The following is a 72,089-nucleotide window of genomic DNA, read 5'->3' on the forward strand; positions in this document are numbered from 1 at the left end:
ACAATTAACTAACTAATATTATATGAATGATATTTTTAATCCTAAACTAAAGATTAACTATTTCTAATTAATAATTGTTAATTATCATTATACTAACTACAATTAACTAACTAATATTATATTAATGATATATTTAATCCTAAACTATGGATGTTCAATCCTAAACTAAGGATTAACTATTTCTAATTAATAATTGTTAATTAATTATTATACTAACTACAATTAACTAACAAATATAATATTAAGGATTAAATATTTCTAATTAACAATTGATAATTAATTAGATAACTAATCAAGACATTAACACATAATTAATTAGATAACTAATAAGCACATTAGCACATAAAATTAGATGACTAATCAGCAAATAAAATTAGATTAACACATACAATCAGGTAACTAATTAGCACTTTAATAATTAACTTGGATTAAACAAATTTACAAATAAATAAATTAGCAATTAGATAATTAACAAATAAAGATATTATTAGGAGATTAGTATATTTTCCTATAATCAAAAAATTAACAAATAACAAATAATTACCAAGCAATTAACAAATAAAAAATCAAAAAAGGGGCTGGACAGTCCTATTGCGCACAAAAATAGTGCGTACAATTTTTTTTTCGAAACCCACAACAATCAAACATTTATCATGCTTAGGATAAAAGTATATTTAACAATGTAATTGTAAAATTCATAGTAAAATACCTAGATTAAAGGTCGTTTTTGAGTTTTTGAAATCGAGTTATACGGCGCTTTATTCAGAAATTCAAGCTTCGAAACTTGTTCCTTGACTTGAATATACCGAGAATATTGACTTTCGGGTTAAAAATAACACGAAAATGACACTTTTGGAACGTGGGACCTCAGAAAATATCGTTAATGGCGAAAATGGAAGGGAAGACCGATCGGGAGGGGAAGATTGTGGGCCGCGCAATAGCACTTAATGGTGACCGTTACCGTTAACTGCTATTGCGCATAAAATTTGTGCACAAAAGATACCTTTATATTTTATTTTATTTTTGTGGGTTATTTTGGACTCAAATCCCAGTTTTGGGATCATTTAAGTTGCAGACTCTTTTACATAAACTACTAAGTATTGATTTTTCATGTCATGTAGACATAGGCCTACACTAAATAATACATACTACTAAATGACCTGATTCAAAAGGCACGCCAAAATGGGCCTTGAATTAAAAGGGTCATTTGCACTTTTGTTCTTATTTTGTGCTGGTCTTTAATTTATGTCCCTCGTAACTAAAAATAAATAAATTACATGATATAAACTTATATTTTCGTATCATAATATCTCACAAGTTATGCCCTGACATGACTTTAGTTTCTAAATAACTTAAACCCCACTAGACATAAATACGGTTACTGAAGGACAAAAATTAAAGAGCAGTCCATTTGAAGGACAAAACGTGCAAATTTATGGGATTAAACCCCCGTACCCCCCCCCCCTCCCCCCTTTTTTTGCGCAGATTGTCCTTCTTTTGGGGTGGTCTTTAATTTGTGTCCCTCAAACTGGTGGTCTTTAATTTTTGCCCTTCGCCTAATACCCCGAAGTTCTGGGTTTGAACCCAAGCTCAGTAAAAAAAAGAAAAAAGAAAAAAAAGGAATTTCGCAAGGTAGAGTTGTAGAGTTTGAAACTCTGCCTGAAGCGTGAGGTAGAGTTTTTCTTCAAACTCTGCCTTGCGAATTATTTTTTAATTTTTGACTGAGGGGGAGTTCGAACCCGAAATCAATGAATTCTAACGAAGGGTAAAAAATTAAAGGTCATCCCAAAATAAGAGTATTCCTACGAATTGGCCCCTACCCCCTTTCCCCTTACTGAAACCCGATCCAGTTGAATAGATATTTGCTTTTCCTTTGCTGCTTAAATTGTGTGAAAGTTATAATGAGTTCATACACATACCGATGTTGTTTATGCATACAACTTTCTTTGTGAAACTGTTTATAGAAGCTCAGTTGCTGATGTCATAGTTGTTGTGATCGAAATTAATCAGGTCGTCATGCTGAAGCTATCAATTACAAACTTTGAACAATGATAAATCGGATAACAAAAAAAAGCATACTAAAAGCGGCATAATGTTCTGATACGGTTTAGTCTAGTGACCTACATATGAAAAACTAATATAAAAGCATAAATTATTGAGGGACAAATCTCCCCCTAAACGAGAATCTAAGGACTACATTGTAGATGCTATTATAGTATTTGTATGAGAGGGATTTTTCAATTTATAGAGGTCTAAAAACCTTTTCCTCAAGAAAGAGGTTACCCAAATATGGAATATTAAAATTTTCTTTTGGGAAAAATAAAACCAAATATATTAAACCCTTTGCCCTTCCTTCAAGAAAAGATAAAGTTCAAATATGGTAATAAAATTAGGGCAAAACCCTAACAATAGTTATAATAACCTTTAATTGTTATAAATATTATTTATTATTATGGATGTCTATCTTTAGGAGAAATATTAAAGCTAGTGACTTTGGGATCAAGTCACTTTTTCCCTATAAATATAGAGGTTCTCCTCCATTGTAAATGAATCCCTAACAAGAGAAATAAAAATTCCCCTCTCTTCTCTCTTTCTCTACAATATTCTTCTTGCTTGCTTTATTATTTTATAACACGTTATCAGCACGAGATTCTACAATGTTGAATTGGTTTTCTAATGAAGTGTTATTCTTGGAGTTACACGAGTGCAAGATAAGTATTTACTTTGATAATGTTTCACTGTGTCAATTATATTCTAGGTATTTGTTTTAATCACTCCCCTGTTTGAGAACTTGAAGCCAACCGTTGCATCCTTATTGGAGATCAGTGCGAACTTCCCTTTGTTTTATTTTCTTTTATCGGTGATAAAGAGATTGAACTAATGCTCTCTTATCATGTATCAGTTTTTTTTTTTTTTTTTTTTTTTTTTACTCAATATATTACTCCAGAGGTATGTGTCTCTCTTATCTAGTAGTGATATATTTATTTGGAAGTAATTTTTGTTAATTACAGCGGCTACAGAGAAAAGAACTGACGAATCTTTTTTGTACATAGAGGAGAAGGTTCACAGTGCATGTTTTTAAGTTTGTTTACACTTTTGGATAAATACCTTTCTTTTGTGAATTTATTTATTGTATATCATATCATGTATTTTATACTGAAAGAAGTACTTGTTTATCTCGTAGAATTTACAAGAAATATTTGACCACTCGCAGTGGTAAATACTTAGATAGGCTTATCGTGATTATAAAGGAAGATATGTTAGAGAAAAATTCTCCATATTTATGCCTAGTTTTGCTCCTGAAATAGCAATATCCTAAAAGAGGTTCTAAGCGATCATAAGGCACGTTCAGATAATTATGATGTCCCATTCTTGAAGAATGAAAACGTTTGATACATTTACAAATACAGATCTATTCCCTGAAGTGAATGTGATGATATATAGTAGGGATTATAAATACAGACATGCTCTTGTTATGAAAATATCACGTCTCACCTCTAGAAGAGGTAAAATAATTGAGAAGAAATATTTTAAATATTTTATTATTTAATCCCGAAATAGCAGAATCCTGAAATTTACTCTCGAAATAGTAAGAATTTGAAATTTACTCATTAAGTAGTAAAATCTGAAGTATACTCCCGAAGTAGTACAACTTACTCCTGAAGTAGTAAGGTTTTGAACTTTTCTCCCGAAGAAGATTAACTTTGAAATTTACTCCTGAAGTAGCAAGATATTGAAAAATGTCTAAGAAATATTTAATAGTATAAAATTGATGATCATGGTCTCCAGAAGAGCCTTTTTATTTGTCTACTAGAATCATGACACCAGTAGTGTCCAAACAATATATGATTATGAGGAATAAACTAAAGGCTCCTGAAGAGTCTATATACTATCATGTCATTCATCTTGTATCGTACTATATAAAGTTGTTATGATCAAAACATAAATCATGGTAAACCCGATGTTTACTGATAAAAATGATTAATACTACAAAAGATTGAATATCTTCATGTTACTACGAGTAAGAAATATGCATATGAAAGGTGACCCGATTTGTGCTACAAATATAAGCATGATGAATCACATGAACAATAAACCAGAAGTTTATATTGATATAAAATTCATGTCATAGTAAGCCAAAAGTTTACTAAAACAAACAAAGACATGGCATGGTAAACTTGAAGTTTACTAGTATAAATAAATTATTAGTCGACATGAGCAATTTGGCCATCCTGATTCAAATATGATGTGCATATTGAGTATCTAATATATATTGAAGAACTAGAAGATTTTTCAAGAATTTATTTTTGTTGCTTGTTCTCATGATAAGTTGATTATCCTGGCTAATGTTGGGATTGAATTTCCTAAATTCTGAAAAAATATAAAAAGGGAATATGGGCCCGTTCACCTATTATGTGATATCTTAAATAGATGCATTGATAAGATAGTCACATGTGTGTTTATTATCAACCCGCAATTTGCCATATGCAAAGTTACTTGTTCAAAATGATTGAGTAGAGAGCATAATTTTCAGATTATGTAATCAAGATAATTCATCTTGTTAATGCTAGTTTATATCCAAGCTGGTTTGGCGTTGAATGCCTCTAATAAATAGCTAAACCATTGCTTATGAGAACAAAACTTCATGTGCTGGTCTAAGATATTATATATATTGTATACAACATCACTTGTATGCTTCAGATCAATAAATTATGATAAATTCTCTCCTCACAATTGGTTCAGAGTTAGGAACCAGATATTTCCATCTAATAGTTTTTTTTTATGTGTGGTATGTAATTAATTAATCTACCATGATGCACAAATATGGGTTCCCCTCAAAGAAAATGAGACATATGTTAGATTTTCTAACATAAGGGGGAGAGAATAAGTAGCTAGGAAATATATTGTGAATTATCATTAATATGATCCTCATTCAAAAAGCAATTCAAGTAAAATGCTAGAAGCATTTGCTGACCCAAATCTAATTTCATATTTCAGCTACAAAATGCTCCTATTAAATTCGTGTCCCTGAAGGACAAAGTCTATAACATGCATGAAGCGTGGTAGACCAATTGGTTTCAAACACAAAAATCATTGAAAAGAAAGTGGAGCAAATGATCAATGATCCTTATAAGGAGACAATGTGCTCTTGAAGAGCCTACGACATAACATTTCATGAAACCTCATGAGAGGTTTAGGTACCTAAAAAATAATGGAAGTGATGAGATCTCAATAAGTTATGTCCTATTGCAAACCGGTACAAGATAATATAACGTCGACGATATCTTTGATACAATATAGCGCGCAATATTGTAAAAGATTGTGAGGATTTAAATTCTACGTCTATTAAAGCATGCTAACGTAGAAATTACTATCAAGTGAAATGATACATCTTGGTAAGCGTAAAGCTTATTGGACCTACTGTCCAGACACCAGAAGATGTTACATCATTTAAATAGAAATGGATGTTGTCACAACCTATATGAATTACTTGACAAAATTCATCTGAAAATTCTTGAAGAATTTTAAATGCCTGAAGCATATACAAGTTCTAGAAATTTGTTCATAATTCTTATATGAATTAAATCAGGCAAGGTGAATGCAATTTAATTACCTTAATGAATATTCATTAACTAAGGGTCTATTTATCATTACGTCTTTGTGGAAATCACATGATGGTCATACGATATTATTTCACATGATGGTCAAATCATATAAAGATAACATTTGTTTATAAAGCAAGTCAGAAATGCACTTAGAGTGATTTCAATAATATTATATCCCAATGCAACTCTATCCAAAGACTGAAGATGCAGCATCATACATAGCCCAACTAAAGAGAGGATTCATAAAAGCACAAGGCATGTTTCACCAAAGTTGTTCTTCACACACTAGCTCCAGAAGAATGGTGATATCAACATGCAAGAGATTTGTTCGAACAATAATATAACTGATTTATTCACCAAGTATCTACCAACTGCAACTTTCGAGAAGATGGTGCACAAGATTGAGATGTGAAGATTCAAGTTTTTGGATTGAAGTTCTCATCAGGGGGAGTTAATACGCGTTGTACTCTTTTTCCCTTTCAAGGTTTTTGTCCTACTGGGTTTTTCCTTGTAAGGTTTTTAATGACGTAACCAAATGGCGTATTATTAGAAATGTGTACTCTTTTTCCTTCACTAGAATTTTTCCCATTGGGTTTTTTCTAGTAAGGTTTTAACGAAGCACATTATCTATCAAATAGACATCCAAGGGGGAGTGTTATAAATATTATTTATTATTATGAGTGTCTATCTTTAGGAGAAATATTAGGGTTAGTGACTTTGGGATCAAGTCACTTTTTCCCTATAAATATAGAGGTTCTCCTCCATTGTAAATGAATCCCTAACAAGAGAAATAAGAATTCCCCTCTCTTCTCTCTTTCTATACAATATTCTTCTTGCTTGCTTTATTATTTTATAACATTAATAATAGAATTTACTTATCAGTTCTTAATTATAAGTAACTAAGAACTAACTGCCTAAGAACTAACTGCCCACTCGCACAAGCATTCATTAACACATATTTTCGTTCTCCAATTCTACTAACACTTAACTAAAGAACTTTGACATCACATGATAATTTATAATTGAAGAACAGATTGTTGCTTGCGATACCACAATGAAATGAAATTTTTCTTACATGCACATTTATTCAAGACCCATTTTGCCTTTTGGATTTGGTCATTTAGTATGTATTTACTTAGTGTGGGCCTATATCTAGAGAAATATCTTAAATTGAGTAATTTTATTAATACGAAAATAAGTTAAAGTAATCTTACTAAATCTTTTATATATAATATAAAGCTAGGCATAGACAAAGTGATATGGCACCTCTCTATAGCCTCTATTCCTATTTATCTTTTTTCTCCTTTTTTTTGACATTTCCTATTTTTGCTATTTATGTGCAATTTTTTTTAAAAAAAAAAAAAAAAAAAAAAAAAACTCCATCTCTTTGGTTACTCCCATAATCAGCATGATGACCTTATTAATTTATTCCATCATTACCACTCACACTAATAATTTCTCACTCGTACTAATAATTTCTTCGCCTAATATCCCTCTTTCTTCCTGCATTATTTCATACGTTTTTCTTCTTCAAAATTTTAGTCTCCTTCAACTACTTTACTGGTGATTTTTCTTCTTCTTTCTTACTTTCTCTATCTTAGAAGAAATTTGAGATTTTAATGTGTATTTGACACAGACTGAAAGCTATAAATGTTTGTTATTTTACATCTTTGCTTTTTTCTTCTTCTTGAAAATATTGCTCTTTTTAATGATGCTTGCAGAGCTTTTTTTTTGTTTTTGTTTTAATTTTGCTTAGCACGTTCTATAAGTTTGTGATGTGTTTTTTTTCACCATTGCTTTTGCTTGTGTTTTTTTTCAGGTTCATTGGTGTGTTTGTCTATGAAGAGATCGTTAAAGCGTTTGTAATGAATATTTTTTGGAGCAATTGTGATTTAGAGAACCTTTTGAACTATGTTGACGGAACATTTTTTTTTTTTTTTTTTTGTTGCTTGAATTGCTTTAATTTTGCCTAGCACGTTATATAAGTTTGTGATGCTTTCTGTTCACCACTGATTTTGATTGTCTTTTTGCAGGTTGATTGGTGTGTTTTGTCTGTGACGATATCACTAAAGCGTTTCTAATTGACATTTTGTGGAGCAATTGTGATTTAGAGAACATCTAAAGTCGATCATGAAGAATGGTAACTGATACATCATTGCGTTCTTGATGAAGTTTTGGTTTCAAAATAAAATCTTCATCTAAAGATTTAATTTTATGTGAAAAAGAAACGAAGGTCAGTTAGTTTTATAGTTTTATATTCTATTTTTATTAGTTTTGTTTATACCTAAACCAAATATGAGGATTCAAGAAAAAAAACATTCTATCTTCAATTATCTCCTCCTTTTTTTCTTCCTTTGTTTTCAAATACAGGGTAAAGTTTCTATATCTATAAATAAATATTTCTTGCTATGAATTTTGGTAAATTTTGTTGTGCTTTGCGAAAAAACACATTTTTTAAAGTGTGGGGAGAGTGCTATGTGAAGAATTTGACATATGTTACATCGTATCATGCATTTTCTTACCTCTTACACCCTGTGCATAATGCATAGTTGTAATCGATATTACAATTTTGTGAAGATCTACTAATCTTATATTTATCTAACAATTTTTTTGTCGTGTCTTTATTATATAGTTTGAACCTATTTTGTCATTCTAAAACAAAAATAAAGGAAGTGACTATTTGCAAGAATTAATGACAACAAAATGTCTATATGTGAAGGGGTGTCTAAGCAAAAGTAAAAAAGGGCGGGTGTCGAAATGGTAAAAGAAGATATTTAAAGAAAGAAATGCATTTTTCAGATTTTACGAAAAATTTGTGGGAGCAGAAGAATTAGTTATAATTATTCAGGAGGGATAACAAACTCTAAATATCTGGAATAAAAAAACAATTACGGAAAAAAAAGAGAAAATAAAAAAAGGAAAAAATATAATTAAAAAAAAAAAGAGGGAAAAGGAAAGAATAATAGTGTAGGGGAAGGTAAAACTCACGCTATAATTGAGGAATAATTGAAAATTCACATCTTATAAATATTAATGTATAAGAAAATCAAATAAATAGTAAATGCACATCAAAATATTGTTTATTCAAATGCTTAAAAAATTATAGAAAAAAAATTCTTCTTGAGAAATGTAATCAAATATATTTCTATAAACATTTAACGGAATATGTAGATTAAAGATAATTTTCTTTGTAATTTATATTCTCATAAAACAAGAACAAACTAAAGTAGAATATTAGTAATAGAAAAATAAAATTGAAATTTGAAAACCTTTATTCTCTTTTTCCCTTTTATTCAAGGAACTACGGGTTACGACTTTTAAATAATGTCACCAAATCTCTTCAAAGCACATTTAGTAAAATTTTGGAAGTATAAATAGTGATGCACTGCTAATATACGCTGAATAATTGAGTTTTCCTGAATTTTGCTCATATAAAAAAATAAAAAAAAGATGTCGATTATAAACATTACGTTTTTTTTCTTTCATTATTCTGCTTCCCTAAATTATTGTTAGTATAATATTAATAGGCGTGATTTTATAGATGGAATTAATACTTTAATAGTTTGTGGTTCTTCTTTATCTCTTGATTAAATTTTAGCTAAAAAATAATTGCATATATTGTTGATATTTTCACATCCGCGCAGTTTAATTCACTAGTAATTTTATATACTTGAATGACCTCAAGCGCTTAATAAGTTGCAACCTTAAGCCATGCCCCACTGGTTTCTATACTTGATTATTATCTGCAATAAAGATGAACCAATGACAACACACACAAAGAGCCCAAGCAAGACTTATAGCCAACAAGATATATAATCGGGAAGATTTTTGGATCTTTTAATCTTAAATTAGAGATGCATACGATGTACAAAAAGATCCTTTGAATTTTGTGATCTGAAGCTGTCATGTGTGATATAAGAATTGAAAAATTATTACTACTAATTTCTTAAAATGGCGTTCTTCTTAAATAGATTGAAAAAATTTAGAAAGTAAAATATACAAATTGAAACAAAGTGAGGAATTGTTATCCTTTCTTTGTGGTAGTTTCAGGAACAGTTCATAAATTCAAGACTTCGCACTGCGGCTGTAACTAAAAAAAAAAAAAAATATTTTTCATTCGGTGTCTGGTACCAGCATTGGAGTCCGATCCTGAATTCGCACTCTGTCCGGAAAAAACGTTTCCTACCAAAGATTTTTCAGTACCCAAAACTCGAACCCACGACCTCCGTTTAAGTTGACAACCAATAAATCATGAGACTTAAGCTCCGTGTCTTGTGGGCTATCCTCAAAACATTCTAAAAAAATCTCATTCACGAGGCCAATACACAAAAACAGACTAGAGATGGTGGCTCACATATCTTTACCTCCACCAAGGGCTAAACATATTTGTTCCCCACATGTTAAACCTTTATTTATAAATATTCGAAGTTCAATTTTGTTTAAGTCCCGTCAAGGGCGGCTCAAAAATATTGCAGACCTACAATCAAACTTTATTAAAAGGATTTAGACTTAAAAAAAGGGGATGATATTGAGTCGCTCGATTCATGCTTTATAGTTATCACGACCCAATCGGAGGGTCATGACGGACACCCGGAGCTAACCTACCGAGCACCACATACATGCATCTCATAATCATACCTGAGTGGGCCATAATGCTAACTCATAAATACCATTAGCTGTATGGGACACAAGCCCAAAACATAATGTACATACGTCATCAATCTAATCCCAAGTACATATACTGGCAAAGCTATCCATAGTAATGATACAACAGAATATCAACTGAGATGACCATAAGACAAATAAACTATGCATATCTGTCTACGAGCCTCTACTGGAGTACATGACATAATGTGGCCGGGACAGGGCCCTGCCATACCCATGCAAATGCATATGCAACCATGCTGACTCAAAGAGCAACTCCAGAACAAGTGGAGTGCCACAACACTGCCGGCTGAGTTGGTATCCTACTGAGAGATTCGTCAACCTGTATCTCAAGACCTGCGGGCATAAAAGGTAGCGCCACCAGCAAAGGGACGTCAGTACGAATAATGTACCGATTATGTAAGGCAGAAAATGTAACATAATAAACATATACTGCAAAGAAGAAGGATAAGAATCAACCTTGCGTTTCTGACTTACCAATAAGAATCTAACATGTATGTCTCTCTATACTCTCCTGTGCTTAACTACTTCTATGTACAATACTATGTCTCTGACCTACTTATTATCCTGGTGCTATCTGCCCAACTGATTAGTTATAACTGCCAGACCGGCCGTAGCACAGTGGTAACTGCCCATCCGATTATCGCCCGATAGTAGAGCTCAACTGCCCGACTGATCAGTGGTAACTAGGGCTGGGCATAAATACCAAAAATCAAAAAACTGGACCGAACCGAATTAATTCGGTTTTTCGATTTTTGATTTTTCGATTCGGTTTCAGTTTACGTTTTCAGAAACTTCGGTGTTCGGTTTTTAGAGTTCGGTTTTTCGGTGTTTCGGTTTAAACCGACATTTAATTTATTTTTAAAAATAATAATAATTGAAGCTACTCAAATTCGAACTTTAAACCAAAATTTAATACATTACCCAAAAAAATTAAAATAGTCCAGGCCCATTAAGTTTAAGCCCAAAAAAACTCAATTGTAACAAGACAAAAAAAAAAAAAAAAACTCAATTGTAATATCCTTAACAAAGGAAGATGACTAGGATGTGTCATTAGGATTAACGTATCTCCTTTATGTGTTTTCTTAATTATTCTTACTGTGTGTATATAATACCTAGTAATCCTATATCATGGTTATGATTTTCTATTCTTGTGTATCCTGTTTGTTTGATTTTGATTTCAATTTATCAGTTTTATGTTTTATTGCTTTTGAGAATATGAATTAGTGTAAATGGAATCGCTTCTAATATCATATAAAAAAAATGAATTGAAAAAATCGAAACTGAACCAAACCGAACTAGTTTGGTTTGGTGTTCGGTGTCCACCTTCAAAAAACTGAAACTGAAATAGCCGAACCAAAGTTTGAAAAAATCGAACCGAAGAACCGAACGCTCACCCCTAGTGGTAACTACCCAACTGGCCGTAGCTCGGTGATAATGACTCCGTAGCATGGTGTAAATACATAACTGCCCAACTGACCGTAGAGCAGTGGTAAATTTGAATGCATTTGCTGTGGAACGTGCAGCCCGATCAAAATATGAATGCATGTGTTGCGAAACGTGCAGCCCGATCCAAATATCTCCTATAGGTACTCTTTATATACTTCTAGTGTTCATTCTTTATCTATTAGCTTCGATGCACTTCTCATGATCATTACTTATCTGTTAATGCCTACATGATTACATAAGACTTATAAACACATTTCCAGGCCATTAAGACTTCTTCCCGATTAACTAAACCTTAACCAAATCCCGAGATACATCATAAGCCTCTCTTCTAGCATTAAATACCTCATTAGGGATCTTCTACTAGCATACTATTCATGTCTTACAAAACATTCCTTAAGAACACATTTCTGAATTCATCGGAGTGACGTAAGGTCGTTATACCTCCGATTATCATTATGGAGCTACCATCACGAGCAAATCTCACCTTGAAGGAACAATAATGAGATCAACATCAATGATATCATAAGAACATCAAGAACCATAGGCTTCTAGTAATTCTAGGAATAAGGGCATTATGGATATCATTTGTGAAAGCTCATAAATATAGGATCATGCCTTAAGAAAGAAAGGAACAACCTTAACATATCTTGCTGCTTACTTAGCCACTCAAAGTGTTATATCCCGTATTTTGTACATTGGGATAATCCGAGCTAACCATGATAAGTTAAGGACAAGACTATTCCGGGATACGAGGTAGAGACTTTTGACCTCCGATTTTGTTTTAAGGCATAAGTTGCTTATGATTTTATTGGTATGGAATATTAAGAAAAATTTGGGGTTAAAAGTTAATTATGGAAAGTTATTATTTCATGAACAAAAGGCCAAGTGGCCGTGTAGTGTGGTGTGGGCCATGGTCCACATGGATGCATAATATATGTAGATGAAAGATGACCAATTAATCATATTCATCATCTTTTCACCTTAGAACCTTGGAGAAACATGGAGAAAAAGAGAGGAGACCATTCGGCCATGGCATAGCCGAACTTGGTCCATGGAAAAGTGATCAAAAAAATATTTTCTTCTAGCAATTCAACCAATTGGAAGGTCCTTGTTAACGTGAGATAGTTGTTGGAGTCAACAAACCATTCGTTTTTACCATTTACAACCCTAGCCAAGTTGTGGAGTTAAGTGGAAAAGGTAAGGTTTAATCTTCTTTTTCATATGTTATGGATGTTTTGTACATGTTGTAGTGTGTAGAAATGGATGAAAATCATGAAATCATATGTGTTGATGTTGAGCCGTGTGTATGGGTTGTTTTGTGTAGAAGGAATGAACAAATTTTACTTAATATTTTGGTTGTTGTTGTTATGGATTTTATGATGAAAATGAAGGTTTAATGGTTCAAGTTGAAGTTGTAATCGTTGTGGGCTGTTTTAGAAGCTAACGTGATTTGAATGTAGTTTTTATATTTATGAGAATAATGTTGTTAACGTGTGGATTGTTGGTGTAGTTCATGAATTTGGAAGAAAGGAATGTGTTGTTGTTGTACTTGATGAATTTGGGGAGGTTTCGGGTGGAGTGGTATGATGGTTGGGTTGTTTTGAATATTGTGTGGATTGTTTGAAGTGTTCTTGAATCTTGTTTGAATGGTTTCGGATTAGTACTTGAATGTGTGGGCGTTGGTGATGGCTCGATTGTATGGGGTTGATTTGAATGTAAATGGAATGTTGTCGAATTATGTAGAAAAGAGTTACTAACGTTAGAATGCGTTTTGAAGTAATTGTTGATGTTGTTAATATGGTTGTTGGTATTGTTGTTGATGATTTGGCCGAGTTGAATTCTCGGGGTTGTTGAATTTATAGGGGAAATGCTACCCGAATTTCTGTAGAAAAAGTGCTAGTTTGGGATTGAATTCCTAAGTACCTATAACTAATGTTAGTATCTAATGACGTTGTTGTAGATCTTGGAAAGCCCGAGACTTAAGTTCGGATTAGCTTAGGAAGCGGACGAGGTATGTAAAGCTTACCCTTCCTTTCTTTTGGCATGTCTTAGATGTAAGTAAGATATGATACGAGCCTCGGGGTAACTTTATTCTTAAGATCCGAGCATGTCTACGATTCTTATTCACTTCTCGAAGTTAGCACTCCTAATATAGTCGAGCTATGGTCTTTGTGTCTTTTATGTGATTGGAAAGTAAACGTTGCATAAAAAGTTTTGTTCCTAAAGGGTTTTATGTTGAATAATGTCTCTAACTTTCATAGATGGGCTCGGATCGCTTCGATACGTTCGTAGAAGATTCCATAACGAATAATGTCTCTAACTTTCATAGGCGGGCTCGGATTGGTTTGATACTTGTCCGTGGTCCCCGAGACATCCCTTTGTATGGTTCTAACGCCTTTTTGGAAGAACTTACATGACTATCGTCTTAACCCCCGAGCGTTGATTACTTACTTATCTGTTAAGTCTGTAATGATGATTTATATGCATATGGTTACTCACGACTCTGCTCGTGTATACTGTTGTTATATCTTTCGCCGAGTCCCGGGCTGGTTATGTCATCGTGCGCACTATGCTATATTCCGGAGTATGATGTGTTATGGTTCGCCGAGTCCCTCGCTAGAGGGCCGGGTACCGTATATATATTCTGGTGTTATGATGTGTTATGGCGTTATGATGTGTTATGGAGATATGCTGGGTTACGGAGATATGAAATCTTCTGGAGTATGATGTGTTATGGCGCCAAAGACGGGGTGGCGACCATGTTCCCTGAGCCCCATGCATGATTTGTGTTTCAAAAGTAAATATTTTGGTATTCTGGATATTTTATTTATTTTCTGTACTTCTTGTTTGGGTTATGATCCTGTTCTTGTACTTCATGCTTTATATACTCAGTACATATTTCGTACTGACCCCCTTTCTTCGGGGGCTGCGTTTCATGCCCGCGCGTACGCCCCACTTTGGTGATCCGCCAGCTTAGGACATCTACTCTGCTATCTTGGAATGCTCCTTTGTTCCGGAGCCTATATTTTGGTACAGACTCTTCCGTTGTTTATGCATATGTCTATTCAGGGGTACGGCGGGGCCCTGTCCCGTCATATGATTCTGTTGTTACTCTTAGAGGTCTGTAGACATATATGTGGGTTGTGAATATTACTGTTCAGTTGTGTTCGTATGACTTATGTTTTGGGCGGTCCCATTCGCCGTGGCAGCCTTGTCGGCTTGCGTTTATATATATTTTGGGGACGTTGTGCTTATGATAGCCTTGCTAGCTTCTGTGATATCTATTTGTACATGCGACACTTTGGAGACGACGTCTGACTTTTGTATATGTATAAGCTATTTGTATGCTGATTCTGGTCAATGGGTGTGTACGAGTGCCCAGCTCGGGCACTAGTCACGGCCTACGGGGTTGGGTCGTGACACAAAGTCTACCTTCCGAGCCTGCAAATCTACATCCAAGATGATTCATTCAACAATCAGGCCATAAGAACACTTACACACTCAAACTTAGCTAGTTAATAAGTTAACGGAATTCGGACAAAGATTTCCCCTATATTATCTACTCCAAACCAACTCCAAAACAACTCCCAAACATCAATAACAACATCAACAATAACATAATCAAGATACTACATGACAAACATATACAAATCCATCCAAGATTCCTTCGAAAATTAGTCCATAAGCCAACAACATCAACATATCAAACTACAACCTTTATACTATGTTTTCCTTCACTTTAAACCATTAAAATCCTCCAAAAACGACTCAATATCAAATTCAAGATGAATAACATACCTTATACTTGAATAACTTTAACTCACACAACTTCTTCAAGACCAAACTCACCACAACATCAAGTAGAAGCAAGAACAATCACTTTTCATGAACTAGTTTAGTGTAATCGTGTTAAATTCTTGATCTAGGGGGCTATAAGTGTTTAGAAGAAGTATATGGATGTTTCCAGAGCTTATAAGAAGTGTAAATGATGAAAAAAAGGGGAATATTAGGGTATCTATACCCTTTGAAAGTCGGTTCCACGGACTTTCCAAGTGGACCGCAGAGAAGCCATCTGGCAGCCTATCTTGAAACGCCCATATTCTAGGATATATACTCTCTCAAGTTGGACCAAAATTTCCTGTCCAAAATTCTGTCAAGTTTTTCCAAAATTTTGACAAACTTAATTTCTTCGATTCGCTTGATCTCGGAACCTTTAGACACTTGCTTAGCACTTGTTAGAAGTCTTCCTTAACCTTATAAGAGTCTCATGACCTCTCCGAGCTTTCATTAGTTTGCTTACGATGCAAACGACGCAATTTTTTTTTGAGGTGTAACAATAGTTAACGTTTTTGAAGTCTGATAAATAATAAAAGGCAATATACTATTGTGAGGTAAAAATAATTTTATAATTATTTAAATTTTAAAAAAGATAGCAGAAAGTTGAAACAATAGAACCAGCACATAAGAGACGTGTTGAAAATATTGCTAAAAAATAAATGTGTGCTCTATTAAACATCTCAAGTCTTAATTATTTCTTTAACAAACTTAGAGAATTTATAAATGTATATAGAATTGAACGATGTTAACTAAATACTAGCGGCGAAGCAATGTTCTTGAACATTTCTCAGTTTCAGTACTCGTGGAGTCGTGGTAATAAAAATACGTAATGGCTTGTTAATGTAATGTAAATTTATGTTGTGCAGCAAAAATATTCTCCAGAGTGCTCAAATATTGCATGCTAAGCTAATTAATATATGCACACTAATCGAAATCATGGTTTCATTTGACTGACACGAGGCCAATCAAATACTCCAATTATGGTTTCATCCCTTGATGGTGGTTATAGTCGTTACTTATGATGATAACACTAAAAACAACCAAAACAAGACAAAAAGAAGAAGAAAAGAGAGGACATATATTAATTACTACTATGAATTAAGAAGATATTAATGCGATGTACACAAAGTTAGGTGAGAGTGAGATGTGACATGCTCCTGCTGGAACATAAATGGAACGAGAGTTAATGGGGCCATATTTAGGTCTAGCCATGTGAATTCATAGTTCATTGTCGGAAAAATTTACTCGCACTTTAATATTTATATCAAATCAAATAATTTTATTATACTAGTCACAAATTAAAGTGGAAATATATGTATGATAAAAATTATATAAAAGACTTATTGTTTTACTTTCATTTGTTTGATGCAAATGAATGTAAAAAACATTATTTAGGCATTGATTCTTTCTGCTGTAAAGGCATGTTATAATTCATACCATGTAATCAAATATGAGTTTCGAAGTTGTATAATTTTGGTATATAAAAACCCTCCAAGTAACCAGCAGTTCACGAATATTCTAACTTAAGACCAAAAAGATATGACCCATTTCTTTTTTTGATGAAAATACCAATTTTTTTGGTTACAGACTATTGAACTTCAAATCCATAGTTTAAAAGGCAAATTGATCATCACTACTTTAAAATGGGACGAAAAATTCGTATTAATTAGCAGCGGTAATTGACTACTTTTATCTTTAAATTCGTATTAATTAGCAGCGGTAATTGACTACTTTTATATTTATTTATTTCTAAGTTACAGTCTCTCTCCATTAAATGTTTACTCTATTTATGTGTCATCTCCATTAATGACACAATTCTACTAAAGATAAAATGGGAAAAAAACTAATTAATTTTATCTTGAACTTCCAAAACGATAATGATTTAAGATAATTATTTTTAATAACTACGACAGATAATTTGAGACGGAGGGAGTATCTTTTCGTTAGCGAACATGGACCAAAAAAGAGGGCAAAAATAGTAACTTTTCATAGGCAAGGGATTGAGCTAACTTTTATCTTGACCTCTGAATCTAATCAGAGAAGTTGATTAAATGAACTAAAGAAAACCGACTTATTTGGTTCTCAATTGAATGTTTCGATGTTCCCTTTTGTTTTTATGGATTTGGTTCTCGAATAACCATTTTAAACATTTATGGTATGAAAACTTATTGTGATTATTAGAGAGGGATCAGGTTACCATAATCCACATTCTTTGCATACCCCTTGACCCAACTCCCCAAACTCAGGTTTCTCTAGTTGGTTATATATACAGGTTCGATGTTAGAATCTCTTTCTTTTTAAAGCATTCGGTTTAATTCATTTAGAGTCGCTCCAGGTTATCTAAAAGGTAAAGTGCTCCATATTGAAATATTCTTCATTTTCATAGGTTGAACTCGAAATCTTCGAAGGATAAAATTCCAACCATCTAACTATGCCCCTCGGTGGTAGTACTAACATCTCAATTTCTCATTAGCAAGGACGTCAAACAATGTTGATGTAGCTTATAAGCACCGAGTTCATTTAAATTCATTATTTCGGTGCAAAACATATATATATTAGAATCTCTTTCTTTTTAAAGCATTCGGTTTAATTCATTAAGATTCGCGCCAGGTTATCTAAAAGGTAAAGTGCTCCCTATTGAAATATTCTTCATTTTCATAGGTTGAACTCGAAACTTTTAGAAGGATAAAATTCCTACCATCTAACTATGCCCCTCAGTGGTAGTACTAACATCTCAATTTCTTACTAGTAAGGACGTCAAACAATGTTGATGTAGCTTATAAGCACCGAGTTAGACGGGGGTTCAATTAAATCCCTAACTTTCGAAGCGGATCATAAATTTATGTGTAAAAAATTACTAAAATTGTTATAAATAGTAGATATGAACCCATAACTTTAAAAATATAATGGATTTAATGCTAAGAATCGTAGGATTGAACCCATAGGTTTTAAATCCTGGATCCGCCTTTATATATATATATATGTGTGTGTGTGTGTGTAAAAACTCACTAAAATTTCAACAAATATTTTATTTGAATCTTTAATCTTAAAAAATAACCGGAATATCCCAAGATTATAATCATGGGCTAAAACCCAGACTAGAATCTAGATAACTTATCCCACCAGATTATAATCATGGTCATAATAGCGTTTTCAACTAATACCTCCGACCAAACATGAAATAAATTTAATCTCTAAATTTAAATCAAAATAACTACCTAATTCCTTGAAGCAAATTAAAATCTGTCTCTAACATGAAACCTTTGAAAAGACAGCATACTAACATTATGTTGATATAACTCACTTTCATGTTGTATCTTCTTATCTGTACGTAGCTCTGTCCTTCGCCACATCTCCGTAAACTAACCAACTCCCACAAAAAGGGGGAAAAAATCTAACTCATCTCTTCTCCTTATATACTTTCATAACTCAGCTTTTCACTTTGAAAGGCAATAGAAATATTTGCCTCTTGAACTTTAGTTCATATTGCTACTTAGGAAAGGTCTAATTATTCTGTCTAGTCTTTGTTTTTCCAAAAAGACAGGCAGCTTTGTTTTAGCACTGTTTGTCTCTTCCCTTACTTCTACGCAAACTCAAAGATAAACGCAAAAACACCCACCACTTGTTTTCTATTTCATTCCCCTCACAAAAGAAAGAAGCCAATAAGCAACACAAAATTAATGATATGACTAAGATGAATTCCTTTGCTTTCCCCCTCCTTTGTGGTTCGATTTTCACTTGAATTGGCCTAAGAAGAAACATCATATTTGTTTGAACCAACTTTTTGGGATTTATGGAATCTTATTATCATACTCATCGTCTACTTCCAGATTCACATCCTTTGCCAGAATCTAGCAATGAAAGCAATTCATTTCATGGTTACTCCAAAGAAGCAAGTTTCGACACCAACATGATAATTATCCTAGCAGCTTTACTCTGTGCATTAATATGTGCACTTGGTCTAAATTCAATTGTGAGGTGTGCCTTAAGATGTAGCAGGAGATTTTCTTTCGAGTCAGTAGACGCGAGGGTCGAACGCCTAGCTGCAACGGGGCTGAAAAAGAGCACGTTGAGACAGATTCCGGTAGCTGTGTATGGATCAGGTATTCATATTCTCGCGACGGATTGTCCTATTTGTCTTGGTGAATTTATGGATGGTGAGAAAGTGAGAGTATTGCCTATATGTCATCATGGTTTTCATGTTAGGTGTATTGATATTTGGTTGGCTTCACACTCTTCTTGTCCAACTTGTAGACAATCATTACTTGAACAACCTGTAGGGGATGTTGAAGCTGGATTGAGACAACAACCTGGAAATTCATCTACAGAGGAAGTTGGTTAATTTGCAGTGCCATTTTTTTATTTTTACTTTTATTAACGGTGTTGGTCCGGACAAATAGTCACACTTACACTATTTTACAGGATATCTGGTATCTCTCACCACCAATATTTAGCCATATGGGAAGTCATTAGCTAGCAATTTTTTTTTGGCCTCCGCTGAATTTGACAGTTTTTTTTTTTTGTTGTTGGTTTTGGAAGGTAGGAAATGTGTCATAAAGGATTGAATTTTTTTCCTCCCATTTTGTGAATGTTGTTTTGTTTGATGTATTTATGCATTACCATAGTAATTTATAACTGCAGAACCTGTAATTTCTTCCCCTATTTGAACTTCCTTTCGAGAAAACCTTTTAGCCCCATGATCAAGGGGTTGATTCGCAGATGGTCATTCAACTAATACTCCCTCCCTCCGATTCAATAAAAGTGTTTTGGTTTGATTATGCATTAAGATTAAGAAATAAAGAGTAATATTTTAATCTTTTTATTTAAACTAAAGATGTAAAATATTCTTTAAATTTTGTGGTTATAAATTTATCAAAATATTTATATTATCAATTTACTAAATATAGAAAGAAACACTTTTTTTGAGATATACCAAAAAGAAAAATAAGACATTTAAATTGAGACAGAAGGGCTAGTAACCATCTCAGAAAATCATGTTCGTTCTTGATTTTAATTTTCTTTAACAAAAAAATGACTTTTTGAGATACTAATAATAATTAGTCGAGCGATCATATCAGGAATCAAATCCAATCATATTAAGTAGAATCCTGGCCTTCTTAAACGCATATTGTAGTGCTGATCTGCAGTACCATGAATCCATGATGCAGTGCCAGGTGCTGAATGGCAATACCGTGATGTTGCTTTAAAAAGATGAAAAGGACTATGATTTCTTTGAGATCAGATGAAGTGAATATTTGAACCTTATCATTTGTCGGAAAAGGAAAAGGAATATAGGAATATTTTTCTTTTCTTTTTAACTTGGGTTACCCCAAACTCCGAGGGGTCGTTTGGTAAGATGGATATCGAGGATTATATTTTATATAAAATAAATTTAAATTTTCTACCAAATAGAATATAAAAGAAAGGCCAAATTAAATTCTGAAATATCTCATGTTAATCTGTCAAACTTGAATTATTTTATGCCACCTTTCAAATGAGATAAATTAGCCTCAGAATTATAATTCTAAAATTATAATCCCGAAATATTTAGTTAGCGTAAACGACCCCAAGTCTCTAGGCCTCTGTTGATTTGATGGACACTGGCTCAATCACATATTGACAAGTAGCGATAAGGACCAAACGAAATCATCATGACTTATGTGAGAAATTTTTGTATGTAAAGGAATAGAATCTCCTTCTCTCCATTCGTTCTTTTCCTTTTCCTCTTTTTTATAATGGCAAAAATCTTTAGAATTTAGCATCCACTTATAAGGGTCCCTGGATTGTCGGAAGGGATTTTATGATGTTGTGGCTGCTCATGAAAAATTGTTGGCCGCCGGATAACTAAGTAGGTGTTTGGACATGCCGTTTAAAATCATTATTAAAAATTATGAGATGAAATTAGCATTTGAACAAACATTTCATCTCATGATAAAAAATTTTAAAAAAAAATATGATTCATAAATTTATATTTTATAAAAAAAAGATCCATAAGTTGGTAGATATATTTAAAAACTATTCTCACCAATCATTTACCAACCTTTATTTATGTCTATCATGTGGAGGATTATATTGAAGAGTAGTTACATTACTATTCACGTTAAACTTTCTTTTTTATTGAACTAAAGTTTGATCAATTGATGTTGTATTTTTTAGAAAGATCTTCTAGTAGCGTATTAATTTTGCTATGAACTATGATTTGGTCATTTGGTAAGAATGTATAAGAATTGAGAATATTTTGATAGTTTTCACAACTTGTGGGGTTTTTATGTCTATAAGAAAATATACAACTTAAGAAATTCAAATTGCATGTTCAAGTATGATTTCAAATCATGATTTCAAACCATGTCCAAGCAGCTCCTAATAGTCGTTCTGACTTATTGTCAACTTGTAGATTTAGATTATAGCGGAAGTCGTTATACTTGGACTAACAAACGTAGACATGGATCGTTGATTTTAGGACGACTTGATCGTATAGTGGAAACTAGCAATATTCACTTTAATTAGCTAGTCTTTAAGGTTTGTATTTTGAAAATAACTTTTAAAAACATTCTAATTGTTATTATATATAGCAACATTTGGCACCTCCTAAATGGGCGTCCAAATTGGACCGAACCTTTTGTCAGGCTATGGTTCCCTCAAAGTTATGGAGTAAGACATCGATTTCTCAACAAGATCAATTTTTATGATTGTATGATGAACTCCTTGAAAAACATTGGCGCGCGTGTAAACGAGTTGCTCTACCAACCGAGCTATAGCCCTTAGTGCTTGTGATACATATTTTACCATGTAGATAAATTCTTGTCAAGATAATTATTCCATGATCCAACATCAACAATCTTTGATCTCTCTTGAGTGGTATTCCTTAGATTAGTATTGCTTATAAGTAATATGATATTTATAATCCATCGACGGGATGGGTTTCATTTGGTTCTCTTTGGGATGATAAATGACCTACTTAACTCAGTGGTTAGAGTACTGCAATACAAAATATATTTTTTGTACCATCACTTTAATTATAATTAAAAAATGGAGTTTAAAAATTAAAAAGATATGATGAAATTAAGTCTTTGAGATGGAAAGAGTAAGACTTTTTTCTCATTGTCATGACAATGAAAGTTGTTCATCGATATGAAAAAGAAAATTAGTAAGAATATGAGGGAAAATTAATATTTTGATTCTAGATTTTTTTTTTAAAAAAAAATCTTTAATATCTTATATGTATATCGACAGGTTGATATCCATTTCAATTAACTAACTGTTCAGATCCAAACATAAGAACCATTGTTGTATATATTGGATTTTTTAAAAGCAAAATTAAGAAATATTTTTATTAAATTAATTAAAAAATATATTATAATGTTTTATATTAACAATTATAGATAAAAAAAAATTGTTACAAAGAAATCAAAATTAGAAAGACATATATGTTATATCGTAAATCACCAAATTTTAATTCTGAAATGAAAATATAAAGTAATACATTTTATAAATGTAAAGAAACAATAATCAGAGACTGCAAAGGAGAGTAAAATAAGTAAAGTATTGACAAAAAAGGAAAACGGGATAAAAGTCCACTCCCTCCCTTCACTTTTACTTGTTCACGTTAACATATCAAGAAAAAGAAATTTTTCTTCTTATTATTTTACCCTTCACATTAATTACTCATTTTCAAATCATTTTATAAGGCTATTAAGACTATACACCAATAAATATGGATATTATGATAAAATATATACTTCATTTATTAATTCTTAAAGAACGTGAAAAGTCAAAAGTGGACAAGTTATGTGTAGGAGAATTAAAATTGAAGTGCATATGTGTATACATGAGAAAAGAATAAATACTCAGTACTATGACATATGTCCAAGTGGGATAAAAAAGTAGTTGGTTAAAGTGTATAATTTATATAACTTTTGGTACAAATTTGCACTGCTATTGTTCGTCCTCTCTTCAAGTTTAAAGTATTGACAAAGAAGAAAAATGGGGATAAAAGTCACTCCCTGTGTTTACTTTTACTTGTCCACATTAACATATCAAGAGAAAGAAATTTTTATTCTTATTATTAATTTTACCCTTCACATTGATTACTCATTTTCAAATCATTTTCGAAGGCTATTGAGACTTACACCATTAAATATGAATATTATGATAAAATATATACTCCCTCTGTCCCATAATACTTGTCACTTTCCCTTTTGCACACATCTTAAGAAATCATTAATAAAAGATGTATTTTACTATCTTACCCTATCTCTTTACAACAAATACATTCTAATCAAAATTGACTATTTTGAAGAACATTTATTGCTAAGGCTAAGATGGGAAATATTAATTAATTTTATCTTGATTTTGTAAATGAACAAGTAATTTGGACATATATTTTTAGTAAGTGGCCAAGAAATATGGGACGAAAGGAGTACTTCATTTATTAATTCTTAAATAACATGAAAAGTCAAAAGTGAACAAGTAAAAGTGCACGGAGATAATAAATATGTGTCGGATAATTAAAATTGAAGTGCATACATGTATACATGGGAAGAAAATAAATATTCAACAAAAACGTGAAAAGTCAAAAGTGAACAAGTAAAAGTACACTGAGGAAATAAATATGTGTCGGAGAATTAAATTTGAAGTGCACACATGTATACATGAGAAGAGAATAAATATTCAGTACTATGACATATATCCACGTGAGATTTATAACAAATTAAAGTGCACTGAGGAAATAAATTTGTGTATGAGAATTAAAATTGAACTGCATATGTCTATACATGAGAAGAGAATAAATATTCAGCTAGAACACGAAAAGTTAAAAGTGAACAAATAAAAGTGCACGGAGGAAATAAATGTGTCGGAGAATTAAATTTGAAGTATATACGTCTATACATGAGAAGGGAATAAATATTAAGTACTATGACATATGTCTACGTTGGATATAAAAATAGTTGGTTAAATTGTACAATTTATATAACTTATGGTACAAGCATTCATTGTGTGTATAATTGTTAAAGCCCATGGTACAACCATGGGAAGTTGTGTTCGTCCCTTTACCACATTTAAATATATAACTAACAATACATGCCCGTGCATCGAACATGTCTATTCACTTTAATTAGTTAGTCTTTAAGGTTTGTATTTTGAAAATAGCTTTTAAAAACATTCTAATTGTTATTATATATACAAAATATATTTTATGTACCATCACTTTAGTTGTAATTAAAAGTCTTTGAGATGGAAAGAGTCGGACTTTTTTTTATCATTATCATGACAATGAAAGTTATTCATTGATGCAAAAGAAAATTAGTTAGAATATGAGGGAAAATTAATATTTTGATTCTAAAATTTTCTTTTAAATTCTTTAATATTTTATATGTATACCGACAGGTTGATATCCATTTCAATTAAGTAACTATTCAGATCTAAACATAAAAATCATTTTGTTGTATATATTGGATTGAAATATTTTTATTAAATTAATTAAAAAATATATTATATTTTTTTATATTAATTGTTACAAAGAAATCAAAATTAGAAAGATATATGTTATATCATTAATCATCAAATTTTAATTCTAAAATGAAAATATAAAGTAATACATTTTATAAATGTAAAGAAACAATAATCAGAGACTGCAAAGGAGAGTAAATAAGTAAAGTATTGACAATGAAGGAAAACGGGGATAAATGTCACTCCCTCCCTTTACTTTTACTTGTCGATGTTAACATATCAAGGAAAAAAATTCTTCTTCTTATTTTACCCTTCATATTAATTATTCATTTTCAAATCATTTTCTGAGGTTATTGAGACTATATACCAATAAATATGGATATTATGATAAAATATATACTTGATTTATTAATTTTTAAAGAACATGAAAAGTCAAAAGTGAACAAGTTATGTGTAGGAGCATTAAAATAACTTTTGGTGCAAATTTGCATTGCTATTATTCGTCCTCTCTTCACGTTTAAAGTATTAACAAAGAAGGAAAATGGGGATAATATATATTTTTAGTAATGTGGCCAAGTAATATGGACGAAGGGAGTACTTCAATTTTATTAATTCTTAAAGAACGTAAAAAGTCAAGTATAGTACTGTGGCCAAGTAATATGGGACGGAATTTATTAATTCTTATATAACGTGAAAAGTAAAAAATGAACAAGTAAAAGTGCACGAAGGAAATAAATATGTGTCGAATAATTAAAATAGAAGTGCACACGTGTATACATGAGAAGAGAATAAATATTCAGTACTATGACATATATCCACGTGAGATTTATTAATTCTCAAAGAATGTGAAAAGTAAAAAATGAACAAATTAAAGTGCACGGAGGAAATAAATTTGTGTAGGAGAATTAAAATTGAATTGCATATGTCTATACATGATAAGAGAATAAATATTTAGCTAGAACACGAAAATCAAAAGTGAACAAGTAAAAGTGCACAGAGGAAATAAATGTGTCGGAGAATTAAATTTAAAGTGCATACGTTTATACATGAGAAGGGAATTAAATATTAAGTACTATGACACATGTCTACGTTAATATGGACGAAGGGAGTACTTCATTTTTATTAATTCTTAAAGAACGTGAAAAGTCAAGTATAGTAATGTGGTCAAGTAATATGAGACGGAAGGAGTACTTCATTTACTAATTTTTAAATAACGTGAAAAGTCAAAATGAACAAGTAAAAGTGCACAGAGGAAATAAATATGTGTCGGAGAATTAAAATAGAAGTGCACACGTGTATACATGAGAAGAGAATAAATATTCAGTACTATGACATATATCCACATGAGATTTATTAATTCTCAAAGAATGTGAAAAGTCAAAAGTGAACAAATTAAAGTGCATGGAGGAAATAAATTTATGTAGGAGAATTAAAATTGAACTGCATATGTCTATACATGAGAAGAGAATAAATATTCAGCTAGAATATAAAAAGTCAAAAGTGAACAAGTAAAAGTGCACGGAGGAAATAAATGTGTCGGAGAATTAAATTTAAAATGCATACGTCTATACATGATAAGGGAATAAATATTAAGTACTATGACACATGTCTACATGGGATATAAAAATAGTTGGATAAAGTGTACAAATTATATAGCTCATGGTACAAGAATTTAATGCGGGTACAATTCGTGAAGCAGTGGGTACAAGGAGGGACTGTTGTGTTCGTCCCTGCATGGCACTTATTATATATAGAAATACTAGCAAACTATGTCTGTGTGATGCACGGGGTCCAACATAATTAATTTGGTTACTCAATTTAGTTAGTCTTTATGGTTTGTATATTTTGCACAGGATACTGCGATTTTCCGTAGTGAGTCTCCATATTTTTTTTCTTTTCCTCTTATTTGTTGTTACTATGTTCGCCCCTCTTGGACACTTATATATATTAGAAATTTTTAGTAATGTGACCAAGTAATATGGGACGGAGGAAGTACTTCATTTATTAATTCTTAAAGATCGTGAAAAGTCAAAAGTGAACAAGTAAAAGTGTAAGGAGGAAATAAATGTGTCGGAGAATTAAAATTGAAGTGCATACGTGTATACATTAAAAGAGAATAAATATTCACTACTATGACATATGTCCACATGGGATAAAAAAGTAGTTGGTTAAAGTGTACAACCAAGTAATATGGGACGAATGGAGTACTTCATTTATTAATTCTTAAAGAACATGAAAAGTCAAGTATAGTAATGTGGCCAAGTAATATGAGACGAACAAAGTACTTCATTTATTAATTCTTAAAGAATGTGAAAAGTCAAGTAATGTGGCTAAGTAATATGAGACGGAGGGACTAATTCATTTATTAATTCTTAAAGAACATGAAAAGTCAAAAGTGAATAAGTAAAAGTGCACGGAGGAAATAAATATGTGTCGGAGAATTAAAATTGAAGTGCATACATGTATACATGAGAAGAGAATAAATATTCAGCAAGAACATGAAAAGTCAAGAGTGAACAAGTAAAAGTGCATGGGGGAAATAAATATGTGTTGGAGAATTAAAATTGAAGTGCATACGTGTATACATGGAACAAGTAAAAGTGCACGGAAGAAATAAATGTGTCGGAGAATTAAAATTGAAGTGCATACTCGTATACATGAGAAGAGAATAAATATTTTGTACTATGACATATGTCCACGTGGGATTTATTAATTCTTAAAGAACGTGAAAAATCAAAAGTGAACAAGTAAAAATGCACGGAGGAAATAAACTTGTGTAGGAGAATTAAAATTGAACTGCATACTTCTATACATGAGAAAAGAATAAGTATTTAGCAAGAACGTGAAAAATCAAAAGTGAACAAGTAAAAATGCACAGAGAAAATAAATGTGTCAGAGAATTAAAATTAAAGTGCACACGTCTATACATCAGAAGAGAATAAATATTAAGTACTATGACATATGTAAATATTCAGCAAGAATGTGAAAAGTCAAAAGTGAACAAGTAAAAGTGAACGGAGAACATAAATATGTGTCGGGAATTAAAATTGAAGTGCATACATATATACATGAGAAGAGAATAAATATTCAGTACACGTGATATTTATTGATTCTTAAAGAACGTGAAAAGTCAAAAGTGAACAAGTAAAAGTGCACGGAGGAAATAAATTTGTGTAGGAGAATAAATTTGAACTGCATACGTCTATATATGAGAAGGCAATAAATATTCAGCAAGAACGTGAAAAGTCAAAAGTGAACAAGTAAAAGCGCACGGAGAAACTAAATGTGAAAATTAAAATTGAAATGCATACGTCTATACATGAGAAGTGAATAAATATTAAGCACTATGACATATGTTCACGTGGGATAAAAAAGCAGTTGATTAAAGTGTACAAGTTATATAGCTTTTGATACAAGCATTCATTGTGTGTACAATTTGTAAAGCTTTGGGTACAAGTAGGTATTGCGGTGTTGGTCTCTCTTAGCCACTTATATATATAATAGAAAAATAGATAGAAATTATCAATGGCTTCAACTTTTTCCAGAAGGTCAAGTGAGCCACTTGCCTCGAACGCACTCCCACCATTGCCTGTTTATGCTATCAATACGTAGGCCTGGGCATAATTCGACCAAACATTTCCGCTTTGAAACCATGTGGTTTTCAAGTCCTGAACTTCCTATTATCGTTACACACTGTTGGCCTGCTAATACAAGTTTAATCGAAGACAAACTCTTTCCAAACAAATACTCCTATCAGTCATTGGAATAAAAATTCGTTTGGTAAAAAAGATACACTTAAAAAAATGAGAAATCTCTACACTCTCATCTCTTGTTTCTCTTTATTTGCTCTCGTTTTATAACAATAAAAAAAGATAAAGCGGGTATATAGTGGAATAAAGATATTTAATGGCAGACGATGTTACGCCTTGTTTTTTTAAGGGCATATAGTGTAGATTTCCCTAAAAAAAATATATGAAACAGAGATTAAGAGGTAGAGATAATTACTTCACCGTACCATTTGGTGATCTAAGTTGCCAAATATAACCTAACTCTTTTAATAGTTACTTCACCTTACCATTCGGTGATCTAACTTCCCAAATGTGACCAAACTCAGAAATGATCAATTTCTCTCGGAAGCAACTAAACGAATTAGAAATGAGTTTTTTTTTTTTTTTTTTTTTTTTTTTTTTAAGCAAAAGACCGAGAGAAAGAGAGGACAGAGAAAAGAAATTTAGTATAATTTCAGTCCATAAATGTATAATATGATATATAAGTACATAAGATTGTCCCTGTAATACTTCTGTAAATATTTTCCTTCCCGGGATAATCTGGCTGCGCGCATATTGCTTTGACCGGCAATTAATCAAAATCTATCATACTTGTCTATGATTTCTTCCCCTTTCTTAGTAATCAAAAACCCGTGCTATAGGCTTGTGATGAATTCAATATCAAACTAATTTTTGTAAGGGAAAAACTTTTAATCATGATGGCTTCTAAACATACTAACAGATCAATGACGTCAATAATTCATTGCGAAGTGAACACCCACATACGCGCAGTATATCAACGATTATGCGAGAAAGTGCAAGAGAAAAAGGTTTAATAAAGTTGATAAAATCGATGTGTATTTCATGGAGGAGTTCTTCCTCTATATATGCAGGATGCTACACAAAATGTAGTTGAATACAAACTCTCTAAGAGATGAACTATACTTGGTATTATCGTTCCTCTAGATAAACTATACATATGAATTCTAATTAAATACGACTAAACAAACGTGAGGATAAGCTTATAGTTGAGATGTCCTAACATGCCCCCGTAAGCTGAGCAGTGGTTGTGCAACTGTAAGCTTGGAACGAAGGAGATGAAACCGACGGGAAGGAAGGCTCTTGGTGAAGATGTCTGCTAACTGATCCAAGGAATTGATGTAGCGAACGTATAGGTCATTCGAAGCCACCTTCTCCCGGAGAAAATGAAAATCCAATTCAATATGTTTGGTTCGGGCATGAAAAATAGGATTGGCAGTGAGGTAGGTCGCGGACAGATTATCACACCATATCGTGGGAGCTTGAGGAGAGAGACACAAAGCTCTTGAAGAAGATGCTGCATCCAGGTAACTTCAGCAGTAGCCGCAGCTAAGGCCTGATATTCAACCTCGGTGTTAGATCGTGCAACCACTCGTTGCTTCTTTGAGCTCCAGGACACTAAGTTGGGTCCAAGAATAATACAATAACCATTAGTAGATCATCGATCATCTGGGAAACCAGCCCAGTCCGCATCGGAGAAGGGTTGAAGGGCTAAGGAGCTAGTTGAACGCAAGTGCAACCCGAGGTCCATGGTAGCCTTTAAATAATGCAACAAGCGCTTCATAGAAGTGGAATGAGTTTCCATAGGTTTATGCATGAATTGGCATAATTTGTTCATAGTATACGACACATCCTGACGCGTGATGGTTATATACCGAAAAGCTCCTATCAAGCTGCGATACAATGATGGATCAAAAAATGGTGAATTCCCATGGTGAGACAATTGAAGTCCTGTTACCATAGGTGTGGCAATTGGCTTCGCACCATCCATATTGGCACGAGCGAGGAGTTCTCTAATGTATTTGACCGAGGTCACTCCCAAAGCCGGCTCGATAATGTACCTCAACACCAAGAAAGTAGTGTAGCTTACCAAGATCCTTTATAGTAACGGCATTAGACAGTTGAAGAACGAGACTTGCAATGAACTCATTAGAACTTCCTGTAACAATAAGATCATCTACATAGACCAAGATAATAGTAATGTGTCCTTCACAATTGCGGATAAATAAAGACGTATCAGATTTAGAAGGCAAAATTGAGTTCAAGCAATTTCGAGCTGAGCTTCTCAAACCATGCCTGAGGTGCTTGTTTAAGGCCATAAAAAGCTTTGTGAAGCTTGCACATATGGTTTGGATATTTTGGGTCAGTAAAGCCAGAGGGTCGAGACATGTATACCTCTTCATGTAGTTGCCTATGTAGAAATGCATTTTTGACGTCGAGCTGCAGTAGCGACCACCCTTTTGACAAAGCTAGAGACAGAACCACTCATATTGTTGTAGGCTTCACCACCGGACTGAATGTATTGTGATAGTCCACTCCAGCCTCTTGGCTAAATCCTTTTGCCACTAAATGAGCTTTGTATCGCTCAATGGATCTATCGGGATTAAGTTTCAACTTAAAAATCCATTTGCACCCCCACAACATTCTTTGCCGCGAAGGAGGGGACAAGGGACCAAGTACCATTTTGCAGAAGGGCATTGTACTCTTCTTGCATTGCCTTTCTCCATTTCGAGTCTTTATTGGCTTGGGTAAAACATGTAGGTTCAGGTGGCAAGTTAGATGGAGGCATAGGGTATTTTGTGGCAATGTGAGTTTCTGGAAGTTGAGATTTGGTTTTACGCTTGGTTACCATGTGATGAGGTACAAAGGTTGTGGTTAGAGCTGCCGGTGTTTGAGGATTACTAGTAACAATGGGAGTTTCATTAGCTACCGGAAGATCTCTAGTTACTGGAGGATTAACGGTAAGGTTAATAGGAGGGATAGAGGGAAGCAAAAAATCAGACGACACTGAATGACACAACGAGGAGTTTGACGATGGCCTTGACGATGAAGGAGCTGACGAGTTTGATGACGGAATTGGCGAGGCAGCAGCTGCTATCAAACGATCATTGGCAACAGATGCTATGGACTTATCACTTGTAGCAAGAGGTAGTGAAGAAGAATTACAAGGAGCAATGACTGGAAAAGAGGACATGTCAGTAGAATCGGAGGTCGGTGCACTACTGGGAGTTGAAGAGGAGCTAGCAAAGGGAGATTATAACTCATCAAAGATTACATGTCGAGAGACATATATTCGACCACTTGGGAAATGTAAACATTAATAGCCCTTGTGATGTCCACTATATCCCAAGAAAATGCATTGTAAGAATTGAAACGCTAGTTTGTGAGAGTTATAGGGACGGAGGAATAGGTAGCACGCGCAGCCAAAAACTTTCATGAGTTGATAATCAACAACCTTTTTGTAAAACTTCTTATAAGGTGAAGCATTAGTAAGCGAGAGTGAGGGAATACGATTTATAGTATAAACTGCCGTAGCAAAGGCATGATTCCGACAAGAAGTGTTAAACCCATTTCAACAATATGACGAAGTTTTCTTTCGACAGTACCATTTTGTTCATGAGTATGGGGACAAGAGAGCTGATGAACGATCCCTGCTTGAGCAAAAAAATTGGATAATTTCCTATATTCACCACCCCAATTGGATTGTACCACTTTTATGAAGCTCAAAGAACTTCTCGACTTGAGTTTTAAAGTGTAAAAATATGGCATAAACCTCATTTTTGGAACTCAAAGGAAATAACCATGTAAATTTGCTAAATTCATCAATGAAAGAAACATAATAACGAAATTTATTACCAGCCAACTATGGAGCAGGCCCCATACATCAGTGTGGATCAATTCAAGAGGGCAAGTAGCACAAGAACTAGAAATAGAAAAAAGGAAATTTGTGACTCTTGCCATATTGGCAAGAAGAACGAACATTAGTTCGAGAACTCGGTGTGACTGATAAAGAAAAAGTCCTAATAATACTATTGACTGCTCGTAGAGACCTTAACGACTATGCCATAAATCAAATGATTGCTTGGACACATGAAACGCCTGTAATTTATTTGAGGGAGAGGGTTGGTTAAGTAACTGGGCAGCAAGGAGACGATAAAGGCCATGCTCAAGAGTCCCGCGCAGTAGTACTTTCCCCGTTGCCCAATCCTTCACAAGACAAAAATGAGGGTGAAACTCAAATATAACATCATTATCAGTAGTAAATTTTTCCACACTAAGCAAATTCTTGGTAATTTCAGGCACTAGTAATACATTAGTTATACGTAAAGATTGACTAACTGTAGGTAAAGTAGCATTAACAAAATGAGAAATTGTCAAACCTGTGCCATTACCGATATGAATTTCATCAATTCCCATATACTCTCCTCTTACCGCCATGTTCTGCATATCATTAGTTAAATGATGAGTAGCCCCAGAATTCGGTTACCAATTTGAGTCTCCAACCGTGGAAGGTCGCGCAATGAGAGCAACCATGTGCGACTTGGATGGAGCTTGATAGGCATGATCGAAATGATGGTAGCAATTTAGGGCCGAGTGACCAAACTTATTGCAAACTTGACACTGATTTTGGTTGGACGAGTTAGTATTGCGACCCCGACCTCTTCCTCGTCCAGATCTGCCACCACAAGCCTGGTTGTTATGGACATTAGTAGGCTTCTTAAATGAGTTATCATTCTTGGTGTTTTTGGATTGTCTAGCAGACAAGTTGACTTGGCCCAAACCTTGTTCCAAACTTGTCATCTGTTCCAAACGATACTCATGACTTAAAAGCAAGCCATGAAGATCGACTAATGAAATTAGTTTCACCTTAGCAGTGATCGAGACAACCAAGGCATCATATTCTTGCCCAAGTCCTCCAAGAATATATAAGACAAGATCATCATCAGTGACAGGGTGTGCTGCGACGGCAAGATTATCGGCACAAGTCTTCATCTTTTGAAGGTATTCTACTATGGATGAGTTGCCTTTCTTGGTGGTTTGTAGTTGCAGCCTTAGCTGCATTATCCTAGCCTTGGATTGCGATGCAAACATTGTCTCTAGCGCTCGCCAAACAGTTTGAGATGTTATACAACCGACTACTTGGGCTAAAATCCCTTCGTTGAGGGTCGAAAGAATCCAACTCAATAAAAGTTGGTCTTGTTTGATCCATAAACTATACGCTGGGTTGATAACCGCGCCAGTTGAGGTTGCTTCAGAAGAGCTATTTGAAATTACCTTTGGAGGGCATTTGTGTGAACCATCCACATATCCCTCAAGTTTATAACCCCTTAGAACTGGGAGAATTTGTGATTTCCATACGATGTAGTTATTACGGTCCAATTTGAGAAGATGAGGCTGGTTAAAGTTCGTCGCAAACGACGAAGGATTCTAGGAAGGGGTTTGCGAGGTGATGTTGGTTATGGAGGGAAGTGTCATTATGAGACGTGAGTCTTCGCAAGGCTCCGATACTATGAAAAGGGTTAATGAAGCTGATAAAATCGATATGTATTTCATGGAGGAGTTCTTCCTCTATACATACAGGATGCTACACAAAGTGTAGTTGATTACAAACTCTCTAAGAGATAAACTATACTTGGTATTATCCTTCCTCTAGATAAACTATACATATGAATTCTAAGTAAATACAACTAAACAAATATGAGGATAAGCTCACAGTTGAGATGTCCTAACATGACCCAGATGATAAAATCCTGGCAATTAACAAAGTTGTCTGGGAAAGGCTATGGGTTTGATTTAGGGGAAACAACGTCGCTGTCCCTGAAAATAAAATAATTTCTCACTTATACCCCTCTCATTTTCATGCCTCTAAAACTATTTACCTGAAATGCCCCCAAAATTATGATACCAACATGGTATACAAATATACTAAGACAGGTATCATGTTCATTTATTCAAAGACACATTTTTCTAAATAAAAAAATAAAAACTCTATGGTACAATCATCTTATATCATATACTATGATGGTATCGTGGAGGGTACTTCAATCCTACAATTAGACATTTCTCAGTCCTCCGTGATATCATTGTAGTATACAATAACACAAATATACGGAGATGGTATCATAGAGGACTGTTTCAGTCCTTTTCTTAGTCCTCCATGATACCATCATGATATATAAATATACAGCGATGGTATCATGGAGGAAGGGCTTTGGGCAAAGGGGTACTCGGATAAATATTTTCGGCCGATTGGGTAAGGAGCGACATTAATTTAGGAGAGGGCATGAGCGGGTAAATATTTTAGTATTTTGTGTTGTTTTCCCTTTGATTTACTGGAGGAGATTCCACGGACGGTTACGGTGGAAATTAGAGAGAGAAGTTACGCAGCCCAGCAAAACATGAGGAATAGCAGAGGAATATTGAGAAAAGTGGATGACATTTTCGACCTCTTTTATCCGGGAATTGGATCAGCATTAGGCTCTTTAGTTTGGGAATTTGAATATGGGCTAAATGTTTGGCTCTTTTGCTTTGGGCGTTTGCTCCTGATTAATAAACAATTGTGGATATATTGTTTGTACATAGTTAGTTATACATAACATATATATCATTCATGCACTATATATACACGTATAATGTTGTCTAAGAATATATATGTATTGTATAATAATGTATAAAGTGTATAAACACTATTATACGTCGTGTTATGTAGATTTAGAAAATGAAGAGGGTCCTACGGTAGCTCGGGAGAAAAAGGTAACAAAAATATTAAATTGGTGGGCTGACACCACTCTTAATATGGTGGGAGTTGTGGCCATTTTAAAAAAAATATAAAGTGCAAATATAGGATCTAGAAAAAAAATGTATATACTTTCCCAAAGATATATTGATGGATGGGCTGGCCCAAGCCCAACAAGACAGAGATTAAGAAGTACGGAGGGTCATTTGTTCTTATTCTATGCTGGTCTTTAATTTTTATCCTCAAGGCACACAATTTTTTCGCGTGCATAATTTTATATTTTACATTATAATATCCATAAGTTATGCTGGATTCCTTAAAATGCCCACTATACATAAGTTCTATTTTAAAGGGCAAAAATTAAATACATCATTTGAAGGGAAAACTGTACAATTTCTTCAAGTAGTGATGTATGGATGGGCTGGCCCAAGGCCAACAAAACAGACAAAAAGTGGCGATTTAATTGGAGCATCGAGTTTTTGATGTGGGAGTTTAAAGACTGACAAGTGCCCATACCAAAAGTTAATTAGGACTTTGTTCAATAGGTTGCTATTAGTCGATAAAATGTATTTATTGGAAATATAGATATCTTATTTACTGACGATAAAATTAGTACCTACTAGTAATATGTTTTCATCCACAGGATGTATCACTTTCATTTCGTAATTTTTTTCTGCCAAACAGAGTCTAACTTACGACTTATGGGTCCAATCACAACGTAAATGTATTTAATTCTCAAATCATACTTTGGCTTCTAATTAGTACGTACATCAAGAATTTCATCTACCAATAATTATGCCTAAGTCTCACATAAGTAGGGGTCAAGACATCTAAATTTAACCTCAGGCCATAACCCAAAAAAAAAAAAAAAAAATCTCAGGGCAACATTTATACAAGAATAACTATGGCTATATCAATCATCAGTGATAATATTTCTGCATTTAAGCTCAAAACATGTCATTTGTATAATGAATCGTCATAATTCATAAAATGACAAGTTTCACATTGACTGTTAGATTATCATGATCCTCCTCCTTTATCTGAGCTTTTGTGACCCTTCTCTTTAAGAATCCGAACTTGAGACCTATGAATGTAAGTAAGCTCACTCAAAGAAAGTTGATGATATGATCACGCCAATATCCTACTAAATAAAAATAAAAAGTACTAGTAGTTCTCAATATTTTCTTGTGGCATAAATTTATTTTTATAATAGAGCTAAAATACTCATAGAAAACACGGGACCTAAAATAATTGTATTAATATGACTAAAACATAGTAAACTAATTGATATCATCTATATGATTTATTTATTTATTTTTCATTGTGCACCTATTGTTCGCTAAGTATGGAAGGATAAAAATTTCTAAGATTCTACCATCTGAGAAATTTTCAAATGCCATGTAAAAACATAGTGTGATAAAAGTTCAAAGCAATACGTCCACAACAAGCCATTTCATAGATTAGTGGTTTTCTTAATAAGAAAAATGCTTCATTGTCCTAATCTACTTTCTTACAAAGTAAACTCCATTGAATGTGCCATATATGATGTGTGCAGTTCCACCCCGTTGTAACAAGTTTGGAATTTGCCTATCTATATTTTTTACATAAACACAAACTTTAGAAATAATAATAGGTACTTAAATTCGGATAAATATGCTAAATTTATGCTTAGGTTACACATGAAGTCCACCATACAAGAAAATTGATAGTACAATTGAAGTCTCCTGGAGGTTGTGTGTTGCACTTAGGAACGCATTAAAAAGCAAAATCACGATTATAGTTAATTTCACCTTTACATAAAACTCTTAGTCAGCGATGTTCATTTTTCACAGAAATGGTCCTAGTAATTGTTGTATCTTTTTCTTCTTTTCAAAAATTGGTGGCTTCTATAGATTTCATGTACTTTCTGATCTGTTATTTTTCATAAGAGAAATCCAGTATATGTGATGTTCGTAAAAAGTTAATGGTTTCAAATTCCAAATTATTTAACTATGGACGTTTGTATTGTAAATTGATGTTCTATCTATTGAATTAAATTTTTAATCACTGCTTAGTATATTAGTAACACTAGTATTATCTACATTTGTTGGGGAGAAAAGGTAGAAAATGAGGGGAAATTTTGTTTTTTTTGTCTAAGGGTGGGTCTGGTAGGGAGGAAAACAGAAAATGTTTTTCAATTTTTTCAGGTTTGGCTGGCCAAAATTTTTTGGAAAATATTTTTTCTACAAAAACAAGTTCCTTCAAATGAGGAGAATAACTTCTTTAATGGAAGTACGGAAACAAGTTCTATAAGTAATATTTCAAGTTCATTGTCTCTTCCCCACCCACCCAACACCCCCACCCTTGACCACCCCATCACCCGCTAGCCCCAGACGTCCCCATCCCACCCCTATAGTGTTTTGCTAGATTACGTTAAATGTTTTCGGAATTATATTTTTTTTACTACTCACCAACCACTAAAAAATAAGTAAGATACCCACTTATTAGCCAAAAACATTTTTCATGAAAAACATTTTCCTTCCTACCAAACAATTCTGCATTCAAATGTGGAGGCAATGCGTTGGGTACCATTCGAAGAAACGCATGCATGCATGCTTTTCTCAATGTTTGATTTCAAAAGCGATGAAAATAGCGTGCTGTAGATGTCCATTGTCCACTCTCAACGTAACTCCCAATAAAGCAATCAAACCCATACTCTCTAAAAAGAATTTAAGGCATGTCGTTTCTTGTGAAATTTGTGAGTGCAGCATGCAATATATTCTTATGTTCTTATGGACCCCTCATGCTAGCGATCTCCTTCAAATCTATTTTCATTTTCCTTATCCTTACAAACAAATCATCATGCAGCTTTTTCACCTCTTTTTGCCGCATTGCTTATCGCCTTTTTGATGCTCTAGTTCCAATTGCTAGCTAGCAATTCAGTGATATAGTAATATTTCAAACTAATTCAAATTCAATTTTTCATTGGACTAAACATATACTTAGGGGCGACTCAACATATTAGGTGGCCTAAAGCCAAAATTTCAAAGAAGGCCTTAAACATTTTTAGTACTTTTTTATAATTTAATTAAAATTTAGTCTTATAATTTAGTAGCCTCTTAAAATGCAAAGTACTTACTGTATTTTTATATGTAATTAATTGTTTTTATTGATACAATGTAGCCAGTTTCATTAACCTTTCTTGAGACATCGTTGATATTGTGTGAGATTTTATTGATTTTGGTTTTGAATTTCTCTTCCAACTAAGGTAATGGTAAAGGAAATTTTTAAAATTATTCTTTAAGCAATATAATTCTCTTTTAAAAAAAAAAAAAAAAAAACACTTTTTACTTAATTGAGTATGACAATTAAATTATTTTCTACTTATACAAGTTTTTATAACACTTATAATTCCAGAAATGATTAAGTTGAAATTAATAATACCACAATGACTATTTTACTTCAAGAAACATAAGATGATAACTCAACATTAGTAATCCAATTAGCCAGAAAAATATGTACATATGCACTCAGAAATTTGAAGAAAAAAATCGTACAAAGGCAGTGTTATAAAGGAGATTGATTAAGTTGGAGTGAATTAAGACAACAGTAAAGAATATCTCTACTTTACATTATCTGCAACTTTCATATGTAATTACTTTAACTTGATAACATATTATTGAAAAGATAACATTTATCACTAGATAAGTAATACAGTAAATATTACACTATGTAATTTTTGGGGCCTTAATTATCTAGGGGACTAAAGCCATTGCTTGAGTGGCTTTGGGGTGTAGCCAAAATAAGTATCATCTTAGTTAAAAAAAAAATTGTCTCAAAATATGTGTCACTTTAGGAATTCAAGACAAAATTGGCAAGTATTTCAACTACGCCCGTAGTATTAAAGAAGTAATCGTCTTTAATATTGCTCAATTCTAAAAAACATTACTAAACAAGAATAGTTTAGTAAACTTCATATTGTATTTGTTGATTTGTTAATGGTTTTTGTTAAGATGACAATTTGGGACGGAGTATATACTTCAATACTTCATTAATAGGCCCTGCCTGCATGGTCCAATACCTATACTTGTTAGTCATACTTTGGACTTAGCACACTACTAGTGCTTTGGCTTTCTTCAAGAAATTTGTGTCTCTCTCTTTTGTTGATGTACGACCAAAAAACATAGAAGAAAAACTTACAAAATGCATCAAAAAAACTTCTGCCGTCCTTTTCCATCAACTCAAGCACTCGACAGGCTAGCTTTATCATCTCCTTTTTATCCACATTACATGTGGCCTTTTTGATTCTCCCCGTGGTTTAATTTATTTATCATTTAAAGTTCATTTAATACATCGACAACCCCTTAAATTTGTTAATAAATTTTATCTTAACACTTGAACTATAGTTTCTCCAAGTGAACTCATGATAGTGCCTAGACATTTTCTATTTAAATTTTAAAAGAATTTCAGTGCATGTACTCAGCACTCATTAGGTAAAGAAGTTGACTTAAAATATATCATCACCTTTAATTACACATTAACTTCAATAAAATTTTCTGACAAATTTAAAGGGTTGTCAATGTATTCCACCTTAAGATTTTGGCACATTCGTAAAGAAATCATTTCATAACATTAATCATATAAGATATATTTGGGACCCATTCTTTTGATTAAAGTGGCAGATAAAACTGAATACTACTGTTGCGATTCAGAGATGTAATTCAAACACTTTTTCTTCTTCTTCTTTTTTTTTTTTTTTTTTTTTTTTTTGTAAAATAATTCAAACTATTCATTGGCCAACATACATCATTAATACCTCTGGTCCAGTTCCTTAATTACCAGTAAGTCATACTTTGGACTTAGCATACAATTAATGCTTTGGCTTTCTTCAAGAAACTGTGTTTTTTTAATTTTAATTTTGATGATGTTGGACCTTGGAGCTTGTAGGTTCTAGGAGCAGGAGCCATTGTCTAGCTTTCTAGATAAAGACTTCAAGATTCTTTTCGCTAATTTAAGAGTACAGATAAGACATCCATTTAGTATTGGAATCATAAGTTTAATTGTAAGGACATGTGCTAGTTTATGATGATAACGCCAAACGAATTAGGTTTTCTTGGGCCCAACGATATACGTATGAGATTTTTGCACGCCAGCGTTTCAATTCTACGACAACTCACATTAGTTTTCTAAATCACATGGCTTCGGTATTTTAGTGAGATTATCTCAACAAACAATGCACCATGACAGACTGGTACATGAATGAATGGCTTTCTGTTGTTGCTAACTAAGATTTTTGTTAATGCAAAATCAACATAAAATCTATTACGCGCATACTAGTGATGAACCCTAAAAATTAGAGAACACTATGGAATAGTGAATTCAATGGAGTTGTATGTAGATAGAAGACAGATAAGCTTTGGTGCACTGAGTTATTCGGTATATGCATGTGTTGATAGACGGTATGCACACCACCTGATCCTAAAATATCATTCAAAACATAATTATAAACAAGCAAGTCTTGATACACAAAGTTACTCGTTATATGTGCGGGTAGAAGGTATAAGTATTCGATGAAATAATCGAGATGCACACCTATAAGACCGACCCATCATTATAAAAGACAGGCAAGCGAGTGCTTGGTCCTGCCTTTTGTTTGACAATAAAAAGAAAGATAAATCTTCAAGGAGAGAAATTCCAATTAATATAAAGACACTGAAGAAGACGAAAACCATGTGAGTTTCAGCGGCTAGTAAAAGAATAGATAAAATCAGAAGACCAAAATATGCATTTAAATATAAAGAACATAAGTTAGTAGTAGAACCTAAAGACAGGACAATGGTATCTGAATAAAATAGACGGCACTGCTTCACTTTCGACTGCATCATATGCACTGTTATCCCATACCCACCATTTTCGCTATTTTATGAATTTGATCTACCTTTTCCATTTCACTTTTCTTTTTTTGGCTAAATTTTCTGCCACCATATTATAATCATCACTGAGATTATTTGCTTTATAAGTAGTGGGAGATAAGAATCTTTAAGGCCCTCAAGGCTATCACCTCCCTTTTTGACTTTGCAATATTTTATACTTTTGTTATGTACTTCAGAAAACAGAAAAACCTCTGACCAACCATGGATTGCAAATTCTATAAGTTCTTTTTTCCTAACAATAATTGAAAATACGACCTGGATATTACACTGCAGACCACTTTTGCTGCTTTGAGAAGTCATTTTCTAGTCAGACAGACACGTATGTAAAGAGTGCATGTTTGATCATTTTGTCCTGAAATACACTTATAATGGCACATCCACTATCAGCATTTGGAACTTCTGAATCTTACAAAATCTTAATTCTCATTTAAACAAACAGAAGAGGTTGCTGGAATTAAATGTTAATACTTAGAACCAACTGTTTATAGGAAAAACTGCCAAGATCAAGGATAAGTGAGATTTCCACATATTGAAAATTGAAACCCGGTGAAAAGGAATCCGGTAACCCAGAATAACAGAGAAGCAATTACAAAAAAAAATATTAGAAGTTCAATGGCCACAATAATTTTTCCAACAATAAATTCTGACTTCTCTCTGAATTGATCAAGCGGATTCTTCTTCGCCGGAATTAGGCATTGACAAAGCATATGTTAAAATCTCTATCAGTCTAATGGACATCTGATCATCTCCAACATGTTAACCACTTCTGCCATATCAGGCCTGTTAGAAGGAACTTGTGATGTGCAGATTAAACCTAACTTCATCACAGGAATCGCTTCCTCGGCAGGAAATTTTCCATGCAGCCTCCTGTCAACACATTCTTCCACCTTTCCTTCTTCCAATGCGCCCCTTACTACGTCACACAATACCATAACGTCGTCCTCCATGTACTCAACGGGCTTCTTTCCAGTGACAATCTCCAGAACAAGAACTCCAAATCCATACACATCGCACTTCTCAGTTATCTTCACAGTCTTGCATGCGAATTCAGGTGCCATGTAACCAAGTGCACTTTGAATTTTGCTACTCAAAACGTATCGATCTAACATCGGTAACAACCTCGCTAACCCATAATCCGCAACTTTAGGATCACCGGAGCTATCGATCAAGATATTGCTGGATTTGAGGTTATAGTGAGTTATGTTCATTTGATGTAAGTTAGCCAAGCCTTTTGCTGTACCAAGAATCACGTTGAACCGCTCATTCCATGAGAACAAGTTTTTACTAGAACCTTCATGGATATGCTCATACAAATTTCCACCAGTTACGAATTCATATATAAGTAGCTGTAGTGATGGTGTCCAATAATAACCTTGAAGAGCCACAACATTAGGGTGATGGATTTTTCCCAATTTCTTAACCTCCTGTTCGAAGTCTCCTTGAGACTTAACAAGACCGGAGACAGTAAGCTTCTTAATGGCAACTGGCACCCCATCTGCGAGGACAGTGCGATAAACAGCTCCAAAACCACCACGTCCGAGCTCACAATCCTTGTTAAGTAGAGCATGTGACCCTGTGCTGAAGTCAAATTCGCCTGAAAACATGACAAGCTTACCGGAATTTGCATCTGAACTGTGTGAAGGGCTAAAGTCATCCCCACCAGAAAACGTAACAGGGGCAGCAGGGCGAGATGTTGCAGACCGTACGCGAAGATTTAGCACAGTAATGGCAATAACACCAACAACAATAACAGCAGCTGCACCAATGGCAATAAGGGCAGAGATGCTTAGGATTTTCTTCTCGTGGCCCAAACTCCTAGGGACAGTAGTACCAGGAATAGAATCTGTGGAGTTGGGATTCAGAACAATCGGCTTGGGAAGGACAGTTGGACAAGACCTATTAGCAGCAGCCCCACAAAGAGACGGATTGGCTGACACTGAATAAGGAGAAATAGTGTTGAAAAAACCACCAGAAGGCAGTTCTCCCTTTAGCTGGTTGTGTGAGATGTTGAACGACTCGAGGTGACCAAGATTTACCAACTGCTTTGGTAAGATTCCGGTTAATTTGTTAAAGGACAGGTCAACATTTTGTAGGTTAGTTAGTTTAGCTAGGGTTGCAGGTACAGGGCCAGTTAAACCATTATGTGACAGAGACCTGCCAAGTTGATTGAAACAAAATGATTAACCAAAGTTAAAGAATACATCACATAAGGACATCGAAAACCCGGTAACGTGACGTTGCTACATTTATACTTTATGCAAATATTATCTGAAATATCCTTATCTAGAGAAAGGGAAAAAAAAAAAGGATATTAGCTAAAATCACACAATAGAAGCCATTTTGTTAACTCATTATCAATGCAGGAAAACAATACATGATTGCTAGAAGCTTAGAACTGACAAATTTCAGTATAGCATAATCAAGAATCTCTAGTATGGATTCGTGTTTGATCTCTCCTCTAGAAATAACGAATCCTTAATTATCAAACTAAATATCAATCAGGTTCTGCTGTAGAATAACTTACCACTACTGTGTCCTTATGAAAACCTCCAAGCATAGAGACATCTCAAACGAAGATATAAATGAAGCATAAACAGAAACAAGAACTTACAAGGACAAGAGTGTAGAACAGTTTCCAATAGAAGTAGGAATTTCTCCTGTCAATGCGTTCTTCTCCAACTTCAGTTCCCTGAGAGAATAGGCTCCTCCAAGTTCCACAGGGATACTACCATTTAACTGATTCTCGCTTAAGTCAAGAACATCCAGTGACTTCAGTTGACAAACAGTTTTAGGAATGGTGCCGACAAGTGAATTTCTAGATAAATTCAAGGACAGCAAGCTATTAAAATCACCAATAGCAAATGGAATTTCACCAGCTAACTCATTGCTAGAGATATCGACAGCTAGAAGCTTTTGACGTGAGTTGTCCAGTGAAGAAGCAAAAGCATTCTTCAATCCCCCACTTAATTTATTCTCAGAAAACAAAAGTTGTCTCAATCCTAATTTGAATACCCAATGAGGAAGATCACCGGTCAAAGAGTTGTGACTAACATCCAATGTCATAAGATTAACACAACTGTTCATGTGCTTGGGCAAATTCCCAGAAATAGCATTTCGCGAAACGTTCAGTATTTTCAGTGATTGAAGTTTCCCAACAGAAGTCGGTAACTGACCAGAGAAATTGTTCCCAGAAAGATCAAGCATCTCAAGGCTTTTCATTTCTCCAATCCATTCTGGTATAGCACCAACAAATGCATTGTGTTTCAATACCAACTCATTACACAAACTAAGCATATGCATTGTTTTTGGAAGTTCTCCAGAGAGTGAATTTTCACTCAAATCAATTGACCTCAAAAGCAAACAACTCCCAATTCCATCTGGAACCTCACCTTTAAAATGATTTTTACTCAAATTTATACCTCTCAAATTATACATACTGTCAATGCCTACTGGAATTTCACCATCCAGCAAATTATCTGACAGATCAAGTGACCTCAACCCATTCAAAGACCAAATTCCAGAAGGCAACAACCCCGAAAACTGATTCGACGACAAGTTTAAAGACCCCAAAGCCACACATAACTTCAAACTTTCAGGAATTCCCCCCGAAAACTTGTTCTTGGCCAAGGAAATTGATCTTAAAGCCCCACATTGTTCAAACAAATCACCTGGTATCGTCCCAAATAAGTTATTCTCACTCAAGTCAAGTACCCTCAGATTAGCAAGTCCAACAATACTCACACTTATACTACCTGTAAAGTTGTTCTTGGCAAGCGAAAGCTTACGAAGAAACTGTAACCTTATAAGACCTCTACTAATCTTACCTGAAAGACCAAATCCATCAAGAACAATTTGAGACACTCTATTAGATCTTGGGTTACATTTTATCCCATTCCAATAACATGGACTATCATCTTCTTCATTCCAAGATACTAACTTTCCTTGGGGATCTTCAACATCAGCTTTAAATACCATTAACCCCAGTATATCATCATTGAAAGATAAGTTCAACGCTTTAACAAAAATGGGAAATAAAATACACAATAATATTACTCTACCAAAAACCTTCCTCATTTCACAAAGAAATGTGTTTTTCATAATCCCATTAGCAACCCCAAAATGGGTATTTACAAGAACAAGAAAAAGATACAAACTTTGGCTTAAGAACAATAATGTAACGGCCAAACAAAATGTGTTAGAAAAGGAGAAAAAAAAATTTAAAAGATACCCAGTATTTATACTGGTTGAAGGATGAAGCTGAGAGCAAATTTATTCAAAAGAATGTAAAAGATGAGGCATTTAGCTAGATTAAAAAGCCCTAGAATTCAAGAACACAGCTGAAACAATATGTAGTGATAATAAAAAACTAAAAAGAGTGAATTTTAATGGATGCAAATGGACACTAAGAAAATGTATATGAATGACTGGAAGAAATAGGTGACTGTGAGTTGAATTTTTGGCTAAAGAAAAGGGAATTTGAAGTAACAAGTTTAACTGAGAATGAAAGAAGAAACACACAATGTGAGTGAGGTAAGGGTTATTAATGAGTTACTGAGAAATACTCTAAGTCGGAAAAAGTAGAGGAAATAAATTTTCCGGTTAGGGGGGAGTCAGTGGAGCATTTATTGATGCTATTTTTTTTTCTCTCTCTCTCTCTCTATCTTACAGAGGTCTTTATAAACGGGAAAAAAGAGAGGGGAAGAACAGGGAAGGATGAGGGAGTGGGTGCTTTTATTAATGATGACACGTGGCATTGTATGGTCGGTTATGGGAAGTCTGATGTGGCACACACGTAAGTCACTGTCAGAATAGAAATAAATGGACTGTCTTGAAATTTAAGAAAGATATATATTCTCAATTTTGCGATTTAGAGTTGATATACATCCGTTAAAAAAAAAAGTGTATATATATATCATTTCCGTTACAAAATGGTGTAAATATACCCTTGTCCTTACACAAAGAGAGCAAATATACCCGTTCGCTAAAGAATTTTAAAAAAAAAAAAATCATTTAGCTTAAAGAATTTTTTTAAAAGAGAATCATTTAGCTTATTTTTTAATTAAAAAAAATATCATGTGGCTTTAAAAAAAAATCTACACATTTTTTCAGTAGACATATTATTCTAACGCCACATGATAAATTTTTTTTTTTGGTGGGCCGGGTCGGTTTGTTTAAAAAAATATCTCTATGACTTTTAAAAAAATAAGTCTACCCATTTTTTTAAATGAACCAGACCCGATCCACCAAAAAAAAATTATCATATGGCTTTAGAAAAATATGTCAACTAAAATAAATGGGTAGACTTTTTTAAAGTCGTGATTTTTTTTAATTAAAAAATAAACTAAATTTTAAAAAAAAAAATTGTCAGCAAAAAGGATATATTTGCACCATTTTCTAACGGCAAAGACATGTTTACACCACTTTTATAATGGGGGTATATCTGCTCTAAATCGTAAAGTTGAGGGGTATATTTGCATCTTTTCCCATTTAAGAAACAAGGAAGTAATTTGGAGAGAAGGAATTAATTACTCCCTCCGTCTCAATTTACGTGATATAGTTTGATTAGATACGGAGTTTAAGAAATAAAGAAACTTTTGAAGCTCGTGTTTAAACAAACTATAGATATTTGTGTGACTGTAAATCATTTCAATTAAGGATAAAAGAGAAACCTTAAAGTTAAATTATTTTTAACCATAAAATGTGTCATTCTTTTTTTATTAGACTAAAAAGGAAAGTGTATTACATAAATTGAACAGAATGAGTAACAAAGTCCACTTGAAGGTAGTTTTTCATATAGTGGACGATTATAAGATTGTCTTGTTTGATAATATGGGTGCTGGAACTATCAATCCCGACTCCTTTAACTTCTATAGGTAATCAATCTTAGAAGGATACGTACGCCGGTGAGGTGATCGCTATTTTGGGAGAACTCCAAATTTATCGCTGCATTTAAGTTGGACACTCTATTTCTGCCATGATTGGTGTCATCGCTTCCGTTGCCCACCCCGATCTCTTCACCAAACTTGTTACCGTCTCCAGTGTCGTTGTTGTATCCGTGTTTGATGGCTTTTTTGTGAAGACTGCTGGTGTAGGCGGCAAAGAGCAGAACCAGAAAACATTTATAAGAGCAGCATTTTGACTATTTTACCTTCTAAACATATTTCACCATGGAATCTCTCATCAATAAATATTTACTCCATCAATGATGAAACCTCTTAAATTTGGTATGTGAACTCACAAAATCAGTCCACTGATGTAATTAATACAATGGTAAAATTGAAAAAAGTTACTACTTCATTTTATCCTGGTTAAATAAAACGACAAGCATTTTTAGTAAGGACGTCAAGTATTTTGGAAAGCAGCAGTAGTACTTTTATTTGGTTTAGAGAAAACGTTTCCATAAATAAAAGAGAAAATAGTCAATGCCCCCTCAACGTTTAGTCGGATTAATTATGACGCACCCAACCTTTACGGGTGACCTATTACCCCCCTGAAATTTTTTAAAGTGAATTAATTTCACCCTGAATGCTATAACCAGATATGCCCCATGTGGGTGAAATACACGCGCCTTACATGTGTATTTTACCACTTAAATATTTTTTATTTTTTTTTCATCTTCTTCTTGTTTCTTTTCCTAATCTATCTTCTTCCACTATCCACCACACCAAAAATCACCATTAAAAGACTTGGCCAAAGAAATTTTGGCCAAAGAAATTAACTTTTCTATTTATCTTGAGCACTAAACAACCTTTGATTTTTTATTTCCCTTTATCTTCACCAATGATCTCTTTCGACTATTCCAACTTCTTCGATCTTTCAATTTTGCCATGCTCTATAGTCCAAAAAATCAATTGAAAGGGAAAACTGAAAGATCGAAGTTGAGCAGAGCAAAATTGGGCTTTGAATTAATTTGTAGTGGAATGAAAATTGGGTTTCCATTCAGTTTTGAAATTTGCGTTTTCAAAATTGGGTTTTAAAAGATCAAAGATCGAAGTTGATTTTTTGGACTATAGAGCATGACCAATGCTCAAAAATCACCTCTTCTTTCAGTTTTTCTTGATTTGGGTTTTGAATTAGTTTGTAATGGAATGAAATTACTAATTGGGTCTCTTGATATTTCGTTTTCTCATCTTGTTTTTTCTAAAAAATGGTTTGTGATTAATGAAAATTAGTTTGGAAGTTGTGAAACTCGAAGGGGAACGAAACACCAAAAAAAAAAAAAAATCGCCGGAAATTGCATACTTCTGGTGAGGGGAAGTGTGTGTAACAAAAAAGAAGAAAGGGATAAAAGATAAAGAAAAAAAGGAAAATAATAAAAAAAGACAACAAGTAGAAATGTTGAAAAGTATTATTTTAATATTTTTATTTGCTTCTCACTCTCTCATCTCTCAAAGATGAGAGAGTGAACTATACTCTCTGTGCCACCTCACCCTCCAGGGTGAAATTAATTCACTTTAAAATTGTCCAGGGGGATAATAGGTCGTCCGTAAAGATTGGGTGCGTCATAATTAAACCGACTAAATGTTGAGGGGGCATTTGACTATTTACTAAATTAGTACTCCTTCCATCTCAAAATATTTATCTTCCTTATCAAAAATATGTATCTCAAAATACTTGTTATTTTAAAAAATCAAGATAAAAGTAAGTACTAGCTTTTTCCTATTTTACCTTTTGTATTAATTACATCCATCAATTAAGAGGGAGTACATTATTGATGAAATTCACATGGATACATCCAGTTATGAGGAGAGATAACATGATGAAATTTAAGAGGGTAAAATAGTCAAAATGTAACTCTTATTAAAAAAAATTAAAGTATGTGTAAATGAAAATCACGATACGTAATTACAAGATGTTTGCGGTTCCTATAAAAATGAAATGTCTTCTCAAAATCAAGAGTGTTACGGAGTATAATTCTTGTTCAAGAAGTATCGTTTAAACTTGTGAGTATCTTACTATTTTAAGCTGCATGCGAGGTGAGATAAACTTTTCATTAGTAGTTTGAAGACAAGCTAGTTTCCATCATTATAACTTGAAACAAAAATACTAAATGCCCACTGCTTTCTCATTCTTTGTCACGGTGCCATGCGCTTTCCAAATGTTCATGATGCTACAATTTACGTTTAAGATAAAACGGATAAGGGCCTAAAATACTCTTGAATTATTGAATTTGGTATAAAAATGCCCTCCGTTTATCTTTTCGCTTTAAAATGTCCCTGCCGTCAACCTATTTAAATCGCCTTTATTTTTAACATAACGCGACAATGCAGGACATTTTAGAGCACAAAGCGAATGTGGGATATTTTTTATGCACTAAAACTATAGTTCGGACATTTTAGGCCCTTTTCTATTTTTTTTCTTTCTAAATGCGTTCTCTCTCTCTACACTCACCAGCCCACCCAATCCCCTTTTGACTCATTCTCTTCTCTCTTCCATTTTAGTTTTCTTCCTCCCATTAACTCCTCCCTCCTCCAATATTTTCTCTAATTACTTATTTGTTTGCTAATTTTTTAAAAGTAAACAGTTTAAGTATGCAAAATTAGTTTGATTATGACCAAAATAATTAAATTAGTTTGAGTTTGAATCTGATCCTAAGTTTTCATCATTTACTTAATTATCTAAGCTTCTTGATTTAACGGAGTTAAATATTATTTATTAACTATAAATTAGCTTATACAATTAATTAAACAATTATTTTCACTATTTATCTTTAAAAATTCCGATAAATGCCTTTAAAATCATAATAATTAACAAATATATACATTGTATATTGTCAGGTATATACAATTCACACGGTATATACCTTAAAATCATAATAATTAGCAAATAGATACATTGTTTATTGTCAGGTATATACAATTCACACGGTATGATATTAAAGGCATTTATCGAAATTTTTAAAGATTAAATATTGAAAACAATTATTTAATTAATTGTATAAGCTAACTTATAATTAATAAATAATATTTTACTCTGTTAAATCAAGAAGCTTAGATAATTAAGTAAATGATGAAAACTTAGGATCAGATTCAAACTCAAACTAATTTAATTATTTTGGTCATAATCAAAATAGTTTTGCATAATTAAATGGTTTACTTTTAAAAAATTAGCAAACGAATAAGTAATTAGAGAAAATATTGGAGGAGGGAGGGGTTGATGGGAGGAAGAAGACTTAAATGGAAGAGAGAAGAGAATGGGTCAAAGGGGGTTGGGTGGGCTGGTGAATGTAGAGAGAGAAAGAGCCTTTTTTTTTTTAATGGAAAAAGCCCTAAAATGCCCTCGAACTATGGGATTTGGTACAAAAATACCTTTGCGCTCTAAAATGCCCCTGCCATCAAGGAGTCATCGTTAAAAATAAGGGGAATTTAGGCCTAATAGGTTGACGGCAGAGACATTTTAGAGCGAAAAGGTAAACGGATAACATTTTTGTACCAAATCTCATAGTTCAAGGGCATATTAGCCCCTTTCCGTAAATAAAATACAATCAATATTGACTTATAATTTAGAATAATCAATGTAACGATTTTCATACTGCTTCTTTCTATTTATATTACATTATTAAAGGGTTTTTTGGTACTATTTAGAACTTCGCTGCTCAAAGTAGAAATTAGGATACACGAAATGAACACTGGTCGTGCATTTAATAACGGCTTCATGCATAATTCAATTGGTCATCTGGCATATCCCTTCTTGTTATTGGGGAAACAAAATTATCCTAAAACACAACCCACGTTAATAATGGCCTGATCCATAACTCAATTAGTTAGATTAATTATGGTCATGTATTATTACTAGGGAAAAGGGTCAAATTTACCCTCCAAGTATGGTTTATAATTTAAATTTGCCCTCCGTCAAAGTTTGGGATCGTTTCTCTCCGTCAAAGTTTTTGGGATCGGAATCCTCTCCGTTAAGGCGTTATAGTTTAAATTTGCTCCTCCGTCAAAGTTTGGGATCGGGTACCTGCTCGTGAAGTTTGGGATCGGAAGTTGCGCCTGCATTGGGATGCGTCGTACAACATTATATGGATGGAAGTGTGACTTGTTCATGACGAATCCTTGAGCGTATTAAACATTTGTTGTTACTAGCTGGCACAACGAGAATTTTCTTACATGCCTGCAATTTTATACTTCCATTACGTGTGTATATCGATGCGATTAAACTCTGAAACTTTTCACATTACTAGATGGTGCCTTAGTGTGGCCAATAGTCTAGACGGGTTAAGAAAATTGGGATTGGAAAACGGGTTAAAAAGAGAATTGGGTTTGAGAGTCTACGTGGAGCCTATGTGATCAGGCATTGGTTGAGTTTTGTGTTGTGGAGTCGAGTCGAACTGATACATGTAAGACTGAGCATCGAGTATCTGTAACGGGGAGGCCCGAATTTGATCCCAACTTTTGATGGGGAGAGACGGGTTGATCAGCTTTTGTGAGGAAGCGCAAATTTAAACTATAAATCATACTTGGAGGGTAAATTTGACCCTTTTCCCTTATTACTATGAAGTTGTATATAGCTTCAGTGATTTTCTAATATTATATTGATATTTTTGTCATTATTTTGTATTTATACTCCATTCTTAAAGAAAGATTTAGGTTATTACTTTGTGGAGACTGGAGTCAAACAAAATTCTCTCATTATATAGCAGTACTGTTATGTAGTTCTTAAATGTATACATTTTACATAAATACTCGTCGTTTCTTGTGGTACCTAAGAGGCAATAAATTTTAAATTTGTAGTTCATAAATTGCCAAATTACGTATAATAATTTAATTAAATCTCAAACATAAAAGATTATTAAGATGAACGGTGCTTGATAAAACTCAAAAACCGCAACAGCCGCGCAACAATAGACGGCGTCAAAAGATGTATAGGGCAAAGCAAAGTTACAAAAGCGTAAAGACAAAAGGCTAGAATGCCGTTATGTCAACTTTTCCTTTTGATTGTTTCTGTTACGAAGGCAAGGGTTGTTTTTATACTATAATCAATGCAATAATAGTGGTCATTGAGTACAGCAGAGTATGGATACTGGTAAAGTAAATTATTTAGCAATAAATAAATGTACGTTCCAAGCAGGAGGCCAGCAAAGGTCAATTCACTGTAGAGTAGTCAGTGTAAACTTCCTTTTATGGTCGCAAAGGGTTGAAGTTCGAAGGAGTGCATTTCAGAGCTCGTCCTCCCTCTTTTCTGCAACTGTTAACAAACAGCTGACTCTGAGTCCAAACAGTGAAACGGCACGGCTTGCTTGGTTGTTCGCGCATCCAAAATATAATTTCTGACATTTAAATATCCACTAGTATACGTACCCGCGCGATGCGCGAATAGTTTCAAAGGAAAAAAAGAGTTGAGAAAGACAATAAAAACAGATGTATATGACCATGCGTGATTTTTTTTGGATCACTCTTATTACAGACTAACATTTTCTATGGTATATGTAGCTGCTACTGCTTCATTATTGACCATGTCAAGCGATATTGTTCATTGCCTTGCTTTCAAAGGGATTTCTGAAAGCATATAATTCACTACAAAAAATGGATAATTTGCGGAGGTTGAAAGTTGCAATTCGCGAAGGTTTTAGCTTCAAGCAACTAGCGAGGCGCAAAACCTCCGCTAATCGCAACTTTCAACCTCCGCAAATTACTCAATTTTTTGTAGTATAATATCCCATCTTCTAGCTGCAAATTATAACAAATTATAGGAAACTGATTACATAAGCTCCGTTTTTTTGGGTAGGAATTAAATAAGGTCCTAAGCTTTCAATATTTCTTACATTAATTTATTTAAATGAATAAAGAATCAATTCATGCTACCAAAGTCATGTATATATATTACATGTTTAAAAAATAATATCTGTCTCTTTATTTCTTCACAGCTATGGAAATGTTAAATAGGTGACTCCTCCTTTGCAGCCTGTTATACCCATCTACTATTACCATGTGAAATGTACCATTACACAGAAGGAATGACAGATAAATGCTCTCCTTTAACCCATCAAACATTTGAGCCAGGCCAAGCCTTTTCAAGCTCTAGCACTGAGTGCTTTGAAATTTAGTAGTGCTTAATACAAAAAAGATTCTTACCTGTAGATAACAAAGGGTTGAAAAGAACTCAAAAAGATTAACAAAAAATATACCTGTAGTAAGACAATAAAATATAGTAATTCCATCGGATGCTCTGAATAAAGAACTCAAAAAGATTAGCAAAAAATACACTTGTGGTAAGAGGCTCCATCTTGCTGAGTTCTGGCGTCAATGGACTTATTCCCGTCACTGCTGGAACCATTGATAGGAAAATGAGCATATACAAAAGACATCTTATACCGTTACCCTTTAGTGACACCAGTGATCAGTAATTATATTGTTCACGGTTGCACTCCAGTTATGAAAAGCTCGGTTGCTTGTCGTTGCTTTATCTACTTAGCAACAGGTGATAATTGGAGAAGAGTACATGAAGTAAATTGGCAAGCCAGAAATGGTGGTAGAGCTCTTCCTTATTTGCAGCCTTTTACTACTTTACTTTTTCGTTCCCAGAAAACATAGTACTGCTCTCTATTTGCTTTTCAACCTTTTATCTACTTCAGTTCATAACTCCCAAACACTACGAACATAATGCGACAATAATACCTCAATACAATCAAAGCATTTTGTACTAATAATCAGAGTCCACACAAGCTGCAAAAGAAATGTTTATAACCTACTATTGTTAAACCAATACTCTTTAGGACATGAAATTGATTTCTTCATATTCTTCCCATTTTTTCCCTTTTGTTAAGATGTTTGTCATATCTATTTATTTCCTTTTGGGTGTTGTACAAAGATTGGAAACTTGACCTGAAGAAAAGACGTGGATCTCAAGCTTCTGAGTTGAACATAAATTGTATGTAGAGTTTCTGTTAGAGAAAATTATATGCAATTCAGACTATTTAGGAAAAGCAGCCAAGAACAGCTCAAATGTAGGCACAAAGTAAAAAGACACACCTCTGCAAGAAGTAGACCTATTCGATTAACCAACGTTGACACTATATCAAAGGGATCAGAAGGGCTAGAAGCATCCAGGACCAGTATATTTTCTTCCTAGATGAGAAAACTGACACTGCATTCCTCAAGACTACTGTGAAGAATTTCATACTCATGCAGCAGCTTAATATTTGCAGCATTAGCATGTTCCCTACTTTTCCTTTTGTAACGACCCGTTAGGTCGTTTTGGTTGTTTTCCTGTTTTTGCCTATTTTGCCCTCATGGACCAGCCCCTTTGCTTATTTTGGGGTGTTGTGCAGTGGGTGTGGTTGGCACAATTTTTGAGGTGGTCGAAATATATTAAGTTGGAAATTTGCTAAGTTAAAGAATCTTTAAATGTTAGGTTGACTTTAGGCATCATCGGGGGTATTGGTGTTATGTTGGGAATTTCGTCAATTCCATTACCTCCGGAACGTCGATTATAGGCTGGGTATGTGTTTGGTTCGGTTCCCGAGGGACTCGGGGGTGTTTTGGTCATTTGGTTGAAAAGTTAGTTTTTGGCCGTTCGGGGTTGACTTGGTCAATGAGACCTCTTTTGGGAATTCCGAGTGCGCGAGTGAGTTCGTAGCGCGTTTTTACATATGTCTGCATATTTGGTTTGTATCGGGGAGGTTCTGAGCTAGTCTCGTGATTTCGGGGTGTGAGAGTCAAAAACCAGATTTTACTGGTTCTGGTGTATTTGCTTCTTTGAAGAGAGATCCGCCCCTGCGAAATTGCCCCAGCGAAAGAAAGCCCGCAGGAGCGATCGTTCGATGACCTGGTCTGTTAACGTCCCTGCGAAGACATTTTCGCAAGAGCGATGTCGCTGCTGCGAGTAAGGTTCCGCTGTTGCGGAAGCCTGAGATATTTATTGAGTTACGCCTCGGCGAGGTTTCTTCCTCCGAAGCGGGTGAGCAGGTGCGAGACCTAGCGCGTAAGAGCGAGAATCGCTGAAGAGAATGTGCCTATGGAATCTTCTATCCTTAGACAATTCATTCTAAACCCTTAAGTCTTGAGAGCGAATTTGGAGAAGATTGAAGAGATTTCAAGAAGAAAACTATTGGGTAAGTCTTCTAACTTGGTATTTTGATTATTCCCATAATTTAGGTTCATAACCCATGCTCAGAATGTTTGGATTAAAGAGGAAATGGAAGTGTTTTGGAACCTAACCTAAGAATTGGGGGTTTTAGTAATTGAGCATGAATTAGTGATTATTTATGGATGATTTTTAGTATATGAGTTATATTAAGTATGAGGAACATGATTCTAGGTCCAATTTACTATTTTGGCCTTTTGGGTTCGGAATCCTAATTTTAGGGCTTAATTTAGGGATTTGGATTTATGTAGCAATATGAGTATTGATAGACTCATATTCTAACGTATAATCCCTATTTGACTAGACTTTGATCATTCAGAGATCTTTCGGATTGGCAAGAGGGCGTTGTGATTCGATATTCGGCATTTTAGGCAAGTTGAGACCTTGTATTCGTTCTTGAACGTGTGGTTGACTAAAATAAATCTAATAAGAGGGTCATGGGTTAATTAAGGTGGCTCCGATACTTGTGAGGTGACGAGCACCTGTATCGGATACCGGTCTTCATGATCAAGGTATTTGCGCACTTTCAATTGTATAGTTGGTCTGAATGCCATGCTTTGGGCACTAGCTGATAGAATAGTACGATACTTTGGATCTGTGATTGGGGTCCGATGCCCGTACTTTATGTCTCTTATTATTATTGCATGTCTTATCTGTTTGTGTGCATATCACTCATATATCCTGATTGAAATGAAAAGGAAGTAAAAAGGTCAAGCCTTTATGATATTGAGAACTTAGGCATGGATTTCATGCTTATATACTTGTTCTTGACTTGTGGTATGCCAAATTCATACTTTATACGTATTTCATGTATACTATTTGAGGATATGATTGTAGCGGTTCGATATTTTTTCCGGTTCACATTTGCACTTGCCTCATTTAAAGGAAAGTGGCCCAGGGAAGTACGGTTGTCAATCGTACTGGGAAAAAGGAAAAAAATATACCTCTACATGATGGTGCTCTAAATGGACTTTATTTTTTAGAGTCGACACCTGATTTTTAGGAAATTAGGAAAAACCAATTCGAAAAGGGTTCATTTAAAACGAATTAATTTTAAAAGAAACTTAATCTGACCAAAGTATGGGTAAGGGTTCTAGTGATCTCCCGGGAAAGGTGTTAGGCACTCCAGTATTAAAGATCTGTAAAATACGGTTGACCTACGAGTTCTAATAGTATGCCTTTGTAAATATGAGTTATTTATAGTGAAAAAAATTGTTTTAGCTTATATTCCCGCCGCGAAAGAGTTTAGTCATTCATACAAAATATGTCATATTTCAAGAAACGAAAGTGGTAAAATTCTGCCCAAAATTGAGCGTTTGGGTGTCGGACTAGAACACTTAGGCTAATACCCCAAGGCTCTTAACCTAAGTAGGACTCTACGTAAGTCCACCCAAAATAGTTTTGAAAAATATTTTTTTAGTATGGAAAGTAGTTTTAGGAAAATGGTTTTTGGCATACTGTTATAGTCCATATTCTATTTGTATTTTTTATATTATATATATATATATATATATATATATATATTGTAGTCCTTTAGTCCAATATCAGTTCAAGGTCATTTTGTGTCCATTTGTCCAAATTGTTCATAGGTACGGTCCCAATTTGTCTCAATGTCCATAAATTTCCAAGTCCTTTTTGTTCAAAATTTATATTTTTAAGTTTGAAAAACTGTCCATTTTTACCCACAAGTCCATTTTGTCTCAAGAATCACTTTTACACGCCAATCACTTATTAAAAATCAATTCTTGTTATTTGGAAATGATTTTTTAGCAACTCGAATTTTGTGGCAATTAGTACCAATAAGCATATAATGTCAAATAGATAATATCAAGTGAAGGGGTTGGACCTACCAAGCCCAACAGGAAAATAATGCAATTTAAGCCTATTCCGCTCCAAATCCACTCCAATGGTTAACTCGTCCATGGTTGAGGTTGACTCGATCTAAATGAGTTGGTGGGTCTCATTGGACCCACCAACGGATAGGGAGGTTTACAAAATAAAAGGTATACAATACATTAATATTCAATCTTAGGGACATAAATTAAATTACATGGCCAAAAAATTAAATTACAAAACAATTAGGCCAGGCCCATAATTACTAGCTATCTAGGGAAGGGGAAAATTATGCAAAAAGAACAAATTTTAAAATGAATCTCGGCTGAACTGATGCCCAGGCCCAAACTGTGAAGCAAGCATGAATTTTTCTAAGTGTAGGACAGTGATATTCAAGATCTACTAGGTGATATACCTATATATGGAGAGCAAAACTCCTTAGGGAGGCATACCCTCCATATACACTATATGTTTCCCATATTCTTGCTTCAAAATAATTCATCAAAACTACCCAGAAACAACATCACACTCCCAGAGAATACTCAAAACCCAGCAATGACACAAACTAACAGGTAAGCAAGTTTACCTTCTTGAATGACAAGTTTTAGGCAAGTAAATCAAGCAACATTTCATTAAAACAAATAGCAAGAGATTTATAGTTTAAGCTAGGCAAATCAACATCCCAAAACTCAATTCATCAGGCAGTTTCTAAGTCAAGAAGCTCAGGATTAGTCTAGTCTAAAATGAGAGCAACTCTTAGCAAAAATATAGATTTCCAAAATTTCAGTTTGAGGGGATTAATACACTGTTTTCATGAGCACAGTTGCAAACAAATTTTTTTAGTTTACCTTTTCAACATTTCTAGTTCAAATATCAAGTCTTCATTCTTAGTTGTATTTAGAGATACCAATAGGTCAAAATATTGCACACAGAGTATCTAGGCATAGGTTAAGTCAAGCTAAAACAAACCAAAGGTGACCAGTTTTTGTAAGGTATTCATAGATTTTAAAGAATGCAATTTCAAGTCTCAATCTATTTTAACATCTTATGGGGGTTAATGAAGGCAATCATCACTACTCACATAATTTTAGAGGTTGGTCAAGTGAAAACAATTACACAGATCCAATTAATTTCAAGTATAAACCTAATGAAAGAAAATAGCAATTCCCAACAGAAAGCTACATTCAGATGATCATGGAAAAGTATTCTTATAGCACAGCAGCTTCCATAAAAAAGAAGGGATAGAATTAAGCTATTTCCTATTAACTTTCTTAATTAGTCAAACATGTCAGTCCAAACAAGGTTCAAAGAGGGTTCCAAACAGTATCATGGAGGTTCAAAGGTGAGATCACACTCTAGATAAAACTGAGAGAAGCAGCCAAGCTAAACAATCAAAGGTGATTTCATCTTTCCGAAATGCTTACAGTTTTCTTTCAAACTCTTGCAATCAATTTTCCAGAACAACAACTAGTTTACAGCCTTGACTTAGCATCTTTTCAATATGTAAGGAAAAATCTATGTAGATGAAGAGTTGAACTTTCACAGAGTTCCCTAAACACTAAATGTTATACAAGTACATTTTTTGTCCAGAACCAGTGCACTAATCAAGTCTTAATCACTATTAAAGGAATTTCATCTGAATATAGGGTCCAAAACAAGCAATCAAATGAACCAAAGGACACACACTTTCACAAAAGGTTTAAAGTCCTACTTTTACAATTTTAGTAGTCTACTAATTAAGTAAGCTTAGTGATCAATGGTAGGCAAAACAAAATTCATAATTTCAACTTCAATAACTCATTCAAGTTGCATTACAACACTTAACAAGAACCATAAAGATCAGTTTTGACACAGGAATGAATTTCACTCATTTTCAAATTTTCAGACTTGAGAAAATAAGCAAAATTGCAAGTCATAACACAATCCCCAATCTTTAAGTCAAGCAGGCTTGTTTCTTACAATTTTAGTCTTGTTTAGCAAATAGCAAACTCAGTCTTCCTCTAGGACAACCAAATGGATTCAAGACAGTGCCAAGCTTCAAGATAGCACATAGTAACAATTCACCACTTCAAGGTCAAAAATAGGTTCTTTTAATCCCTATATGACTTAGATGATTCAAAACACGAATAAGTGTCAAACAAATGGGAACTTCTAATCTTTTGTTATTTCAACTCTTAAGACTTCAACTAGGCACACATAAGCATTTAAGAACTGATTAAGCTCCATTTTAACAAAACAAGTCCCCATTTTGACTCCTATATTAACAATTTGTAATCTCAAGGTCCTACAAGTTATATACTAAATCATTTCACCCTATTAAAATACTCAGTCAAGGTTGATAGGTCATACGACTCATTCAGTTCTTATTTCCAAAACAGTAATGACACTTGAACAATTTTCAGAACTTCAAATTACAGATCAGCTCCCAAACATGACTTAAGGCCATCTTCACAAAGACTTGTAAATACATTAGTCATAAACCAAGTTGTAAGGGACTTAGTACTAGCTTTTATCATATTTTTTAGCAATCCAGATATAGAGGGATGACACGACATGATCTTCAAGCCCAAAGTAAACTCAAAGTGTCCAGTGTCACAGGATACAACTTTGCCATAATCCCCTTTAGGTCTCTATATCTTAGTTTAAGTTCATTCAAAAATCATAAAGGCTCAGCTAATTACAAAAAATTGCCTCAGCATGCAAGCAGTCTTGTAGAGAACACTAAGAGAGGGCCTTAAATTGCTATTCTCACTTCCCTATTTCAGGATTTGAACAAACAAATTCAATCACAAATACAGGATCAAAATAGAGTCCAATTAAGATGTAAGAGATAGTCAAGTCATAACCAGCAAATCCACAAGAATAGGAGGGAATATAAGACTATCCTTAGGAATGAACATGAGTCAAGTAGGGTCAAAGCAAATCACAAGTGTTGGAAAATTCACAGGGAAACAATGACAAGTCTCAAAGAAGGTTCATGCCACTGTCCTAGGTCACAAAGTGATATACTCAAGAGTATTAGAGTCAACAGGATAGCATATGCAAGTTGCAGGATCAAACTTAAGAAAATAAAGAAGGAAAGTCATGAAACTATCACTGTGCTCAGTTTCCAGGATCCTATTTTGAGGTTAAATTCTAGCTTTTATTAGTGTCAACATGGTTTGGCAATCGAGAAGGATATTTAGAACTTATCTAGTCAAAGCAAACTTACAGAATATATCAGCAACGACTCAAATGAATGATTGATACACACACAAGACCTAAAGAGACTCAAGTCAATTAAACAAATCATAGACTTATCCAATTCCTATTCTTAGGAAAATTCTTCCACTTTTTAGAATCTTTAATCCACATTTAACTATTCTAGTGTTCCTCAAGCAAGTAGACAGGATCATTTCCACCTCTCAGATGTCTAGCCAAGTTTAAAAATGACAAATGCATATTATATAAGGCAAACAGTCATAAAGATAAGCAAGAAGTCCTTTTCTTATGATCTTAACATGTCACTTAAGCCAAGTAAAGGAGAATCAGGGATTGGGAAGTCATTCTTTGCAGGTTTGGAAAGAAAATAATCTCAAAAGAATGAAAACAAGTTCTAGCACACATAATACCAAGTCAGCAGAAGTTTAAGTGTCTTTCAAGTTCAAATATGTATGAATAAAGGTATGAGCCTCATATTCTGAGGTTTTAAAGTTATTTTCTCAACTTAAATAATCCTAGAAGATCATTGAAATTAACACACAAGGCAGATTCAAACAAAAACCTAGAGGTGGACATAAACAAATCACTTTTTCCAAAAGAGGATAAAGCCTTAAGTTCATTTTTTGAAGCCAGTTCTTACTTGATGATCACTTAACCATTTCAGAGATTTTTATATCACTTCAAGATACCATTTAGACTATAACTACTAATTAATGAACACAAGAACATAGGCTTACTTTAGAGCTCTAAACAGTTTTTAGATGATAAACATATGGCAAACATCTATAAAAACAATCCGGGTGATCCACACTTTATTAAAGACCATCCAACAACTAGAAGGTGAACTAAATAAACATAACAGGAGTAAGGGTACTCATGAACTACAGAAACAACAACCAAATAGTCTTAAAAATAGAAAGAATACCCTTCCAGCCTCTTAAGACTAACAAATGAGGCAGTAAACAAGATCCAAAGCAAACACCTAACTCATTTTAACCTAGTGAACCTTAATACTCAATAGTTGATTACTTAAAATCTTTTTAGAACTTCATTATATCAACATTATGTCATGACAACCTTGATGTTTTAATGAAACAGTAACCAAACAAGGCTTATATCAAAATAAACTTAAAGCCATATATAAATAGATATAGATACTAAGTTATTCAAATAGAAACTTAAAGTAGCTTTGAAATCAAACATAGGCAGACAATACACCAAACAAGTTGAAACCGAAAAATAAAGAAAGGCTAGAATAGGCTAATACCTTTTTATGGGGCAACCAAAAGATCAAAATAGAAGAGATTGGATCACAACTTTAGCACCAACACCCAAGATTCTTTAAAGCAGCCCTTGTTTTGAATTTTTCTTATATATGGTAGTATATTTTGAATAGTCTATATATAAAGTATATAGTAGTATTGTTCTTCTTTTGATTATAGTGATATATCAGCACGGTTTTCTTTATGTATAGTTAGTATATCTAGGAGTATATAAGGAATGAAAGATATATATATGATTCTTCACCATTTAGGATTTTTTTGTTTTTTCTGAAAAAAGGGAACCTCCTCCCTAATGGCCATCTCTTTCTATTTATAGAAGTAGCCAAATAGGTTTTAGGAAAAATCATGGGAAAAAGCCCATCTCAATAGATTTCCATCCCGTTTCAACCTAATTCGAAAAACAAATTCAAATTTTCAATAACAACTCAGCAAATTTCTCAACAAATTGTACTGATTGTACTACTACATATCATAAAACAACACATATCACAAAATATAACAAATTTATATCCTAAAATCCAAATAAAAGTCAAATAAATCAACAAAATACTAGGATAGTACTCTTAGTCACCAATAGGACAAAAAAACCAGTACATTCAACGTATACATTGTACAAAATAGGATAGAAATCCTAAAATAGTACCCGAATTATACAAAGTCTTTTGGGAAATTACCCTAGGTCCTCTATTTATAGTACGTGGTGCACAAGTCAGCTAGGAACTCTTGGTTCCGCCCATGGCAACCACGTACTCAGAGAATCTGAGCAATATCCCAATTAATTGACTTAATTCGAGCCCAAATAATTGTAGAACCACAAAATTAAACCTGGGAACGATGATAAGACAAGACAAAGGGTAAAAGCCCTAAAAAATCGGGCGAGAATCAGCCATGAAACGCCACAGATTTTGATCGCTAAAGAAACCCTAGGGAATCGCCATTATCGCCTGAGAAGGAAGAGGGGAGTTGGGATGGGGAAAATGAGAGTGTGGGGGGTGGAATGTTTATTTTAATAAACTTCCACCCCTATTTTTTTTAAAAAAGTCCAACCCCTCCCCCCCCCCTCCCCCTTTAGTTTTTTAAAAAGGTTTAATTCAATCCCCCCTCCATTTTGAATCAAAATAAAACTAAGTATTAAAATACGCATATAACTTAAGTAAAAATAGTTATTTAGGCTGATTAAAATTTAAAACTCTTAGATTTAAAATTTAAGCTTTGAAACAAACCTAATATTGATATAGTTCCGGAGAATATTTAAGAATGTGAAAAATGCGGTCAAAAGTAAGTCGTAATTCATACGTCGTCTTAATTAACAATTTTTCCGAGCTAGACGGAGTGGGATACGTATTTTATTTTTGAATTATATGAAAGTAAATAACTCGTAATTTCTTGTAATTGCTTATTTTTAGGAAAATAATAGTTAAACATCAATTTTTTGCAATTTTCTCGGGATTTTTAAATTTTTAAGGGCATCCTTACTCCGTCTTGGACTCGGGAAATTTAAAAATTAAAATACGCTTTTTATGAGGTAAAAATTAGGTGTCAACAATGATTGTGAGTCCGAAAGGATCTAGTTCCGAACGAATGTTGATGCTTTAGCGCGTTCCGTTGACAAATGGGTTCGGTCGGCTAAGAGACAAGTTATCGAGATATGATATATGAAAACCGTGATCTGAGGACTTTCTGGAGCGGTGGTATATAGGCCTCATGAGGCCCCCATGGGTCACGATTCATTGACATTCAAACGTGTGTATATCGAGAAGTGGAATAAGGGCCTTGCATTGCATTTACATCACATTCATTCATTCTTTATGTTGTTGATTGTGGATATTCGTATCTGACTTTCCTTATCTTGATTTATATCTACTATGTGAGTTTAACTATTAAAGTATGATTATCCTGTATCTTAGACTAATGGGAGACTAGTGTGGTTGTGGTATCGTAAACCAACCCTCGTCTCCGTTCTGGACTGGGTCGGTCAACGATGCTGCTGAGTAGCCGTTGATTATTGTACTCACATTACACTTGTTGCACCTTTTTATGTGCAGATTCGGTCCCCCGTACTAGCAGAGCTCGAGATTACCAGGCTGCCCGCTAGAGCCTTTGCTGAGAGATCGGGGTGAGCACAATTTCTGGACGGCTCCAGACTCTCCTCTATCATTTACCTTCTGTCTTTCTTTAGTCCAGCCTATTATATTTATGTATTTTCATACTATTTGTACTCCTTATTAGTCCTTGAATGAGAGTGATATCAGATTTTAGGGATAAGTGTAATAATTTCTAAGTATGTTATTTAATATTGTTTAAGACTTGAAAATTTACTTGTATGATTTATCTACGCTTTTAGTTTTCCTCTTAATATTGGCACGTTAATGGCTTGTGTTGGCTTACTAGCACGATGGGGCTAGTGCCATCACGACATGGGAAATTGGGTCGTGCCAAATTGGAATCAGAGTCCTAGGTTAATCGATCTCACCAATACGCGGACATTGTCTATTATAGTCCCGCGGATGGGCACGAAGAGCTCCGTACTTATCTCCGGGAGGCTATGGGACATTTAGGAAAACTCTTTTTTTTTTTCTTATCATGCGTAATTACTTCTAGTGTGTTCTAAGACTTTTTTATTTCATTCTCTCACAGATGGTGAGAACACGGTCAGCAGTAGCAGGTGGTAAGGGTACAACACCAGCTCCCCGAGTTGTGGGAGGAAGTAGGGCATGAGGTAGAGGTCGAGGTTGGGCTGGGGCCCGTGTTGCTAGAACGCCTGCAATCGCTCATGATCCTATTCGTGAGGCATCTCCCAAGCCAAAAGGTACCAAGGTCGAGGGTGAGGAGCACGTGGATGTGCCGGATCAGGCTCCCCTAATCACCGCTGCTAATGTTACTCAGGATGCCATGGTCCGCCTTCTGAATTACTTTGAGGGGATGGCCCAGGCGGGCATGATACTGACTCCTTCTGAGGGATCCCAGACTCGGGTAGGATCACAAACTCCCGACCAGGTAGCTGCAGGTTTCAGGATTCCAAGATCACGGCCAGTTGCTGCTGTGGCTTCTCAGGTTCTTCGAGTCCCAGCTTCGAGTTTTGCTACAGGTGTTATTTCTCCTGGTATAGCTCTTTCGGGTATTGTTGTACGCCCAGCGATTCAGCCTTCTATAACAGTTGAGGAATAGAAGAGGTGGGACAAGTTTGTCAAGATGAAGTCGCCTACTTATGATGGACATCCAGATACTGATGTTTATGCGTTCTTAGTTAATTTCCACAACAGGTTGGACAACCTTGGACTAGTGGAGTCCAATGGTATGGGGTTTGTGGCGATGCAGATGATTGGTCCCGCCAAGCAGTAGTGGAGAGTGTTCAAGGAATGAGGCCCGTTGGATCGCCTCCACTCACCTGGGAGGAGTTCTCGAGAGTCTTCTTAGATGTGGCCTAGTTAAGGGCTCATGATCTGAGGTCAGTTCCGGAGCGAGTGGTACATGGACACCATGGGTTCCCTGCAGGTCATGGCCAATTGGGCAAACATTACTAGTTGGCATGTGTGTACACGGATGTGATACTGTTATTATTGAATTAGACTCATATTATTGTTGTGATTGGTCGATGGTTGATCTTGTTTGATAATGTTATTTTGGTTATGGGTAGTTGTGTTTACGTGTAACAATATGGATCCCTTGACTAATGAGGAAAGGTGATGTTGGAGTGATTCTATTTAGCATGGTTCAGGTTTGGAAGTACGGTTGAGATACTGTCGTTGGTTGTATTGCGTTCGCTTAGTTTTACTTGTATTTGATAAGTGATTAATGACTAATGTCTGATGTGGGCTGTCATGTTGTTGTGTCTATTTGTCAAATTACGAGTCTATTAAATTAAGGAGGAAAAAGGTAAGAATTAGTGGTCTCACTTAGTATTGGTTGATATGGAGGTTGATGTCTGTTCTTTATAAATTGTTATGGGTTAGCTGGTCTAGGAGTCTGTCTTGAATGTAACTGTTTGTTGTCTATTGGTCCTTAGTTCCTGTTGTTGTGTTGACATGGTAAAGAGATATGAGCATGTTTATGTCGGAACTGGTTAAGTATGGGTAGGACTTAAAAAGATGTTATGACTGTACTTATCGGTTGATTCTGATTGACTCTATATCGTATTGCGTGAACTAATCTTATTCGTCCTATGATGCTTACCAGTACATGTGGTGTACTGATACTACTCTTGCTACATCTTTTTCGGGGTGTAGATGTGTTTCAGGTTATAGCTCGAAGGTTTCGATAGCGGAAAGGGCATACATCTCTCTACAGCTTCTGTGTATCTTATTCCAAGGAATAAGTGGTGTCATTTTATTCGAATTACTCGTCTGTATTGTAGAAGCTCTTGTACATGTCTAGACTAGGTCTCGGGAATTGTAATTTCTAAATTTATAAACAGTGTCATTTTTGTTTCTCTATTATTGTTCATTATTTGCTAGTTATTAAATTATAAAACGAGTTTAACGAATGATGGGATGGTAAGGGTTCACCTGTTAGGTAGGGTAAGGCAGGTGCCCGCATGAACCTTAAATTGGGTCATGTCAGCTGGTATTAGAGCCTAGGATACCGGTCTCACAAGTACAAGAGCAATGTCTAGTAGAGTCTCGTGGAATGGTACGATGACGTGCGTACCCATCCACGAGTGGCTATGAGGCATCTAGAAATCTCCCTTTCTTTCTTTCCTATCATGCTATCCCGGTCATTCTATCTCCTAGTTGAGTCCAATTGGTATCTAGGTGATTCCTATTGGTATCTCGACGAGCCCAATTAGTATCTGGGAGATTCCAATTGGTATTTAGCGGTAACGTCCTATTCATGATATGTTGTTTGTGTATGTATGCAATGAGTAATTAATAAGTCCCTGTGTTGTGTAATTCTGGTGGGCATCAGAAAAAGCCCAGTGGTCCAGTCATTCCGCTGCAGCGATGCACCATCCGCTACAGCGGAACCATGTTGTCCTTTTACCCTGCCATCATAGAGCCCTTATTCGCCATAGTACTTCCGCTACAACGAGAAAACTACCGCTGCAGCGAATTGCCATTTTCCAGTGACCAAAATTCCCTACTAAGATTTTTCTCAACATGTGCAATTCAGCAAAACACAAGAAAATCGGCAATTCCAAAGCAACGACTCCGTAAAAACACCTAGCCCAACGAGGGAAAAGGTCATCCAATGTCAACCAGACTAAACATCTAACTAAAATACAGAAAACAAAAAGCAAATTGTTCCAAACATGCAACCAAAAAAACCATTGTCTGAAATGAAATCCCTACAAGGGCAAGGAAAACCAAGCTTAAAAGATGGGGAGGAACCACTATGCCACTGCCCTGCTGGTCGCCTTATCCCCTCCGTTACCCTAACTGCTGGAAGCATCACTGTCTAGTACGGACTTACTCAAGAAGAAGAACTGCTGGGCGTCGCCCTTGGTCACCTTTGGAAGCTCCTCCTTGGGGTTCATAGTCCTTATAAGACCCTTGATGCCTTTCCACATCCTAGCGAATAGCTTGTCCCTGGACTGACTCTTTTTTTTCTCCTAATCAAAGTCCTTTCGGAGCTCCCTATAGGCCTCAACCATAGAAATGTAGATGCCCTGTAAGGTTTCCACTAATTCCTGCATCTTCGCCTGAGCCTCTATATACTTCTTCACCTCGTCACAGGTGAACCCACATGTACCAGCAGCAGCACTAGACGAACCGGCCTCCATGGAAGGCCATGATAACCCCATCATCATATTCTTCATCGCCGCCATCTTGGTCTCTATCCGCTTAAAAGGACCCTGAGGCTGTGAAGTGCCAGCCCCATTCCCTCCCTCCTCTTGACCATCACTACCCTCATCATCAGAGTCAACCTTCCTTTTCTTGCCCCGGCTGTTCGAACCTTTCACCCTCAACGGATCAAAAACAACATCGAAAGGGACTATAGTATCAGTGGGCTCCCTAGGCACCCCAGCCCGCGTGCATAATGTGGTAATGAGGGAAGGGAACATCAAACTCGGGCCAGCCTTTGCCAGGAAACTCCTCCACTCTAGGATCACTTGCCTACCCACGTTGACCGGCATACCATCCAACACACAGGCCACCACGAATGCCCGAGGGTAGGTAACATCAGTGGTGTTACTCGAGGGACGAATTCTGCTGGACACAAGATTCAACCATAAAATCGCGGCATCAACTATGAAGTAACGGCTCTTAATCCAGTCCGACTCTGGGTCCAAGTAATCTTATTCCTCTTTTCTTCCCATACCAGCTTAGACACCAACTAAGGACTAGTGCCACCGCAATCCTTGGTGTTCATCTCATTATCCGGGTGGTTATCAAGCTCGTAAATCGCATTTATCACTTCGGCCCCAATTTTCACCTTGATGCCCCGAATCTGAATCTCCGGGTCAGGGGAGGACCAGTCCACAGTAGGAAGCATGGCGACATAGAACTCCCTAACCCAGTTTGCATTGCATTGACCGGGGTCCTCAACTAACTTGTTTTGCCTGATAGCTCGTAGGCGGTTATAAAATTCTGGGGAGTACTCATCCACTTGATCCATAATAAACCCTCTCTCACACAAAGAACACCTTGCGTTTCTGCTCCAAAAAACGTCTTTTGCATTGTGGGGTGACGAATCTTTCATAACTAAGAGTTTCTTGATTCTGGGCCATGTTGTTGCGAAATGTGTATCTATGTAAAGGAACAACGTTAGTTCAATATCACACCAATGTTTAGTCAGTTATAAGACGTTTACAGACCAAGGGACCCTAACAAAAATCAACCGAAGTGTGAGGTTATTAATATTTTGATTCTGCCTCTGTAACCTCCACTGCAGCGGTGCCTATATCGCGGTAGCAAGCCCGCGACCACTACCGCAAAATCCCTTAGTGTCTGCGATGGCAATCAATCAAGCGTGATGGAGGGTTCGCACTAAGAAGGCTCATTCACGCAACGAACCCGTCATCTTCAGCGAGGAAACCTTGGTTCCTCAAAAATGGTGCCTCTAAATTTTGACCAAATTTAGACAGATTTCGACATAGATCGGGTAGTACGTTAACATGTATATCGTTTACATCCCATAGAACATCAATATAATAACAAATACGCCTCTGATTTTGAGAAATATCAATACCCTTCTACCAAATGTACCCACCACACCAACAAGGTTTTACCCCTATTTTCAAGCAAACCTTAGTTAATAAATGATGCTAAGACTTTGTGAACGTTAAATAACATGCTACATTTCGGATTCTTCCTCCCCCAAAGAGACAAAACCCTTGTTCGAACAAATCAAAAGTTTCATGCAATATCCAACAATTTAGACATGGGAAATTCGAAATAAATGTTTCTAACAACTCCCTAGAGTGAGGGAGAGTGATACATACATTGAATTAGCCAAAAAATTGTGAGGGTTGCCAATAATCTGACCCTTGCTATTTTACCATTTTGCCTTTTTCCTCTTGTCTTTTGAAGTGTGAGAGTTGAATGATGGGTGGGGGTTTAAATGGGATGAAGGGGGAAAAGTAGAAGACTAGGAAGTTGAATGGGGGGAGAAAATAGTAGGGAGTGGAGAAAGGAAAATGGCTAAGGGAGAGAAGTTAAGTGATAAGGTGAACTGAATCACCCTCCCCGTTATAATTCTGCCTAGGTAGTTTCGCTGCATCGGCTCTCGATCCGCCGTAGCGGTATCGCTATAGTTGGGATCCCACCCACTACAGCATCCCGCAATTCCTTTCAGTTCTCAATCCGCGGCAGCAGCTTGTCGTCTCGCCTTTTCAACCGTATTGGTTTTGTCGATGTTAAGCACTTCAAGTCCGCTTCCTGAATTGTGTATGCGGCCTTAAAAGGCCTAGCAATGTTAAAGAGAGGCTGATACATCGTTCCTTCCTTAGATTTTTTGGTTTAGTAAGGATGTTCTTCAGGTAGCATGAGGTATTAATGTCTATGAACAGGTGATTTCCAGTACGAACTCGAACCAGTTTCGGCTAGAGTACGGAGACCTAGACCAAAGATTTTGGAACCGCGATTTTAGTATGAGCTCAATAAATTTTCAACACTCAGGTTTATATGATCTTTTAATCCCATAGCACCCTGGGCCGTTCGGGATCGAACGGTTATTTAATTGGTATCTGATGTAACGACCTGTCCGGTCGTTATTAGACTCCCCGCAACACGTATATAAAAATCGAGTTGATTTGCTATATGATTGGTCCACGGGGAAGTTTTACGTGTAAATTAGATTATAAACAAATCACTAAGGATTAAAAACTGTGGGGTCGGATATGGCCGCTTTGCCGTAGCGGTTGTGGCGACATCGCCCCAGCAGACGAGAAGACCGTTGCAGTGATCGACGCGAACCATACCCCATTTAAAAACCTTATTTCGGGATTTAATCCCACTTTTCCCCCAAACCTTCTCTAAGCCGTCACTTGGGAGAATTTCTAGGCAGAACTCATAGGGCCCTGAGCAAGGTAACCCTTCTAAGGTAACCCTTTTATGCTATCTTTTCTACAGTTAATCCCTCACCGTTAGGTCTGACCTTATAATGATAATAGACATGGAGTTATTGAATTAGAAATATAAAGGCATGGATAGTCAACTATAGAATCTAGATTTCTGCGCATGATTTATTTTGACTCTTGTTTTAGGAATTCGTACTATTCCTAGACTGCTCCGCCGTGGTTCCTGGAGTTGGAAGCAGAAAGATGAAGACTCCATTACTGTTCGTGGCACCTGCTCGGCCTCGAGGTAGGTTATGGTTTACTTGAGTTAGACTTTGATTAGTGAGTCATATACGTGTTATAGAATTGATGGGAGAAAGCATGACTAGTCTTCGGACACGGAGTTCGGTTGGATATTATCTAGGCTAGTATGAATGCTGTTTTGTGGACTAGTCACCATTAAATGAGAAGTAGAACCAAAGCATATAGTAGTTGTGCTTGAGGAGTAGGAGGGGTTATGTATATATTCTTGGTGCGGATTAGTTAGTGTGGGGTAGTCGTCTATTACTGAACTGGCCACAATAGGGTCATTTTATCCCATATGCTGGGGTCACTCGTACTTTGAATGTAATTGACTTCATTGTGTATCCATGTTGTAGTTGAGTTGATTCTGTGAGTCTATCATGAAACTGTGAAATTGGGGTCTTGAATTCATTGGCATTGGTACTTTTCTTGTTGATTGAGATGGTAGCATATTCTTGTTGTAGTTGAGTTGAATTATCTGAGTCTCGTTAAGACTTGTGGCATGGTGCCTTGTATTTCTTGACATCAACATTATTGATTGATATTGTTCCATATTGACTGATGAACTGGATTATGTTGAGAAACACATTATGATGAGTAATAGAATATATATATATATATATATATATATATATATATATACCTACAACATGAAGGTTGTAGGATAGTAATGTACCAACTTTTTGTTTACCCAAAATACTCATAAATTTTCATGCCAGTACATTAAAATAGGGATCTTTTTGTCTTTTCACCAAAAAGTCCCAATTAATTTTCCCTCCCCCTCTATCTTGTACCCATAACTCCTTCCAGTACAGTCTTTAACCGGGGAAAAGACCATACGTAAAATGAATGACCAAAAGCAAGCAGGTAATGCCAACAAATATAGTCATAGAGAGACGGATGGGTTCATAGACAAATAATCTATGGAGTTGAAGATGAGGAGATGCTTACAATTTTTATAGCTTAAAGTTAATTCTTTCTCATGTGCTCTCTTTTCCGACAAAGGAAAAGAATATTACTCAGACAAAGATTATTCATGAATTTGAATAAATATTGGTTAGATTTACAGCAAATCGAATTCTTTTTCCAGTAGGATTCATTTCCATTTGTTCTCCAAAACCCATTTGTCCATCTTAAAACTCCCGAACATGGGTTTCATTTAAATTACAGCTTTCATCTTTAGGGGAAAAAAGGGCTTCGTGGATCAGTAAAAAAAAATATAGAGAGAAGACTGAGGTCGACCAAATCGAGAGAAAGGGTAAACCAAATCGGTATGGAGAGATTGAGAAGAAAATTTAGCTTTTTCTAGAAAAAGACAAAAGAGCCCTTTGCATCAATGAAGTGATAATTATATATTAAGGGCATTTTAGGTAAACAAAAAGTGGGTACATTGCTATCCTACAACCTTCATGTTGTAGGTTAGCAAAATCCTATATATACGAAAAGTCACATTTGACAGGGGGTGAGGATGTGCCTAGTTAAGGGCTCGTGATCCTAGGTCAGTTCCGGAGCGAGTGGTATATGGACACCATGGGTCCCGTGCAGGTCATGGCTAATTGGGCAAATATTACCGGTTGGCATGTGTGTACACGGATGTGATACTATTATTATTGCATTGTATTGCATTGGACTCATATTATTGTTGTGATTGGTTGATGGCTGATCCTGTTTGATGATGTTATTTTTGTTATGAGCGGTTGTGTTT

General features: G+C 34.8%; 2 protein-coding genes and 1 non-coding gene across 5 annotated transcripts; 1 reads left to right on the plus strand and 2 right to left on the minus strand.

Annotated features, from left to right (window-relative positions):
• Positions 1-18,842: 18,842 nt before the first annotated feature.
• On the plus strand, positions 18,843-20,076 carry LOC132054392 (RING-H2 finger protein ATL74-like). Of its 3 annotated transcripts, none has more exons than XM_059446411.1 (2): positions 18,843-19,660; positions 19,764-19,899. In XM_059446411.1, the coding sequence occupies exons 1-2, from the start codon at positions 19,351-19,353 to the stop codon at positions 19,835-19,837; spliced, it is 384 nt and encodes a 127-aa protein (XP_059302394.1). In that variant the 5' UTR covers positions 18,843-19,350; the 3' UTR covers positions 19,838-19,899. The 3 variants fall into 3 exon arrangements, with proteins under 3 accessions (XP_059302394.1, XP_059302395.1, XP_059302393.1); XM_059446412.1 differs by having other exon boundaries at positions 18,847-19,660; positions 19,812-20,076; XM_059446410.1 differs by having other exon boundaries at positions 18,861-20,076.
• A 13,332-nt stretch (positions 20,077-33,408) lies between these two features.
• On the minus strand, positions 33,409-33,547 carry LOC132055035 (small nucleolar RNA Z247). The gene has a single exon (XR_009414498.1). It is a non-coding gene; the product is annotated as a small nucleolar RNA Z247 (small nucleolar RNA).
• An 8,149-nt stretch (positions 33,548-41,696) lies between these two features.
• LOC132051618 (probable LRR receptor-like serine/threonine-protein kinase IRK) lies at positions 41,697-45,939 on the minus strand. The gene is made up of 2 exons (XM_059442775.1): positions 43,854-45,939; positions 41,697-43,396 (listed from the first exon to the last, which is right to left on the minus strand). The coding sequence occupies exons 1-2, from the start codon at positions 45,338-45,340 to the stop codon at positions 41,965-41,967; spliced, it is 2,919 nt and encodes a 972-aa protein (XP_059298758.1). The 5' UTR covers positions 45,341-45,939; the 3' UTR covers positions 41,697-41,964.
• Positions 45,940-72,089: the final 26,150 nt, after the last annotated feature.

This window comes from Lycium ferocissimum, chromosome 4 (genome assembly GCF_029784015.1).
Source record: "Lycium ferocissimum isolate CSIRO_LF1 chromosome 4, AGI_CSIRO_Lferr_CH_V1, whole genome shotgun sequence".
In the NCBI taxonomy this organism is placed as follows: Eukaryota; Viridiplantae; Streptophyta; class Magnoliopsida; order Solanales; family Solanaceae; genus Lycium; species Lycium ferocissimum.

What these genes read in the sequence shown, in the direction of transcription:
- LOC132054392 (XM_059446410.1), top strand. Translation starts at nt 19,351, where the DNA reads ATGGAATCTTATTATCATACTCATCGTCTACTTCCAGATTCACATCCT.
- LOC132051618 (XM_059442775.1), bottom strand. Translation starts at nt 45,340, where the DNA reads ATGAAAAACACATTTCTTTGTGAAATGAGGAAGGTTTTTGGTAGAGTA. An exon ending in TGTTCTACACTCTTGTCCTT is followed by an intron (nt 43,397 to 43,853) that starts GTAAGTTCTTGT and finishes TCAACTTGGCAG; the next exon opens with GTCTCTGTCACATAATGGTT.